This window comes from Oreochromis aureus, linkage group 16, assembly GCF_013358895.1.
Source record: "Oreochromis aureus strain Israel breed Guangdong linkage group 16, ZZ_aureus, whole genome shotgun sequence".
Lineage (NCBI taxonomy): Eukaryota > Metazoa > Chordata > Actinopteri > Cichliformes > Cichlidae > Oreochromis > Oreochromis aureus.
In genome coordinates this window covers 31,632,189-31,704,277 of record NC_052957.1, presented here as the reverse complement: position 1 = coordinate 31,704,277, position 72,089 = coordinate 31,632,189, and the positions used below count along the sequence as shown (strand labels likewise).

General features: G+C 42.0%; 2 protein-coding genes across 2 annotated transcripts; both read left to right on the top strand.

Moving 5' to 3' along the window:
- Nucleotides 1-41,862: 41,862 nt before the first annotated feature.
- Nucleotides 41,863-43,093, top strand: LOC120433526 (trace amine-associated receptor 13c-like). The gene is made up of 2 exons (XM_039599805.1): nucleotides 41,863-42,035; nucleotides 42,271-43,093. The coding sequence occupies exons 1-2, from the start codon at nucleotides 41,863-41,865 to the stop codon at nucleotides 43,091-43,093; spliced, it is 996 nt and encodes a 331-aa protein (XP_039455739.1).
- A 17,730-nt stretch (nucleotides 43,094-60,823) lies between these two features.
- LOC116320185 (trace amine-associated receptor 13c-like) lies at nucleotides 60,824-62,022 on the top strand. Its single transcript, XM_031739721.2, has 2 exons — nucleotides 60,824-60,996; nucleotides 61,215-62,022. Exons 1-2 carry the CDS (start codon nucleotides 60,824-60,826, stop codon nucleotides 62,020-62,022), a joined length of 981 nt encoding a protein of 326 aa, XP_031595581.2.
- The last annotated feature ends 10,067 nt before the right edge of the window (nucleotides 62,023-72,089 follow it).

Below are 72,089 nucleotides of genomic sequence, written 5' to 3'. Positions count from 1 at the left end.
TACACAGTTTGACAAATATATTAGCAGTTATCCAAGTTCTCATTGATCTCATTCAATGGTAAACTGCATCCTACAAGCAAACAAATGAATTGTTAATGGTCATAAGAGAAATTAACATTTTCAAGATCACTCCAGCTTGGTGGTGCTCCTCTGCAAGACATGTAAATCACACGTCTCTCTGCAGAGTGGTTTAAGTTCTGCAGGGCGTCATAAATGTCTCTTCCAGTTGTTTCCATCACTGTTCATAGAACCAGAGTCCAAATGTATGTAGAATAGACATTCAGACATACCAGTTGAGTTTGCCGTTTGTCAACATGGGTCTCAGCTATTGTGAGAGCTGCAGACCTCTTCAGCACTCTAGTTTTATGGCCTCTGCCAACCCCCATCACCTCACTTCAGGCCTCTGTACTGTGGGGATACATATGACTCCTCCATTGTCCATCCTCTGCAGGAAAACCCTCTGTGGAAAGGGTGCTGGATCCAGTTATCTTACTGCTGTTATGATCCCAGCAGTCTTCAGAGTGTCATCGTATGCACAGTACAGTGACACAGCATTAGGTGATGTTCATAGGAAACTGCTGTCATCACCACCATAGCTTCTGGCTCCTGTGCTTCTCACAGAATCATGATGCCATCCTTGAACTCTGCCTGCGTTGTCACTTTTGGAGCTTGGCACGCCCCTCATCCTTCAGGTGCCCGTCTGTTGTCCACAATCTCCTCTGTTGGCCTCTGAAAGGCCCCCTTGGCACAGCTCTCATTCCAACGCAGCTTCATGGTCCTTGCTGTGGCTCCAAAATCTGATCCCATGGTGGGCCCCAAACAGCTCGACCTTTGACCTCAGCCACTGCCTGGGCTGTCAGCTCTGCCTGGAATGGGTTCTCGCTTCTCACTGGGCCTCTGAAGATTTCTCAGGAGATTCCTTTCAGCAATACTCTGACTGCTGCACCTGTATTTCCTTGCTAGGAGGAGAAACTTCTATTTGGAGAGCATGTAAAGCATCATCAAACCACATTCTTTAGTTCAGTGAGCTTCATTTATGGACCATCAAAGCCTCATCTGAACACAGATGCACCACTTGCATAGGTTTAATACCCGTCTGAACTGTTAATCACAAAGATCACACAAAATCATAAAAACATAGTTCAGAAAACATGGAAAAGATGGTTTCATGTAACTGTGTAATTCTGGACCCCTCCTCTTGACGCATGGACACTCCCATGAGTCAACTCATCAAAACCAGATTCCTGTCTGAAAGAAAAGGTTAGCTAGATCATGTCCCAGGCAACATCAGGGCGTCTCCCCTCTGGAGCAGCACCACCCCCGGACCTATAACCCTGCAATAAAAGCTGTTAGTGTGTTTTGCATAATAAGTTTGCTTCACATCTGGCTCCGCCTGGAGCCTGCATACACACCATCATGGCCTGGAAAACAAGATCTGGAAGTGAAATCAACCTTCACACTTATAAACAATTGTATCATAAGTAGCAATAAACTACTCAGCATCAACAGGACAAGTATCATGTGCAGGTTTCTCAAATCAGTAAACTACAATTATTGGCATAATTTGGCTCAGACATGGATCATCCCATGTCTCAGTTAACATTAGTGTAATCGGTGACTTCCCTAAGCAAAGTCACTCCATGTATTTAACACTAGGAGCTCAGTAGTGGCCAGCTAATGAGCCCCATATTAAACTATTCCATAAACACTGCATCTCTTAGTTGCTTTCTCATGTTACTTGTCCGTCTCTGCTGAATCCTCTACATGCACTCTTAGACAAACAAACATTAGCAACACACATGGACAATCCTGGAGGTCAGGCACAAATTGACAGGTTCCAGAGGTGCTATAAAAGACCATAAAGACCATAGCTGTGGACAAAAGTGACACTAGTTTCAACACAGGGAATGTTTTACATGTTATTCACATCGTCAAAGTAACCTTCACATGTCTCCAACAACACAGTGTAACAGCATCACCAACTCATAACCTGTAAACGCAGTTTTCTTCACACGTAAACCCAGAAATCCTGTAGTAGAAGACATCAACCAGCTATCCTGGTATAAATCACATGATCAAATCACATGAAGAACTGTAATGCTGTAGAAATGTTAGCGCTGCGCAGGTGTATACACACTTTCTCACAGTTACCTCTGTGAACAACACAAGGTAGTGAATGACACCCCTGATAGATGCACAGACACAGAGAGTGGCATTTAAAAGGTTAAATCATCACGCAACCTCGAATGTTGCTGTCCTCTTTCTGCTCCTGTAAAAAGAAACACACATAGATTCATCTGCACCTTTGTCAGGTGGGGGTTAACTTCGCACAGTGATGTCAGTTAGTCTGTCAGCTTCTGTCCGCTTTTACCAGTCAGTCAGTTTTATTTTCTCTCAGTTATTCATTCATGCATTCATTCATTCTTTCTTTGCTGACAGTGGAATTACCGTCGCATTTTCATTTCCACTTCTCAGCAAAATGACGCTCATTTCAAAAAGAAAAGAATTTAGACTGGATTTTCTCGTTGAATCCTTTTGGACAGGAACTTATTTCCTAATTGTCCCAGATAAGTGACTTCCTCCTGAGCCCATTTTAATGTGGAGAAACTCACTTGCAACAATTTTCTCGACGTGTCGTATAGCGCTTCTGTTCTAATCGTGCAGATCTGCTCAAACAGAGATCATCAAACAAAACTTTCAGTGCACTATGAAAGTATCAAAATAAAAAAGGCCTCGTTAAGTCATGACACATGCTCCTCATCTCAGGAGGGTAAATCATGGCTAGCATGGTTTATCATACCATCATACTAATTGGCAGGCTCAACTTCACAACAAAAGAAAAATCATCAGCTAGATTAATTCAAAACCAACCATCAGCCGCACAACACACAACATAAGCCTCATGTCTCATTAGCTATGAATTTTAATCCCCAGGACTGTACTTTTCACTCATTTAGGCCACAGATTTTATTTAGTTTTCCTTTTTCCCCGTCATCATAAAACATGTGACATGTCATCAGGTATTTCACAAAAAACGTTTGTTCTTATGTATTCAAAGTTTTGTATTTGGGTGCAGGATTCACTCGCACATCACAACAGGAAACTCAGTGTTTTAGAGTCTCCACTCCAACACATCCCATTCACTCGTACTAGAATTCAGTCACCTTTCATTAATCTAAGAACCATCAACTAATTTGCATATCAGCTATTAACCCACTAAGATGACAGGACAACAGAAATGCATGTTCAAAATATTATCACAAAATAGAATTTCCCTCATACAGTAAATTACTTGTGCTGCATCAATCAGGCAGAAAGCATCTCCCAATTTACTATATTAACAACTAAATTTATTGTCTGATCACTGGTTGGTCAAACCAGAATCTTTTTTTTTTTTTTTTTTTCCCACAAAAGTTAAACTGTTGTCCTGCAACCTAGAGAGTTAACTGTCAGCACTGGATAAATTCAGCATTTGATAACAAGTCTCTGTTAAATTTACACTATTTTAGCACTGATGAGAGATAACAAGCTGATTTTCATTGCATGTGAGTTTGTGTTATTAGGCAGGTTTAATCAATGTCTCTGGAGTTGCATCTCCAGCAGGGCATGTTCTTAAAGCTGCCTTTCCTACACGCTTCTCTGCTATTAATTGATCATTTTTAACCAATGTGCTGTGAGTCCACTGGTCTTTGCATCACACTAAGTGACTTGGACAAAATGATAAACAGACTCACATGCATAAGATGTTGTCTAATCTTCATGGGCTCTCTTGTGTTTGTGTTAGTAGGGTTAATGCATGTTCTGCTTGTGTGTGTGATTTTGTATATGTTTCTTTTGCAGTGTTTCAGATTCCTTCACAATTTTCCACTTAAGCAGTCAGTTTTCTTTTCCCCAGGTTTGCTAACCCAAATTTTGATTTCCCACATTAAACAACAGCTTTCCTCTGTGTTCTCACCTACTCTCACTCTGTTGTCCTCTCCCACTTAAACAGTCCAATAGCCGGCAGTTCTTCTTCAGCTTTGTCCTGTGTTCCACTGTCTCTTCTTGCCATTTTGCTCCGAAAGTGGCAAATGTCAACCTCCAACAGTCTCCTCAGTTCTCCTCAAACGTCCTTTTCACAAGCACAGTGACTTTGCAGCTTGTTGGAAACACAGTGTCATTCATCCAATCAGTCAGGATGATGGTTTGCTCTTCTTCTCCGATGCTGTTTGTCCACACTGCTGCTGCTTGCTGGGTCTCTTTGCTCAGGACTTCGCTGCTGTCTCTTTATCTGCCATGTTATTGCTCTTTGGAACTGCATTCCTTGTCTTCAGGGAGGAGTGAGAGCTCACTTGTGAGGATGAGGGACACATGGAGCTGTAAATAAGTTAGCCAAAAACTTGGCCTGAACATTTCCAATAGTGTTAAACTATAACTTTTTCCGACCGCTGCATATGGGAAATTGATCCAGGTCTGCGTTTCATCTGAAAATGACAAAACTAGGACATTTCCATTATTATTCTCATTACTTAACCGACACACAGAACTCTCTCTCTGTTTTTGTGCTCTCCTTTCTTGAAAGCAGAAAATGAGATTGTAGTTGTTCTTGGCTAATAAACACAAAACCTTTTTCCTATGATTTTTCATCTACAATGTAGATTTTGTCTCTTTTCTACTCTTTTTCTCTTTACACTAGCTGGTGACCTGCAGAATCACCGCTCTCACAATTGGAGGCAATTACATTTACACAACGCACACACACACTGCGACGTCAGACACATTCACACTCACTTTTTTTCATCTGCATAAATAAAACATATGGCTGATGATATGTGCCATGGTGATCCATAAGTATGATCACAAGTTTTATTTAATTATTTTTCAACCCAACAAAGCAAATAAACAAAACATGATGCTGATGCTATGAACACTCTACACACATGAATCAAGATCCAGGAAAACTGCTGCGCATCTGAAAGAAGAAGCTGAACTCACGGATACGCTACATACTCGAGTTATCATAGTTCTCTTCCCCTTTCTTTGATGAGTTCTCAGCCAGCTCCTGATCTGATAATGTGTAGCTTGCTCATCAGCTCAGAAGAGACAGCAACACAACCTCACACAGTGGTTGTGTGCTTTGCCCACAGTGGCAAAGACTTACATTTTCATATTCACTCAGCTTCTCCATCATGTAGTTTTCAGCTGTTTCACACAGGGTTCAGCATAATAGTTGTTTTCATAGGCGTACTCTATATCTCAACAATGGCTCATAATAAGATGACAGTTTTCAAACAGGTCAAGTGCCTCCATGCACGTCATTAGTTAAAATATTTGCCTATTTTTTGGGCTTAGAGTTATCAATAATATTTTATTGTAAATTGCTTATAATTTTATTTTTCCTATATTTTATTTTGATTTATTGTATTTGGAAACACCTTGTTTTGCTTTTATTTATTAATACTGCCAACATACACTCTGTGTGACCTTCGCTGATATTAGAGTCGGGAGGTTATTAAGGCAGCCTTCTACCCTGGTCTAGACCCAGGGCGGCCTTAATTTTATGCGTTGAAGCGCAACCTTTGACCCCTTCTCACCAGTACATCGGTCAACACAGGAAACAGTAAGAGTGGTGCAGAAACCTGTTGTTTCTATTCAAAAGGTCACTCACTCTTCAACAACACATAAACTTCACACGCGGTACTACAATCCTATTTTAATTGACACGTTCTTTATTTTCATTCACTCGTGAGAGTGAGATCCCTTTATTTTCATTCACTCGTGAGAGTGAGATCCCTTTATTTTCATTCACTCGTGAGAGTGAGATCCCTTTATTTCATTCACTCGTGAGAGTGAGATCCCTTTATTTCATTCACTCGTGAGAGTGAGATCCCTTTATTTTCATTCACTCGTGAGAGTGAGATCCTTTATTTTCATTCACTCGTGAGAGTGAGATCCTTTATTTCATTCACTCGTGAGAGTGAGATCCCTTATTTTCATTCACTCGTGAGAGTGAGATCCCTTTATTTCATTCACTCGTAAGAGTGAGATCCCTTTATTTTCATTCACTCGTAAGAGTGAGATCCCTGACTTCAACCTTTAAACTGCGGAGTGACCCCACACAGGACCGTCAAACTCCGTCTTACAGGCGAGTCCTTTCACTCGTAAGAGTGAGATCCCTGACCTCCAGTCCTTAAAGGACGGGTCTTTTAAGAACCGTGTCAATCTAAAAACCGATTTTAGCCGCAATGTGTTCTTGAGTGTTTATATTCACCTGCTTCGATGAAAATGCCGGTCAGAGAGAATCCTCCTCGCTCCCTGGGATCGTGGACCTCTTGCTAAAAACGCTGGCCAACGGCGAATTCACGTGGTTGGTCTTTACTGTTTCACTAGAAACAGGCTGTCCGGACAGACTTTCAGCGCGGGTTCACGATTCCAGGAGACGACGAGGTCACTCTGTTGGAGCACAAAATTAGTTAAAATTCAATGTCCTCATCCGGCTCGAAGGACCAAATAAATGTTAAGAAGTAAATATTTAAACAAGACATTCTTCAGGCGAAATAAAGACACTCAAGACAGTTTAGATGGTAACAACGTGCAAGACGCTGGGTGAGCGCTGCTGTCTCAGGCTCACCACCAGCGTATGTGGCAGTTCTTTATTTATAGCGTTTCAGAGTATGTGTGTGTGTGTGAAGTTTATGATCTCAGAGTGTGTGTGTGTGATTCTGAAGAATGGGCCCCTCTTTGTATTTGGGAGTGTATAGATAAGAACGTCCTGCTCTCCCCTTCCTGGGAGTGAAACGGCTCGTAGAGAACCAGGTGCAGAGGAAATATACTGGGTGAATCATATCTGAGAACACTATGCTTTTGTCTTTCATTTAAGCTTCACTTCAGCGAAACAGTAAAACCATAAAATACGATTAAATGGAAAGAATAAATGGGTAAACAACTATTAACACTAAAATTAAAGATAAACTTTCAATAACGTACAAATGGCAGTGGGAATAATACTTGAAACATTTGAAAATCTCTTAACACAACCTCTAAATTGGTACTAACAAATGAAACAAAATTGGGAAGACAACCAAGCTGAATGAATAGAATGCATGAAACCAGATAATTCACACGAAAATATATCAAATAAAAAAGAGAGATGCATAAGGTATATTACGGCTGTGTCATTGTTCAGCCAAGGAAAGTGTGTCTCCAGCTTGGGAAGGTGTGAAGCTGCAGATTCACACAGACCCGTGATGGATACATAATAAAATATAAAATAATAAACTATTGTATATTAGTAGTAAAGTAGTGTATTGTAATATACTATTGCTGTCATAGAAAAGGAAAAACAATACAATGATAACATTAATAATGACATACTATTAATAAGAAGAGGCACCTCAGTCAGTTATGATGTGAGGTGGATGATTGTTAAAAGTAGTCTGATTCAAGCTTAAGGTTTGCTCAAACTCAGTACAATGATATATGAGATGAAGAAAATAAGGAAATAACTACACCTGCTTGTAAACCTGTCATCTTAGATGAGACTTTGTTAAGATGAAGAGCAAACCTATACTAACAACTAATGAGCCAAACCCTGTATACAACAGCTAAAGCTACCAAGGCTCAAAATACGCTCTAGTGATCATAGACATATTCTCAAAATGGCCAGAAATCTATCCAGTAAAAAAAAGCAGACGCCATCTCAGTAGCAAAATGTTTGTGCAACCATTTCATTCCAACATATGGCATCCCCACTCTGATAAGGACAGACAATGGGACACATTTTGTTAATGAAGTAATCAGTAAGGTCTCTGAAGCACTAGGATTCAGCATCAAACACCACTGTGCTTACCACCCACAAACTGCCGGACTAGTGGAAAGAACTAACGGCACAATAAAACAGAGGCTGAGAAAATGCATGGAAGAAACAGGGAGACCATGGCCTGAGTGTATAGGCCTGATAAAAATGTGGATGAGACTGACACAAAGTTCTCAGAAACTCACATCTTTTGAAATCATTCACGGTAGACCATTTCCACTACCAATCACAAGTGAGCCCATAGATAAGTCAATAAGAGAAACTACACTAGCCGAATGGATGACTAAATTACTTGAAAATAAAGAGATTGTTCTAAACAACCAACTGCCGAGTGATATCTCTCCAGTGTCTTGCAGGGTGAAACCAGGTGATTGATCAAAGTACTCCAAGGGCAAAATTGGAGCTCACCAAGGTGGGAAGGGCCTTGTCAAGTGCTACTCACCACACCAACTGCCTGCAAAATCAGCAAATTCATCAAAGCCACTGCAAAAAAGTGAGTGACAACCTAAACGTTTAGACGCCGACACCCCTAACTCCTGGTGATCTATTGGTGGAGGGAGGGCTGATCGGGTACACCCCGCCCTCTTCTTCTTGCCGGTAGTCTACTCATCAGAGGTCACAGGTGTGTCTGGTCATCATGAAGACACTCGTCCTCCTAGTGGCTAATGTTGCACTCCTGGTGAGTTTATTAACACTCACCCGAAAGAAAGAAGATGAACAACACCACCTGCAGACAAGATGGACACATGACAACTCACATCTTCGTGACATGACACAAGACCACATTCACCCATGGATGAACAATGCATGGTATCGATATATACATGACAGCACACCCAGCAAAGACTGCTATGTTTTTGTCCTATATGCCCCCAACGACACAGTACGCCACCTTGTACGTGAAGGCAATGGACATAATTCAGGCAAAGTGTGCCGCAAGCTACGCCAGCCTTGGGTATCAATTCCAGGGAGTCGTGGTCAACCATGAGGAACCTCTCCAGATAGGACTACGAAATGGCACATGTGACGAATGATTCTGGGTTGACCTGAAAGTGAAGCACAGAAGTAAGGCTAAATCATTCCCAGTCTTTCTTGAAAACAATGGGAACTAGAAAAATTTGCATTTCCTGCGAAAATGCTGTGTGGATGCTTTAAAGCTGAAGCTGTCTGCTAAAACTAGCTGAAAAAGCTGAAAAGTTGCAGAAATTGTAAAAACTTTGCAGAAGCAAAGGAACTTTGCTAAAATGTAGTAACTTAGCAGAACTGCAATATCTTAGAGGAAACATAATACTTGGCAGAAATACAATAGCACAGCAGAACTTAGCAGAAATATTATAACTTATCAGAAACACGATAACTTCTCAAAAATACAAGAATTTAGGAGAAATAGTATAAGATAACAGAAAGAATATATTTAGCCAAACATTCTTAAACATTACAGAAATACTATGATTTAGAGAAACAGTACAACATAGCAGAAATGCTGTAATTTGACAGAAATACTATATTTGGCAGAAATACTATATTTAGCACAAATCTTATAAAATAGCAGAAATAGTATGATTTAGCACAATAGTAATAACTTAAATAGAAAAATTGGAAAAGCAAAATGAACAGCTGAAAAAATGCTGAACATGCTAAGGGTCCCTCAACTATAATTGTTAAATGAAAAAAATCCGCAAAAAAAAATATAACAGTCACACAATCACAAATATGGACACATATGGAAACACACATGCACAGAGAGACACACACACAAGATCCAATTCAGTCAACCAGTCTAAATATATTGAATTTGAATCTTACAATGAGATGATCCCATAAAAAGGCTCTCTCTCCCTCTCTCTCTGTCACACACACACACAAACACACACACACACACACACACCAGCAGCAGCAAGTGAACAGGCGCTGTTAACAGCATGATTTTCCCGCCAAAACAGGTGCGGCCGTTTTTACGCTTTCTAACTCTAAATCTATTTCTAACTCTAAATCTATTTGGAGTATCGATATCATTGGCTCAAACTGTGGCACAATTTGAGCCACAGCCTATGCTACCGCCAAGAGAACGGATCCACGCCAATGGGAAACACCACCAACTGCAAAGCAGTACAGACACACGCTCCTGGAGGGCCCGTGAAGAGCAGCAACATCTCAAATGACACCTATTGGGTGCAAGGAATGGCCTGGCTCTGTGGCCAACGAGCCTATTTTATCCTTCCTTCCCATTTTCATATCTGACCACACTTTCAAGATAACCATGGACGCCACGTCAACTTCAACGTCAACAACAAGGAAGAGACAAAGCACCCCAGACCTCAAGCAGCATGATTCCATGTGGGGTTCCGATGTCCCAGAGGAATTTAAACTTTGGACTGAAAGACAAAAAGTTACTCACGCACTCTTCCCATGGGTGGGGGTAGCAAAACACGCTTTAAGGATAGAGACTCTAAACTACCGTTTTGGACTTTTTCTGAATGCTTCATGTAAAATCAACGACGAACAGGATCAAGAAATTGACGCTCTGCGCATTGCAGTAATGCAACACAGGGTAGCATTGGACATGATTCTCGCCGAGAAAGGAGGACTATGTGTCCTCTTTAACAACACATGTTGCACATACATTCCAGATAATGTGCACTCATCCAACATGACTGATGCTCTGAAAACACTCAGACAACTTCGGGATGCACAACAACGAGACTATGCCACAAACACAGAAGACTGGCTTACGTGGCTTTTAAATGGCTCTTGGAAGTCCCTGCTGATCAAAGGACTTGTTTTTGTTGGTGTTCTTCTACTGTTATTGTGTCTTTTCACTTCATGTGTCAAACCTTGTTTGAAGGACATGGTATCAAACATGGTAACTGCTTCAATTCATGCTTACATCACCCTGTCACAGAATGAAGAAGGTGATAATGAGATAGACACTTGGATATAACATACTCACAAAACCCACTATTTTATGATGTCTTGGCTAAAAATGTTTACAAGTGGCCATAGACTGATACAATGTTAGTGGTTGCTATGTACATATATAGAAGGAAAGATCAAACAACAGGAGGGAACGTTAAGGGATTTTTTAGGATTTTTATTATGTTATGCTTAAAGGTACATTTCATTATCTAGATGTGTTTGCTCTTTCAGTATTCAGCTTAAATAGAGAAGTTACGCTCTGTTCAACAGGAAGCCTGCATGCAGCACAGTTCTATTTTATCTCTTCCTGTACATGCTACACGAATATGCTTGAGGTGTATAAATAAAGCCTGACAACTGTTCCAGGGGTGTGAGAGTCTCCGTGAGTCTCACCCGTGTACACGTTAACCTGTCTGAGCGTCTTTATTCTGACCTGAGTTGCAATACAGGAAAACTCCTGACACCTTTTAGGTGACATGAATGAGTTGAAGGAAAGTTATGAACTGTTTCTGAGAGACAAATAACACCAGGATCCTTTTCTAAGAAGCTGACAGCTGGTAACTGTGCAGGGGTGGGTCTAGCAAAGTTTTGCCAGGGGGCCAGGTAGGGCATTAACAGGGAAAGGGGGGCACAAAGAAATACTTTTCTTTCTTATTCTCATTTAAAATGTCTAGCTTTCATTAAATAATTATCTGAATCCTACAATCAAAGTTTTTATCTGATGTAAAATGTATAGAAATCATACATATATACCAACAAAACAGTGTACATCACTTTCACAACAGCATTTGTTTTCATTCAAAGGGTTTATGGCTTTTCCTATAATACCTGGTGGGCCGGTCTCTAGTCAAAATGCCCGGGCCAATTTTTTGTCCCAGTCCAGCCCTGCTCTTACCCATAACACTCCGTCATCAGCGAAAAGTAATTTACCATAACTATCAGATATCTCTTTAAAAATATCATTCATCATAACTGAAAACAATGTTGGACATATTACACTTCCCTGTGGGGTTCCATTTTCTGTTTTGCATGGCTCTGACACATGTGTCTTAACTTGTATGGTTCTGCCACATAAGAAATCCCATATCCAATTAAACATCCGTCCTCCTATTCCTAAACCATACAATTTAATCATTAAACCCTCTCTCCAGAGCATATCATATGCCTTTTCTACATCAAAGAACACAGCCACTACCACTTCTTTATTAATCTGTGCCTTCCTAATTTCATCCTCCAGACATAAAAACGGATCCATAACCCCTCTTCCCCTACGAAAGCCAATCTGGTACGATGCTAACATATTTTTTGACTCTAAGAAGTGAACCAACCCATCATTCACCATCTTTACCATCACTTTACTCACATTAGAAGTCAGAGCAATGGGCCTATAGTTCCCTGGATAACTATGGTTCTTCCCAGGTTTCTTTACTGGCATAATTATTGCTTCTTTATTATGTAGCCATGAGGGTTAGGGTTAGGAGTAGCGCCTCAAGATTCCTTCTTTTTGTCTTCTTTCTTCCCCGTTTACCCTCATCTGTTAAATTTCTCCCCACCTACACCTAGCTACTTGGGAGACGCCCTACTTGCCACACCTAATAAATAATATTAACTTAATTATTAAAATACTTTGACTTATCTCTTGACTCATTCTTTCAACACTCAAGTGATTTTGAATCTGTAACAGCTTCCTCTTACATAGTCTACTAAAATCCCCCCATCTCGCCTTCCCAAACACCCACTTCCCTCCTACTGTTTCAGGTACCCGAACTTGAACTACCCTTATTCTACTAACTACCAGATAGTGATCACTACCAAAGGACTTATTCTTTACTTGCCACTCACATAATGGAGCCAACGAACTAGATGCAAATGTTAAATCTAACACCGATTCCTTACCAGATGTCATATCAATTCTTGTCTTCTTCCCATCATTCAAACACACAAGATTATTATCATCCAAAAATTCCTCTAATACTGCACCGTTATAGTCCGTAATAATAAATATAATAATAATAATAATAATGGATTGCATTTATATAGCGCTTTCTACAATTCCACTATTCATTCACTCTCACATTCACACACTGGTGGAGACAAGCTACCGTTGTAGCCACAACTGCCCTGGGGCAGACTGACAGAAGCGAGGCTGCCATATCGTGCCATCGGCCCATCACCAGTAGGCGATAGGTGAAGTGTGTCGAACTGTCAACCTTCTGGTTACAAGATGAGCTTGATGAACCCCCTGAACCACGGTCGCCCCATCAGACCATCAGACCCCCACAGTTAGTGATGTGCATTAAAATCTCCACTTCATATAATGTTTCCTTTCATACCCATTTCTTCCAGCTTACTTATTTCCAGCTTTTTACAAGGATTGTAGAAATTAATAATCATAATCACCTTCCTTCCCAACCATACCTCAACCCCAACGTACTCCAACTCCCCCTTCCTTCCAATTTTCCTATATGGTATGCCTTCCTTAATCAATGTCAGACACCCCCCTCCATTTCCCTCTTCCCTATCATATCTAACTGCTATATATCCATACACCCTAAAGTCCAAACAAGGCTTTAACCATGTTTCCTGAACACAGATGATGTCAGGCTTTTCCATTTGGTCATATACAAACTTCTTAAAATCTTGGCCATTCTCCAAAAGACTCCTTGCATTCCACTGCAAGATTAAGATGGTTACAAGAAAAGTTAACCACCACACTATCCCCCCTGGCTCACCTGACTGGTAAGTTCCCCTCTAATATCCTCCCATCTGATATTCTTTATGTCCAAACTATGACATGCTGCTTTAACAATAATCTGAATCTTCTCTGTCTTTGACTTTACATCTGACGTTGCATTTATTATCCCTGCAATGAATGTCACCATCTTCTTCTTCTCTTCCTCCATTTTCCTTTCTACCATCCCCATAACCTTTTCCAGTACTTTCTTGTCCACCAGCCTGGGATTCCCAGTCTGCCTCTCTTTCTCAGCCGTTTTACACGGTTCTGCATATGTCACTTTTTGCACGACCCTCGTCTTTTGAACAACTGTCTGCTGTTTCATCCCTTCACACCCTCAAAAAGCAACACTATGTTCTCCACCATAACTACAACATTTTGGCTTAACTTCCATCCCACACTTTCCATGCTCATTGTCCTCAGAACATCGAGCACACCTTCTCTTCCCTTTGTACACCTTGGCAATATGTCCAAATTCTTGGCAATCAAAACATCTCAGTGGCTTGAGTACAAATTCCCTCACACTGAGCCTTAGAAACCCATACAAGTCTCAGACTCCACCACCACAGTTTCTGTTTCCACTTTCTCTGGACCTCTAGTCATTCTCCTTACCCCTTTAACCTCACCATTTTTTAACTTTAAATTCTCCACCAGGTCCTTCATACTTACAGTTACCAGTACTTCCACAATGACTCCTTTACTTCCATTGACTCCCCTTTCCCCAACCCTTGCTGTATTTTTCACTTTAACTTTACACACACCCATCAGTTTCCTTGCTTTTTCCACTTGCACTTCTGTATTACAGCCAATCAGTAGATTACCACCTCTAAGTACCTTAGCATACTCAATTTCCCCCACTTGTGCTCTAAGCACTCTTGTCAACTTAAGTGTATCTATTCTCTTTACTCCCTCCTCCTCAAACCTCAAGATGACATTCATGGTTAGATTTGCTCCTTCCCCTTTACCTTCACTATCACAGCTTTCTGAACTACCGTCACCTCTCTTTTTCCTTTTCCTTTCACTAGCCCTGCCCTCCACTCCCCTTCATTCTCTTCACACTGTCCGCCAACCTCCTCCTCTTCACAATCATCTATACTACTCCACTCACTCCTTCCTCCCTCTATCATTACCTTGCCTCGGTCTATGAGAGGTGATCTGCAGGAGATTGTTACCGGGCCTGTCCAGGCCGTCGGCCAACTCTGTCAGTGCTGGTCTTAAATGCCAGTGATTTAATTGCAGTCAGGTGTGAAGGCTATTTGGAGTCTCAGCCCAAAGGTGGAGCCCAGTGCTGTGGGAAAAACCCGCACTAACCCGGACCATGACACAGCATGTCTACCATCTTTTGGAGTAATAAAATATTGAGAGCTATGCAGTTATAAGTCATCTTTTATCAAACTACAGTCTCAAGGTCAGTGGATTAATCCCAGAGTCATCCAGTCCACCTGATGAAGTATCCTTAGGCAAGATACTCCAGCAGAGTGTGAGTGTGTGTAAATGTTATAAAGGCTGCTTGAATGAGACTTGCAGAAGAAAGTGGATTAATAACTCAGCTAAGCAGAAAGATGCTAAGTACCAGTCTATTAAATTTCTATTGGGTCTAGGGTATGAGTTGTCATATTTCTTTCCTTTTTTTGCCACACTCCAATATTGACTAAATGATGAATAAACTCTCTGTTTAACCAATGCCCAACCAGTCCAGGAAGTCGTTGACCTGTGGCGTGGGATAAGCATCAAACTGTGACATCTGATTCACCTTGCAGTAGTATGCACAGAACTGTATAGAACCAGCTTTCTTCACCAAAAGAACTACTAGGCTACAACATGCACTGTCAGACTTTACTATTACTCATATCATCAGGATAGCAGCTAATTGCTTTTCAGCTATTTGCCTTTTGTGTTCAGGTAACCTATAAGGTTGACAGCACGTGCTGTGAGCACAAAGATGTGCTGTATGAGGGTGGTGGAACTAGGCAATCTGCAAAATGCATCTGCAAAATGCTGTTGTAGTGCAACAAGTCCTGCTCTCTGGGCCAGCATGAGATGGTTATCACAATGGAGTGAGGTGGCAATGATTGAATTTTGCACCTCATGCCCCAGCTCATCTCTGTCTTTCACCAACCTCACCACAGAAACCGAGCCTGCCTCTCCCCATGCTTCTAGGAAGTTGAGGTGATATATCTTTGAGGCTCCATATATCTCCACTACATTACTTCATAATCAAAATCCCCCACTTGCCATGTGACCACAAGGGAGAAAAGTCTGTGAACAGAGGGTCTAGCCAGCTGTAACAGGGATCCAACACACACAGTTATTACCAACTTGCACAGGCAAAAGCACATAGAGCTGGTCACGGCAAACCTGGTCTCTCACCTCACTATAAAGGAAACAGAGAGACTCCCATCAGTACAATCGCCACCACCTGTGGCCTCACTTGCCTACTCGGCACCATCCCTCACTGCACCATCCCTCCCCTGCAGCTGAGCCAGGGACCAAAGCTCCGCCACACCAGCAATACCAATTGCATTTATCCTCTTGAATGAATTTACAAATTAAGGACTTCAAGGTCTTATTCAGGCCCTGCACAAGCCAGCTGAATCTGGTTTTTATTTTTCTTTATTTTGTAAAATTTTAGCTCTTTTTAAATTTGATGGCAGAATCACATCTCAAAAAAAGAGATAAAAACCATGTTTGCCACTCTGTAGCATCATCTCTTCTTTTAAAAACAGGCTGTAAACCTATAGAGGAGGAGACCTGTTGCTGGACAATTGGGAGAGGAATGTTGTCCCATTCTCGTCTGATATTCTAGATGCTCAGTCCTGGGCCTTCCTTGTTGTATTTTTCATTTCAATATATTCTGAACTTTTTCATTTGTTAAAAGGTCTGGACTGTCAGGTCTGGCAGCATTTTTGGATCATGTTCACATATGACTTGGTATAATCAACATTTAATGTGTGGACACCATGATGGTCTGTGTGTTGTGTTCCTGATCCCATGCAGTGATTTCCTTGAGAGAATTTTGCAAATTGTTGGAGTCAGTTTCTACTTAGAATCAAAACAGTGTCACACCTTTTTGGGAAGTGGGTTTCTATAATTATTTTACACTTGGCTACTCTCAGTTGCTCCCTTGTCAGAAGGGGCCATTACAGCAGTTAGCACTGCGTGTTTGATTTGGCAGAGTTTCATGTTACCTGATGTAACACAAAAGGAATTTGTGTGGAAATGAACCAGCAACTTTTGGCTTGCCATGCAAATGTATTATGACTACACTATTGAGCCATATTGTTATGGCATCTATCTGTTATTATTTTATACTACATGACATTAATTTTGTTGATGATTTTTAATGTATATAAATGATATAAAATAAGAAAAAAGCTTTATCTGCTCTATACTTTTGTGTTATTGTCATTTTTTCTTTTAATCTCTGAAACTGTAAAAGAGCAATTTCTCTCTGTGTGTATTTAAAACAATTGCTGTGTTATGCAGAACTAGTGCTGTGGACCTCTAATATTTCTTTGTGTCATTACGTGATATAGGTCTTTAAAATGACAGGTATGGTAATACAGTTCTTATGAAACAGAATAACAGTGGTAGATTATTATAAACAACAGATAAACATAAAGCACTTAAGTTAACATTCTTTCTCAAGAATTCTTAACTTCTCAAGAAACCAGAAATTAGAAAAAAAATTGAATGAGCTAAAGTCATCCCTTATAACACAGTAATATGGGCAGAAACAAAGTGGAAACACAACTAAAAAAAATCCCAATAGTCCTGGCTGCTTTCAACTCAGATTTGTTTTTTTCAGTCAGTGAACGCTGAGGCGTCACAGCTGTAACATGAGAGCGCATGGCACGAGCCTCATATACAGAAGTATGATGACAGTAACTGGAACAAAAAAAGATAAAAATAAGGTCAGCAGTTCCTGTAATATCATTGATGACAAATACACACTCTCCATAGCAGGAATTATACCTGGCTGTTTTAATCAGGAAGTCTTTTAGGGGAAGAGTGATGTAAAAAATATAATAAAACCTGCACATACAAACACAGACTTTTACTTTCGCCACAGTCATTCTGGTAGGATAATTTGTTTTGAAATTTGACGGTCATAGAGAGACTGTATGTGTTGACAGACTTAACACTAGAATTACTGAGCCTTTTTTCCCTGGTGCAAGTCCCTACTACTAGATTTACTGGCCTGCGCAGATTTGCGTAAATTCCCCCGACCTTAACACCTCTTGGCACCCGCTGAGATTTTCACAGGTCGTCAGCTCCATTGTTCTCCTGCTTTTGTTGTGCAAACACACCTCCCCAACCCCTAACCATGAGAGATTCAAGTTTTTCCTTCCCTGCAAGGCTGCTTTCCTTCCTTACCTGCCTGCATGCCTGTCCATAAACATATATACACAGAGTTGTACATATATTTATATAGCCACACCTTATATAATATGCATAAAGTCTAGTTATACACACAGACACATCTATATCATATATACACACACACACATATATATATATATATATACATACATATATATATGTGTGTGTGTGTATATATAATATAGATGTGTCTGTGTGTATAACTATGTATGTGTGTGTATAACTATGTATGTATATATATATATATATATATATATATATATATATATATATATATATATATATATATATATATAATATATATATGTATATAAAATGTTTGTATAGTGCACTTTCTATACCGTGCTCTGTCCACTTTTTGCAATGACAATGCAGATTTTCCACTTGTGGGACAAATAAATGCAGATTTGCTGTGTGTGTGTGTGTGTGTGTGTGCGCAACATTGGCATTTGTTTACTCAGATCCAAGGCAGGCCAAACCTCTGTGTTACAACCTACATACAAAAGACAGACATTCACAATATATGGGTACACAAGTCTGTTTTATTTCAAAGTCTTTCAAACTTTGAAAGCAACACCTGGTAGGGAACAGCTGTTCCTACCAAGCATTTCTTGCAGCTGGCAACAACGGTCGTGCATTCAATATAGTTGTGACTTCCGCAAAAAAATGTGGTCAAAATCTCATGAGTAAGTTGAAGCATTTCTATCAGGCATTTCTGAAAGTTGTAACACAGAGGTTTGGCCTGCCTTGGATCTGAGCAACTCTGAGTGAGCAAATGCAAATGTGCCAGGCCTCAAGGACAATGGGTGGTTTGCACAACAAAAGCTGTAGGAGAAACAAGCTGACGACCTGTGAAAATCTCAGCAGGGGTGCTTAACACCTCGACTTGCACCAGAAAATAAAAAAGCCAGTAATTCTAGGGGGTATTGGGTTTAGGGAAGTTACGCAAATTTGCGCAGGATAGTAAATCTAGTGTTAAACCAGCTCATGCTCTTGTGGATGATCAAGTAGCGCCGGCCTAGGCCCCAGACCGCGGCTGACCACCTTCCCCATGGTTAATGGACTCAGGTTTTCCCTCTAGAAGCACCTCTCGACCACCAGAGCTCAAGTTTTCTTCAGCCTTTCCTGGCCGCCCACCCCAGCCTCATCCTAAGGCTAGGACTCCCTCTACAAGTTCTCCGCCTCCTAGGGTTAGCCATTCTGGCCATTTGCTTAAGTCCAGTGTCCTGGACTAGTAAGACTGGGTGTTGGGAGGAGGGGGTAATGTTTTGGGGTTGTAGTAGTTTTGAGTTCAGTTGTGTGCAGCTAAGATTAAAGTCTGAGTAAAACATGGTAAGCTTTTGTGTCATCCTTACATACTTCCACAGTTCATTTTGATGACCCCAGTTTGTGTTTTTGAGTTTCAGAAGAACAATTTGCATCATACATAAGTCTCAATACACACATGAACCCTTTTGTGAGATACTTCAATTAAATTAAATGTTATTTATGTCATAGCAATAGTTGCCAAAAGTGAGTTTGACAATGTGAAAGCAAAAGGTGGTCTCAAAAGAAAGAGAAGGAACTGGGGGGCGGGAGGAGGGTGAGCAAAAGCTGATATAAAAGTTCTCTGAGTCAAAGCTCTCATCAGAGAGCTGCAGGATCTGCAGTTATGTGATAATGGAGATACAGAAAGGAGCCGAGCTTTGTTTTCAACAACTACTCAACAATTCCTGCAGGAAGCTGACACTTCACTGGTCCAAGGCTGTGCTTCTGTACATTGTGCTGTTCTCCATCTCTCTGATCACTGTTGCTCTGAACCTCCTGGTCATCATCTCAGTCTCCCACTTCAGGCAGAGATTAACTTTTCAGTTGAAACTGCGATTTAGGTTTTAGATATGTGAAAACGTAAATTTTCATCAATGGATGGATGAAGTGCAAGAGATAAATATCTTCAGCTTAACAATGGCTGTTGACTAAACTTAATCATGTTTTAACTAAGGAAACATTTTCACTAAAGACATTTTGGCATGATTAGTACATGACTCAACTGTCTTAATTTCTTTACAATCTCTCTCTACCAGCACAGATGAACTTTTGAGCTGAAATCACAGTTTACATTTTAGAAGGTTCAGTGCATGAATGAAATTAATTTGGTGCATTCTTCATGTATTTTAACCATTGTACTTTTTTATTATCTTAGATTGAATCAAGTCTTACTAATATAAACATTTTTACTAATAGAATTTTCACTAAAGATATTTTGATATTCTTAATTTGTATTATATTCTTTTCTCTCTTGTTGCAGGCAGCTTCACACACCCACTAACATCCTGCTTCTCTCTCTGGCTGTCTCAGACTTTCTTGTTGGCCTCCTGTTGATACCTTTAGAAATCCTTAGAAGCACAACCTGCTGGGTATTTGGTGATGTTATATGTTCTGTTTATTGGTATCTGACTAGCAACATTACCTGTGCTTCAACAGGAATCATAGTTCTAATATCAGTTGACCGCTATGTAGCTATTTGTGACCCTCTGCATTACCCCACTAGAATGACTGTGGCGAGGGTGAAACTCAGTGTTTGTCTGTGTTGGTTTTATGCTATTTTCTACGTCACTCTTTACCTAAAAGATTTCCTGATTAAACCAGGCAGTTATAATTCCTGCTATGGAGAGTGTGTCCTTGTCATCAATGATACTGCAGGAACTGCTGACCTTGTTTTATCTTTTTTTGTTCCCATCATTGTTATCACAGTTCTGTATATGAGAGTATTTGTGGTGGCTGTGTCTCAGGCTCGTGCAATGCGCTCATATGTTACAGCTGTCACACTTCAGCGTTCACTGAATCAAACAAACAAATCTGAGTTGAAAGCAGCCAGGACTCTGGGTGTTCTAGTAGTTGTGTTTCTTGCAAGCTACTGTCCATTTTACTGTTACACCCTCGTTGAAGAAAATGTGGTCAGTGATTCATCTGCATTTTTTGTGGTCATTGCCTTTTATTTTAACTCTTTTCTAAACCCAATGATCTATGCCTTCTTTTATCCTTGGTTTAGAAAGTCAGTTAAACTTATCATCACTCTGCAGATCTTTAAGCGTCACAGCAGTGATTCTAACATATTATAAACAACAAACAAAAAAAAACCCTTTTGATTATAAGTAAATTCATACATCTAGTAATCTGGAGAAAAGAAATTGCATTTAAATGTCTCAAGAAAGTGGATAGGGAAAATATGTTTTATTTTACTAACAACAGCTTTACTCATACACTTGTATTTTGTATATAAATTGAATGCCTTTTGTGTAAAAACAATTTTCTTGAATAATTAAAAAATGCTGATTTGTTTAAGTGTGAGCACCTTTATCTATCATAGAAAAGAAATCATTAAAATGTACAGATATCATTTTTCTAATTTCTGATTACATTGTTATCTAATGATACAATGAGACGTTAGAGGGTCACAGCAACAGTTCCTGCATTAATTTCAGTTGTATAACAACAGTAACCTCAAGGTGCTTTCTTTTAAACCATAAAGACAGACAGACTCAGGAAGTCATTTGTACCCAGGGCCATACAACTTTACAATGCTTCACTTAAGGGAAAAGGAGAGTTGGTCTTCTCTGCATAGTCTATCTGCACCGCCACCCTCTAATACATTCACAGGACTTATCTGCCCATATTGTGTATTGTACCTTATCCCTGCACTGCTGCTAGAACTCTTATACTACTATGTTTACTTGCACTAATGCTATTACTTTTATACTAGCCTACTGTTATTCTGTTTTATCTTATTTGCCAATATATTTATACTTGAACTGTTATATTACCATGCGTACACTTTATTCTGTTTTATCTTAATTCTTATACTACTGCTGGTTAGTTTTTTATATTATTTGCCCATATATTTATATTAGAACTGTTAAATTACTGTGCTTACATTTTATTGTACATGTTGACATATGCACACATTTACTGTTGGTCACTAGATTTTAACCTTGCACTGTTGCACCATTGCATTATTATCCTGACACACACCTCAAACAGGACTGCATCCCCAGTACATTATACGCTTTGCTACTGTTGATTTAGATTGATTTAGATTTAGATTGATTTAGATTTAGTAATGTTGTTTTGTTGATTGTTGTGTATCATCCTGGTACATTGTAGTGAATGCTGTTGTGGTGTTCTTAAGCTGCTGGAACCTTGAATTTCCCCTTGGGGATTAATAAAGTATCTATCTATCTATCTATCTATCTATAAATTCCATATAATATAAGAGGAAAAACCCCAACAATCAGGAGACCCCTCTATTAGCACCAGTTGTTAACAGTATCAAAAACTCCTTTATAACAGGAAGAAAACTCCAGCAGAACCAGGCTCAGGGAGGGGCAGCTATCTGTTGCAATCAGTTAGAGATGAGGAGAAGAAGACAGGACTGTGGAAGAGTGCCAGATAACTAATGATTAAAGACAGAGTGGTGAGTAAATATGTAAACATGCAATTGATAAAAAAGAGAAGAGGATACAGAAGAGACTAAAAACTTTATGAAAAAGGTAGTTTTAAGCCTAATCTTGAAAGTAGAGAGGGTGTCTCTCATCCAAATCCAAAGTGGTTTCGCAGAAGAGAGGCCTGAACGCTAAAGGCTGTCCCTCCCACTTCACAACATAGCAAAGTGCTCTGCTGAGTTGATTATGACATCTTTAAGATAAGATGAGGTCTGGCAATTCAAGAACTTGTATGAATAGTTTAAATTTGATTTTTGATTTAACAGGAGACATGGGGAAAAATACTCTTTCTTTGTTGTTCCTGTGAGTACTCTGGTTGCAGCCTTTAGGATCAACCAAAATATTTTCAGGGAACTTTTTTTTAGATTCCCTGGCCAGAGTTTTAGGAATACAATAACCTGAATTTTTTTTGATTCAGAATCAAGAAATTCGAGGTCCTCCATACCATTATGTCATGAGACATTCATCAGTTTAATTGGTGTGTAATTGGTAAAATAATTGGTGTGTCTTCTGGCTTCTGGTACAGATAAAGCCGCATATTACCAGCTGCACAGCAATAAAAATGGATGATGTGCCTTCTAATAGTACTACCTAAGGGAAGCATGTGAAATTTAAAAAGAATTAGTCCTAGCACGGAGCTCTATGGAACTCTATAACCAACCTTAGTGTGTGAAGAAGACAAGACAGGAAGACAAGAAATAAGTTAAAGAGTATCCAAACAATAATCTATAGGTCACAAAAAAACCTAAAGAATGTGACGAGGTAAAGTACATAGCATTCCATAAAGGAGATAAGAGAAGCCCACGGAGTTATTGGAGCAGAAATAAAAAAGGCTAAGCTCTAATATTAAAACTGTCCTGAGGAAAAATTGATCACTAATAACCTTTAAAGAGCATGGGATGGCATGCAGAAGATGGCAGAGAGAAACTAATGGCTAAAACAGAAACAGAACCCTCCCTCTGCCGTTCCTGCTCCATTGACTCTCCTCAAGGATGTGTCCCGTTCGCCTACTAAATAGTGATGAAACTCAGAATTTGTCAGTCTCATCAACGATACATATTGGTTTGATTTGTCACTGCAGAGAATACATGTCTACTGCTCTAGAGTCCAGCAGCAACATGCTTGACAGCACTGCATCTGATGCGTTGCATTGCGCTTGATGATGTAAAACTTGGATGCAGCTGCTTGGCCCTGAAAAACCCATTCCAAGAAGCTCTCTAGACACTCTTCTTGAGGAAATCTCAAGGCCACATGAAGTTTGGGGGTCTGTAGCAAATGACTATGCAGGAAGTCGGCCACTTCTGTATACTAGGAACCTCAGTATCCACTGACTTGTTGATTTGTGATTCTATATGGCCTGCTTCTGTCATTCCCAACCACTAAATGTATTTTGCTTCCTCAGCGTAGAGCTGCTGGAGTTTGTGTTTCCCCTTAGAGTGACTGCTGTGGGTTAAAGTTCACACTCACACTTGGCTGGAGTATCTTGCCTAAGGATACTTCATCAGGTGGACTGGACGACTCAGGGATTAATCCACTGACCTTGAGAGTGTAGTTTGATAAAAGATGACTAATAACTGCACAGCTCAGTATTTTATTACCTCAAAAGATGGTATCAAGAAAAGAGACAGGCTCTTTTTCATTTCATTTTCAAAACAGTTCTGTTAATGACCTTCTAGGTGTTTCTAACATGTATTGAATTTAAATATTCTTAATTTATAGCACACTCTTACCATCTGTGATTTAAACTCTCTACAACTAATCCCAAGTCATGAAATTTGGATTTCATGAAATTTTCTTTCCCTTTCATGACAATATCCTGGCTTTATTGCACAGTGCATAATTTACTATTCCGTATTCCCAATCAGCCGTGCATGTGTTGTGCGTGTAGGCATGCATATCCTCTGTATAAGGTCCCTTTGCTAGTTCATGAGGAAGGTGGCACTCAAAACAGGAGGTAAAGGGGGCCATTTCAGGATATAAAGCCACAGCCTTGTAAGGGTGATAATCTTGCCTTCAAAGGGTTTTGTTTGTTTGTTTGTTTGTTTGTTTGTTTGCTGAGTTTATTGCATGTTCCTGTGGAGACAGGGGAGACAAAGGTCCCAGAACTAACCCCCCTACATTTCCCATGGCTTTTCAACCCTTAGAACTAAGACCCTGCCTGATGTTGGTACAATAGCCTCATCAAAATTTATTAACAGAAGGGGTGAAACAGATGACAGGCAGGCTGTTTTCATGTCAGACTGTTGAAAATGAGATTTAAGACAAGAAAAAAGCGCAATATATAGCCAGGCCACATTATCTCAAATCCAATAAGAAAAGTACATAATTAAAGTACAAATCCATAGCAATGACCAATGACATGAGCAACCACAACAGCTTCAATGGAGTCAATGGAGGAAAGCCTGGCAGCTTCAGACATATGTTAGACATATTTGTTCAAAATAGTTGAGGCTAAACAGTTTTTAGGTAAGAAGATTTAAGGCTAAACAATAATTATTTAAACACCCAGAATCTTTTAATAATTAGCAATCAGCCGCAAAGATGTGTATCATACACAAAGGATTAACAATGAGAGTTTCAGGTCCAAAAGATAATTTAGAAATAATCCATATCATGAGTCTCAAACAACTGCTAAATTATGAATCAACTCTGCGTGAGACAGTTGGTGTGAAACTGTTAGTGTGAAACAGATTGTCTAGAGAGAAAGAGGGACATCAGTCTGTAGAACAGGAAAGAGTTAAGGGGGTGGAGTGAAGGCAGAAAGAGATAAGTTGTTTCTGTGTGAGGTCTTGGTCAAAAAGCTGTGGGTAGTGCAGCTCTCCGGTGATGGAGAAAGGAGCTGAGCTCTGCTTTCCACAACGCCCCAACAGTTCCTGCAGGAAGCCGACACTTCACTGGTCCAAGGCTGTGCTTCTGTACAGTGTGCTGTTCTGCATCTCTCTGATCACTGTTGCTCTGAACCTCTTGGTCATCATCTCAGTCTCCCACTTCAGGCAGAGATTAACTTTTTAACTAAAGCTACAATTTAAGTTGTAGATATTTGAAAGCTCAGATTCACATCTATCAATGAACAAATTGCAAGAGATGACTGCTAATTAAGCTCAATCATGTTTTCATTAAAGACATTTTGACATGATTAAAACAAGACATGTAATTTTCAGGTGAAATCACAGTTTGTAATGTTTTGTTTGCTTAGATTCCCACCTTACCAACATAAATCGTTTTACTAATAGAATTTTCACTAAATATATTTTTATATTATTAATTTGTAATATATACTTTTCTCTCTTGTTGCAGGCAGCTTCACACACCCAGTAACATCCTCCTCCTCTCTCTGGCTGTCTCAGACTTACTTGTTGGTCTTCTGTTGATGCCATTAGAAATCCTTAGAAGCACAACCTGCTGGGTATTTGGTGATGTTATATGTTCTGTTTATTGGTTTCTGAGTGGCAACATTATCTGTGCTTCAATAGGGAACATAGTTCTAATATCAGCTGACCGCTATGTAGCTATTTGTGACCCCCTTCATTATCCCACTAGAATGACTGTGGTGAGAGTCAAACTTAATGTCAGTCTGTGTTGGTTTTATTATGTTTTTTACATCAGTCTTTACCTTAAAGACATCCTAATTAAACCAGGCAGGTATAATTCCTGCTATGGAGAGTGTGTGCCTGTCATCAATGATATTGCAGGGATTATTGACCTTGTCTTAACTTTTATTGTCCCAGTTTCTGTCATCATAGTTCTATATATGAGAGTATTTGTGGCAGCTGTGTCTCAGGCTCGTGCCATGCGCTCTCATGTTACAGCAATAACATTTCAGCGTTCATTGAATCAAGCAAACAAATCTGAGTTGAAAGCAGCCAGGACTCTGGGTGTTCTTGTAATTGTGTTTCTAGCATGCTACTGTCCTTTTTTCTGTTATACCCTTGTTGAAGAAAAAGTAGTCAGTGATTCATTTGTGTTTTTTCTGATCATTGCCGTTTATTTTAACTCTTTTCTAAACCCACTAATCTATGCCTTCTTTTATCCTTGGTTTAGAAATGCTGTTAGGCTTATCATCACTCTGCAGATCTTTAAGCGTCACAGCAGTGATGCTAACATACTATAAGCAACAAAAACAACAAAAATCAAAGATTTTAAATCAGTAAATTCGTACATTTAGTCATCTGGAAAAGAGAAAAATAACTTTTGACTGTTTCAAGAAATGACAGTTAATTGAATTTAAACATCTGAGTGCTCATACACTTCCATAACTTTTATGCTATTTATGGCAACAATTTTGTTGAAGTTAAAAATGCTGATTTGTTTTAGTGATAGATAAAATCTAAAAATGTTTCACTAAATTTAGAGAAATAATTTTTCAGATTTCTTTTTTTCTGTGTAAAAACCACAACAAATTTCTTTGTAGTAATTATGTTATGAAGTAAATTCCTTTCCTTCAGTTATTATTGTACACTACTCCTGTTTTTTCACATGTTAGCAAACATGTTATTTTAGCAGCCTATACAAAGAGATAGCAGCAGGTAAATGCCATAACCAGCATAAACTGAGGCAAGAGAGACAGGACCCATTGTGGAAGAGAGCCAGAGATTATTAATTACCAATTATTAAAGGCAGAGTCAGGGATAAACACATAGTGAGTGAAAAACAAAGGTGAGTGAAGAAGAAACAGTGCCTCCTGGGAAGCCCCTGGCAGCCTATGCCAATTACTGTTTAACTAGGTGAGGGTTCAGGATCACCTGATAGAGTCGTAACTATTTGCCTTATCAAAAAGGAAGTTTTCATGGCAAACATGGTGTCTGTTTCTGAACTGAAACTGAACTGGAAGTTGGCTCCACAGAAGATGGGTCTGAAAGCTGAAGGCTCTGGCTCACATCCTACATTTCAATAAAGCAAAGTGCTCTATTAAGATGACTATGATGTCTTTAAGATAAGATGGGGGTGTCAGTATTCAAGACCTTTTATGTGAGGAAAATGCACAATTTCTCACAGAATATTGTTAGAATTACAAATGTTTTAGTATACACATGTTTATTTCTTTCATGTGCAGTGGATCAACACATAAAACTGAGGGAAAAAAGCCAAATCTGACAGCATTTCACACAGAACTCCAAAAGTGGCTGGACAAAATTATTGTCACCTTTTCAAAATTGTTGGTAAATTGTTTTATGTCAAGCATATGATGCTCGTTTGAACTCACTGTTGCAAGAAACAGGTGCTGGCAATATAGCAATCACACCTGAAGCCAGTGAAAATGGAGAAAAGCTCACTCAGCCTTTTTGTAGTGTGTCTGAGTCTGCCACACTTAGCATGGAGAACAGAAAGAAGAGCGGAGAATTGTCTGAGGACTTGAGTACAAGATTTGTTCATTCATGATTTCTTCATGTTCACAACAAGTTCACAACACATGGCACTGTTGCCGATCTCCTTTTATCAAGAAAAATTGATAAATGACTGCCTGCAATGAAGGATAATCCACATAGTGGATAAACAGTCTCATTCAACTTCCAAACAAATATAAGCTGTTCTCCAGACTCAGGGTGCAACAATGTCAGTTCGAATTATCGATTGACATCTGAACCAAATAAAATGCTATGGCAGGAGAGTGAGGAGCACCCCACTGCTGACACAGAAGCAGTGGGGTGCTCTTGCCAAAATATACTTGAGGAAGCCAAAATCCTGGAAGAACATGTTGTGAACAGATGAGACCAAGGTAGAGATTTTTTGTAAAGCTCATCATTTTACGGTTTAATGAAATGAGGCCTATGCAGAAAAGAACACAGTACCTACAGTCAAACATGGAGGGTCTATGATGGTTTTGAGGTGTATTGCTGCCTCTGGCACTAGATGCCTTGTCTGTGTGCAAGGCATCATAAAATCTGAAGACTATGTAGGTGCAATGTAGGGCCCAATGTCAGAAAGCTGGGGCTGCATCAGAGGTCATGGGTGTTCCCACAGGACAATGACCTCAAACATTACCTCTAACAGCACCCAGAAATGAATGAAGCCAAAGTGCTGGAGAGTTCTGAAGAGGCCAGTAATGAGTCCAGATCTTAATTTGGCATCCTTCAAATCTGAAAGACCTTGAGCAGTTTGCAAGAAGAGTGGTCAAAAATTCCACTTGAGAGGTGTAACAAGCTTGTTAATGGTTATTGAAAGCAGAGAATGAATAATTGAATTGAATACAGTTATTCAATACAGCATACAGCATGCAACCAAATATTAAGTTGAGGGTGCCAATAACTTTGTCCAGCCCAGTTTTTGAGTTTTGTGTGAAATGCTGTCAAATTTGGCTTTTTTTTTTATTCTCTGTTTGTTTGTGTTGTGTTGTTCTTTACCAAAGCATAGTACACCTGGTGGATCACTACCACAGATTTATCATCAAGTTTTTCAAAACAGCTTTTAAATTTCAGGAACTGTTTCGGGTCATAGATAGCAAAAGAATTGCCTATCTATGACTCCTGGGATTCCTCTTCACCCACCTCTTCTTCCGACAGCTGCCGGCTGCTGTGAGAGCCGGCCTTGCCAACTCTCCTCTTCTGGCCGCAAAGGATTATCACTCCCTGGCTGAGGAAGCAGACTGCATCCTCCTGGGATAGCTGCGCGGTGACACCACAGAAAAAGTCTTTGTTTCTACTATCAGCGTTTTGGAGCCAGAGCACATCGCTTCCTGCCACATTGCACTTTCACAGCCCAGGGAAGAGGACCGGCCTGCGCGCCGTAGGGCGCATTTTCTGCATAGCAAAAGCTGCGTTTTCAAATATACCCGTGTAGGTGTGCACGTAACGTCAAAGAGTTAGTAGTTTATTTTTTTGCTACTTGTAATTTATTGCAGTTTACTTTTATTTGTGTAATTGCTTACTAAATGTTTGAGGTGTGAAATAAACTGCACAGCAGTTTCTTGATGCATTCTCAGTCATCCAGGTAAGTAAATCTCCAAAAGTTGATTCTGTTCATCTGGACGTAGCGTTTTCAGTGGGAGAAACGTTTCGTCACTCATCCAAGTGACTTCTTCAGTCTAAGCTGACTGCAGGTTTCCCCAGTCTGCCATTATGCAAACAGTACATTTGCATAATGACTGAAACCAGCCCACTGAAGGAACAATGCACTGGGAGGTCAGTTCCTTCATACTAATTATGCAAATTCTCATGACCATTGATCAACAACCACTGATCAAGGCCCACTGATCAAAGACCACTGATCAATGGTCTTTTCACATAAATGGCCTCCTTGACTCCGCGCTCAAACCAGCATTCCTCCCTGTCCAGGATGTGTACATCCTCATCATTGAGAGAGTGTCCACTGGCCTGTAGGTGTAAATAGACTGCAGAGTCCTGGCCTGATGAGGTACCTCTTCTGTGTTGTGCCATCCGCTTCGCCAGAGGTTGTTTGGTTTCCCCGATGTATAAATCCTGGCAATCCTCCTGGCACTTAACAGCGTACACTATGTTACTCTGTTTGTGTCGGGGGGACCCAATCCGTGGTGTGGACCAATTTTTTGGCGCAGCGTGTTTTGGGTTTTGAAAGCCACAGAGACACGGTGTTTAGAAAAAATGCGTTTCAGCTGTTCCAATACTCCTGACACATATGGGATCACTACAGGTTTTCGCTTAGGCAGCGGTTGTCCTTCTCTCCTGGATTGGCTGGAGCTTTCTTTTGGCACCTTCCCAGCCTTGACGAAGATTTTCTTGTAAATTAAAGGGGGGCTTAGCAAAAAAAGTTTGGGAACACATGGTGTACCTAGACGATATATTGGCAGCCAGCTGCTCTGAGAGTCAGCACGCGTCCTATCTGCGTTAGGGTTTTCAGCGCTTGGCGGCACATGGCCTGATTATCAACCCTTCCAAGTGTCAGTTCAGGTTGCCGGTTCTGGATTGCCTAGGGCACCGCATTTCTGCTGACAGTGTGGTTCTGTTCCCGGACAGGGTTCTTTTTTTCCTCAGGGGTAAAACCGATAAAGACCCTGTCAACTGGTTCCCAGAATGCATCCAGACATTTTCCACGGCTGACTCTGCGTTGGCTAATGCCATCCTGCTGGCCCACCCGTTTCCATCAGTGAAGATCGCATTGACCACTGACACATCAGACGTGGCAGTGGGTGCCGTGTTGGAACAGCAGGCCTCCGGTGTCTGGCAACTGCTTGCCTTTTTCAGTTGTACGCTTAGGGACTGCGAGCGCAAATACAGTGTTTTTGACAGGGGGTTGCTCGCCCTAAACCTGGCGATGCAACATTTTAGTTTTTCCCTCGAGGGTTGTAGCTTTGCTGTGTAGGTCGATCACAAGCCCTTGACATTTGCAATGTCTAAGGTCTCAGACCCTTGGAGCATGCGTCAGCAGTGCCACTTGACGGCCATTTCTGAGTTTATGACAGACATTCAGCATGTGGCCCGGACTCGTTTTTTTGGTCAGTGCGGTTAAAGGCGTTAACATGGTTAAAGGCGTTAACACGGGTAGTTTCACTGACAGCGCTAATAACAATCCAATGAAATAAAATAAATTATTATTATTAACAAAAACTAGAGCTAAAAAAAACAAACTAAGTGTTTCCAATGCTCAAAACTCTGGTTCCAAGATCAAATACTGTGATAATAATCTAGCAATAACTAGCATCATGAAACCCAGATTAATAGCAAACTAATAACCAAATGTGTGAGATAGTGAGTGTGAAAAAGACCAAGTGTGATGATGAATTTGGAATCAGAATAAGGATACTTTGTTTTTCTCAGAGGAAACTGTGTTGTAAGAAAAAGAGAGGAGGGTCATTATGTTTTTCACTGAAAGAGAATAGTGGGAGGGGAGACATAAATCAGCTTTATGAGAAAAAGTTCTGATCGCAGAGCTGCAGCTGCCTGATGATGGAGATACAGAAAGGAGCCGAGCTCTGCTTTCCACAACTCCTCAACAGTTCCTGCAGGAAGCCGACACTTCTCTGGTCCAAAGCTGTGCTCCTGAACATTGTGCTCTCATGTATCTCTGTGATCACTGCTGCTCTAAACCTTCTCGTCATCGTCTCAGTCTCTTACTTCAGGCAGCAATAAATTTTTAAATTATAAATACAGTTTAACTTTTAGACATGTGAAAACTTAGATTTACATCTTATGAATTAGTGATGAAAGAGTTAAATGAATTTTGCTCAGTTTATTTTAACCATGACTGTAACGTTATGTTTACTTAGACTTAATCATACTTTCCCAACACAGGATATTCACTGATGGCATTTTAACATTATTAATGTGAATTATATTCTTTTCTGTTCCTCTGCAGGCAACTTCACACACCCAGTAACATCCTCCTCCTCTCTCTGGCTGTCTCAGACTTTCTTGTGGGTCTCCTGTTGATGCCTTTAGAAATCTTTAGAAACACGACCTGCTGGGTACTTGGTGATCTTATGTGTTTTGTTTATTGGTATCTGACTGGCAACATTACCTGTGCTTCAATAGTGAACATAGTTTTAATATCAGTTGACCGTTATGTGGCTATTTGTGACCCTTTGCATTACCCCACTAGGATGACTGTGGCAAGAGTCAAACTGAGTGTTTGTCTTTGTTGGTTTTTTTCAATTTTCTACGTCAGTCTCTATACAAAGGATATCCTAACTAAACCAGGCAGGTATAATTCCTGTTACGGAGAGTGTGTGTTTGTCATCACTGATATTGCAGGGTTTGTTGACATTGTTTTACTTTTTATTGTTCCAGTTTCTGTCATCATAGTTCTGTATATGAGAGTATTTGTGGTGGCTGTGTCTCAGGCTCGCGCCATGCGCTCTCATGTCACAGCTGTCACACTTCAGAGGTCACTGACTCAAACAAACAAATCTGAGTTGAAAGCAGCCAGGACTCTTGGAGTTCTTGTAGTTGTGTTTCTTGCATGCTACTGTCCATTTTACTGTTACTCCCTTGTGGAAGAAAACATTGTAAATAATCCATCTGTATCTACTGTGGTCATTATCTTTTATTTTAACTCTTGTCTAAACCCTTTGATATATGCCTTGTTTTACCCCTGGTTTAGAAACGCTGTCAAGCTTCTTGTGACATTTCAGATCTTCAAGTATGACACAACTGAAGTCAAGATATTATAAAAAGGCTTTAAACTTGCTCTGTTAAAATGTAAAATCAGTTTTTGCTGTGAGGCAAGAAGGCTCTGAGTTTGACTCCAGCCTGCAACCTTTCTTTGTGCAGAGTTTGCATGTTTTCCTATTCTCTCTGTGGTTACTCTGGCTTCCTCTCACAGTCTAAAGTCTAGGATGAGGTTAGGTTAAGTGATTCCAAGTCGACTGTTGGTGTAAATGGTTGTCTGTCTCTATCTGTTGGCCTTTAACAGACTGCCCACCTGTCCAGGGTGTATCCTGCCTCTGCAGTCAAGTCAAGGATACTTTCACTGTATTAATAACACTGACTTTGGATTATGGATGTATATAATGATAGATAAAATATACGAGTTGTCATTGTAGCTTATATATTAGAGGATGAAAATTACTGGTAAAATTTTCAAAGGTACTTTTGATTATTTCTTAAATACAAACTATGACAAATTCCTATGTGGAAATTGTTACCTAGTAAATCTTTTTTTTTTTTTCAGTGTGTTCAGCTTTTGGTTCAAAGTAATGAACTAACATTGACTTCAGTGGTTCATTTTTTCCCCTGGTTGTTACATACTGTTATCTTTGTATTTTTTACGCATCATAATATTATATAAACATGACTAATGTTTTTTACCACCTGGAACTGTGTGACCCTAGGTCATGTGATGATCACACAGTAAAGGAAACATTGTTAGAATCACGTAGCTTAAAGAAAACATTTTTGTGAGCTTAGAAAAAGCAGCCCTGTACCTTGATTAATAATAATAATAAGGGACCTATGGATTCTTCGATACCCAACATCCACAATGACGGCGAAACAACTAGTAGCTCAGTGTTCCAACATTCGAAACAAGGGACTGCTCTCACAGCTAGAGATTGACGAGGTACAACATAAATGCTATGGCAAGGAGGAGTCAGGACGCCAGGTCAGGGGGGAGATATCATCACCCCCACCCGAGATTGGGTACATAGCCCCAAGTGCGATAGGAGAAGGATCGTTGAGTGCGAGAGGAACTGACCAAGCTTGAAACCTGAATCCCCGTAGCCGGTTACCAAGATTACGTGAAGTACCCTCAGAAGGTCTGCTAGATGATGTTAATGCAGCACTACGGATGATACCTACAACCACGTCGTTAGTTACCGAGCTGATCTACACTACGGCAGCAGTGATGCTTGGCTACAAGTTGAACAGCCACAAGGCTAGAGGGCAAGATCCATCATGAGGAACCATCATGGAAGGACAGGCCCCTGCACGGTATGTACCACCGGCAGATAGAGGAGGTGGCTGATATCCAGAAATCCTACCAGTGGCTGGACAAAGCTGGACTGAAAGACAGCACAGAGGCACTAATCATGGCAGCACAAGAACAAGCTGGATCTGAGTACAAGATCCATAGAGGCTGGAACTCCCAAGCTAGGTGAGTGGAACAACATCGGAGATCTCTGTCCAGAAGAGCGCAGTCCTGGGAACAGCTAAGATACTGCGCAGGACCCTCAAGCTCCCAGGCCTCTGATAGAGGGCCCGAGCTTGAAGGATAAACCGCCCGCAGGGGCGAGATGGGTGTTTTTATATATATATATATATATATATATATATATATATATATATATATATATATATATATATATATATATATATATATATATATATGTATATTTTAAAAAATCCCTCTCGCCCCTGCGGGCAGTCTATCCTTCAAGCTCGGGTCAAGCTCTTCTCTGAGCCCTTGGTACTTCTCAAGCTTCTTGTGTTTCTTCTTTCTGATGTTGGTGTCATTCGATATCGCTACATCTATCACTACAGCCGTTTTCACCTGCTTGTCTACCACCACTATGATGACAACTGAAAAACTGTCTGGCCGGAGTCAGAAACAACAAAGCAAAACTGTTAACTGTAAATAAAACTTTTCACAAGCATGCTGTGCCTCATGAGTCGTGAAATTAGGTTTACAGCATCTTTGAGAAAAATTTATCTAAAAAGAACTTTTTTATTTTAGTCTGACCCCAGTCCCATCTGAGAAGGAAGAATGTGTTAAAGCTGCAATCCTAAAAAGAAAAAAAATCAAATGGAAAATTTCAGCTTTGTTCTAATAGATAGCAGACCAAAGTACTGGAACACATTAATGAAATGTCGAAGGTGCTGTAGGAAAAGGATGTAGACATTCCAAAAACCAGATGTCTCCTGCAAAGCACAATCAAGGCCCTGTCTCCAATCTGAAATGACTAGAACAAGTCAAGTATACAATTCTTGCAGACAGATGGGAAGCGCAGTGCAAATTCATTGAAATAATCAAAAGACACATGAAATGCCACTTTGATTAAATTTTTTGAGGATAAAAGGCTGAGCCATGGGGATAGCTATTTCCAGATCAAGCCTACAGTGCCAGCCTAAACATCATCATCATCACTCAGGTCTCACAAAGGTTCATTTTAAAGTGTGAAATTAATCTGATCTATATTATACACTCAGATGTGAATGTCATGATCCTGCGTCCTTTTGACCCAGCGTTTTGTGTTTTCTATTATTGTGATTTTGGTTCTGTTCCTCCTGTTTAGTGTTTATTCTGTTCTGCCCATCTATTCCTGTGTTAAGTCCGCGTTTCCTAGTCTGTGTCCTTGCATATGTGTTTCCTGTTTTACTTTGAAGGTCTCTGTCTTATGTCAGCGTGTTCTGTTTACGTTTCCCCTACCTCGTCAGCTGTTATGTCTCCCAGGTGTGTTTCCCTCCTGTTTCCCATCCCCTGATTACTGGTGTGTGTTCACCCGTCCTCGTTGCTGGTTCGTCTGTGTTATTCCCCTCCATTTTACTAGTGATGGGTAGATGAGGCCTCGTGAAGCGTTTCAGCACATTCCCCAAACTGTATCGATACTGTGTCGACACTGTGTTGCTGTTTTGCTCTGTACTGACACCTGCTGGACCTTGAATATCATTGCAGGCAACTTACTTGAGACTCACAACAGACACTGATTCAATGACCAAGTCATACTTGTATACACTGTAAGCAATGTTCCCTCTAATTTTTCATGTGTCTGAGCGAACACACAAACTCCCTGAGCGATCCCTTGGACCACTGTCAGCGACATCAGACGTGTGCACTGTGGTCACGCCACATCTAATCCATCCAAGTTACATGGTTTATTAAAATCAAATCAAATTACAGCATTTACATTTATGTTAGACTACTTTTAATTAACTGCTTTAGCCCATTTATAATGAAAATGTAAAAAAAAATCTAGTCATTGACCTGTGTAGTATGTTAACACTATTGGAAGTAAAAATAACTTGAACTCCAATTTCGAAAACACAACTTTCATTTTTTTTTTTTTTTTATAAAGCTCTGACTTGTATTATGAGTATGAGTCTGTGGTCTGGGAGAGAGTCCTGTAACTCTGTCTGCAAAATACAGTATATAATGACCAATGTTGGGCAATTAATTATATAGTTACTTCTTCAAAAAAGTAACTCAGTTTGGCAAACAACCAAGTTTTTTGCAACTTTTTTTAATGCAGCCAATGCATTTTTAAATAAACATTTCAAACTATTTACAGAACAATCAGCTGTTCTGCATCAAATCTGATGCCACACAAATTATTTGTGCCACTCGAAAAAATAATTTCTGTCCACTATGAGATAAAGGAGAACAACAGCCTGATACCTGCAGGCCTGACAACAGGAGATGTATCACTCCTGTAACACCTGTAACATTCAGCAGTCGCCTCATTGTTCTGACACACACAGCAAAACTACACTACACACTAACTACACAAGATTTGCGCTAAACGTCTCAAATCTCTCGCATCTCAGAACACCGCCGTCATTCCTAAAAATTCCCCCGTTCCTTAACAACTAGATGCCACGTTACCATATAATTTTTGATTGGTCGACATGGTACTTTTTTGGACGAATAGGAAAGGGGGAGCGGGTTGTTTTTGCTCACAGGCGGAGAGTGCTTTCGAGACTTTTTTCTTATAAAACGCAGTTTTTACCATTTCGTCCCACAGTAAATATAAACAACGATAGTATTCAGGAAGAAAACCAAACATTGCATATATTTTTATCATAACTCTGGTTTTACGTGGCCTATCAACACAATTTAAAAACTGGTATAAAGTCCACACTTTTTCCGACAATTGTTCCGTCTGTCCTGCTCACATCTCCAATGGTTGTACACGTTGTCATTAACGTGGCTTCACTCAACATCAGCCACGCCGCTTTGCTAGCTAAAACACCGGTGTCGGCACATAAGGACGCTGTCATAGCCTGTCAACGACGTTGATTGGCTGCGTATATATGAATGTGAATCGCATTATTGGCTGGACTAAAGGATAAGGTGGCATCGTTCTAATCCCATACGGGAGCAGCCAGTCACTTACTGACTAACACTGCAAAACAGAATTGTTAAAGTTAATTCTAATTTCAATTCAGGTTAGATTTTTTTTTGTGCGCAACGCAGATTTTCTGTGCGCAGAGACCGTGCCAGCAGTGCGCAGTTGCGCACGTGCGCAGCTTAGAGAGAACATTGACTGTAAGGTACTTTCCATGGAATCATTTTATATCTTTTACATTGCAAATATTGTAGACGTCTTTAAAATACATTGTGAATGATATTAAGTGAAAATTAAAAGTATTGTGAATGTATTATTATTACCCATTTAAATATAATTGACTCAGAGTTTATTATAAATTTCTATTCAAAAAAATAAGTTTATCCAATGTTTTTGCATTCAGTCTATTGCGGTTTTTTGACACCATTTCCCCAGCTTTGGAAAACACGCTCACAGGGCACAGATGAAGCTGGGGTACACAAAAACTGTAAAGCCAGGTGGAAAAGGTTCTGATAAGATGTCTTCCTATTCCCCCAGTACGTTAAAGGATCCTCTGATCTTGGAATGTTTCTCTCCGACACTCTACACAATACTAAGGGGTTGGCAGTCCTTTATAATAGAATTCAGGACTGCCTGGTCCAGAACAGTCTTCCTAGATGCTTGATTTCAAAATAATAAAACACAAATTAATTAAAAAAAAATGATGATAAAGCTGTTCAGTGTCAATATAGGCCTACCTGTGTTCATTCTCAGTGTGTTTGTCTCCTCATGTTCATGTTTGGCTCTGTAATGCCTAAACATTGAGGAGGTGCTTTTGTTTGTGTAAGAAAGCTCTGCAGAACAGATGCGACATTTAACCTGCATTAAATGAAATAAATAATTTACACTGCAAGTCACATTGCTGTTTTTCCTATTCTGATAGATTACACTGAAACAAAGACAGACAAACAGTGACCTTATTTGCAGTTAAAAGATCAAAATGATCTTTTAACACAGCAGAAACATTTCTTTTTCTTTCGGGCTCCATTTTGTTATGGAGAGATGTGTAATTTTTTTTTTTTTTGTCTTTGCGAGAGTAATTTTGTGTTTTTTTTGGTGGCGACTCATTCTGTTGGCAGATGCGGACGCGGTACCTTTTAAAGACAGTTTGGTGCGTTGGCAATGAGCGATACAGCAGCTGTATCGATCACGTGACTTTTTCTTAAAGCGACGCACGCACCGATACAAGCTTCGCTCTGTGAGCTTGATACATGCGCCGGTGCGTCAGTGTTGCTGGACCCATCACTACATTTTACTGTGTATTCTGGCCGCATTACTCTCCCTGCATCTCCGTTTCATGTCTCAAGGTTTCAGGTTTGTTTTTGCTTAGCTTTTCCCAGTTTAGTTTACTCTTAGGTTTTGGTTTTTGTCCACCTCATCTCCGTTTGTGTCACCCTTTGGTTAATAAAGCTCGCTCACCACTTAAGCAGTCTGCATCTTGGGTCCTTATCTACACTCCACACGTCTGCCACACCGGACATGACAGTGAATGTCATACATGTGTTTTACACTCTGATGTTCTTTACCAAAAAATGCTACACCTGGTGGACCAATACCACAAAGATTTATCACCAAGTTTTTCAAAAAAGCTTTTACATTTCACGAACTGTTTCAGGTCATAGATAGCAAAAGAATTACCTGTGAAGGATCTTGGCAATATGCTCATTGTCAACATAGGCTGAATGTCTTTTACATTCAGTAGAATGTAGAAGTGCAAGTGCAGAGCATTCATTTTCTACACGTTTATTGACAAAGACTCAGTGGAGTCGCAATAGAGAACAACAGAGCCATAATTGTGAATTGAAAAATTGTTACCACTTATATGTTGAAAATAATATAATGTGTGTGAGATATATGTAGAATCTCATCTTTTGGAATTTTTTGTTGAATAAAATTTCATAAAGGAGTGTGCTTGTTTGGTAGAGTCTATTCACTTTGTGATGGTGTGTGGCTAATGGGCTTATTTCATTTGTTCAGTGTTTATATGTATTGCATTTGTCTTTATGTTACTTTAGCAACACTAAATCTGTTTTGGGCTTGTGGTAGCCTAGATAAAGAACATGTGTGAGTTCATCACTTTGCTGAAGAAATGCTGGAATTATGGTATTAATATCACTGATTAATTCTGAAAGGTGTAATAGTGTGTGAGAGAGAAAATGTGATATTGCATGTTTGCTTGGGAATTTCATAATGTTTAAACAAATACAAAGCAAACATAGGCACTGCGGCCTGTGAAAGAATTGTTAAGCCTGCAACATACAAAAAAACTAACCTTGGATTAAGGTCAAAAGAAGAGGGTGAGAAAATCAAAAAGAAGGCTTCAGACAAGGAAGCAGAAATGCACATGTTAGGAAAACAGATGCTCAGACAAAGAATAAAGACAAGGGCAGGGCTACTCAGAGACGCAATGAGGCCTGATGTGGCAATGAGACACAGCTGGAGTTGAAACTAATCAAAACAAGAAATAGAAGCAAGCAGAAGATACATTTATCAAAATAAAACAGAAATATTACATAAATAAAACAATAAAATATAACAAAACAATGAAATATAACAAAATGAAAACAATCAAACAAAATAAATTATCATAAACAAAAAATAGAGCTAACAACTCCATTAAATTTCTTCCACTTATCCAATTCAGTTTCAGGGGAGAGGGCCTAAGCCTATCCCAGTTGATATGGTGAGTGGCAGTGTACACCCTGGACAGGTCACAAGACTGTCACAGAGCAAAAAGAGAGACAGCACACTCAGTTATAGATTAAAAATATGACAGAAAATACATACAGGTAATAATTTAACCCCCCCCCCCCACACACACACACACACACTCACACACACACGACTGTGTGTGAGATAGTGAGTGTGAAAAAGACCAAGTGTGAAAAAGACCATTATGTTTTGTCAAAGACCACATATTAATTACAACGCACAGTGCAAACCTGACCTCTTGACAGTTCAAACCATTAGTAATGGGACATCAACATGCACATTAAATTAAAACAAGCTACAGATTCCAGTGTAATCAAAGGCAAGCAGATTAAACCCTTCTTCCATAGACAAAAACAAACTACAGCCACAAAGATGTTATTCATTTAAAGGACGCTTCTAACGGTAACAAGAGAAGAGACGAGAATGTTATGGAACAGAACACTGAGTTGCAGCAAACTGTTTATGTTTGTCTTAGTGATGTCTACTTTTAGATTTCACTGGATAAGCAGTGGTTGCCCTGATGGAATGAATCTGTGAAATATACATATACAGGCCTGTATCTGTGTGTGTGTGTGTGTTCAATTTCAGACATTAAGTAAAAAATACAGGAAAAGACTGAAAAGCAGTCAATGCGACATAAATGCAAGTTTTAAGTGATTTTATTTCAAATTCAAAATCAAACAAAAACAAGCTCCAGTGATCCAAATGAATTGTCCAAAACACAAACACACATACTGGAGTCCTCCGTCCTGGAGGCTGACAACTCAGTAGTCCGGAACAGTTCACCTTCGGAGGCCGGCCATGCGGAAGGCAATGGCAGCGACAGAAGTCCGGAGGCCGGCCATGTTGGCGACACAAATCCAAAAGCCGACCGCGCGGAAGGCAGTGGTGACGAATTGGAAACAGTTCAGGGGGCCGACCGTGCGGACGGCAACGGCGGCGACAGAGCGAGTCCGGAGGCCGGCCACGCGGAAGGCAGTGGCGGCATTCAGGAGGTTGTCCACAGTGGCGACGAGAATCAACAAGCGGCCTGGCAGATAACTGATGATGTTGAGGCTGCATGGCCCCCGCAGGACCAGGCGAAGCCAGACCAGGCAACGCCGAAGCTGAAGCTGAAGCTGGACCAGGCGAAGCGGATGATGAGGCTGCTGCAGGCGAAGTGGATGATGAGGCTGCTGCAGGCGAGGATGAAGACTCGGAGGCTGCTGCAGGGGAGGATGAAGACTCGGAGGCTGCTGCAGGCGAGGATGAAGGCTCTGAAGCTGGACCAGGCGAGGCTGAAGGCTCTGTAGCTGGACCAGACAAGGTGGATGAAGACACTGGAGCTGGACCAGACGAAGCAGAAGCTGGACCAGGCGACGGCGAAGCTGAAGCTGGACCAGGCGATGGCGACGGCGAAGCTGCTGCTGCGGCAGGCGACAGCGAGGATGAAGCTGCTGTTGCGGCACGCGGCGTGGATGAAGCCGCTGCGGCAGGCGGCGGTGTGGAGATTGCAGGTGGTGGAGCAGGTGGTGGCTGAACGGTCTCACCAGAACCGTCAGCAGACATTAGGATGTGCTGGCTGGGTCCTCCAGGACCCCCAGCTGATGAGGCAAGAGGCTGGACAGGCTCCTCGGGCCCTCCAGCTGACGAGGCAGGAGGCTGGACGGGCCCCTCGGACCCTCCAGCGGAGACAGGAGGCTGGAGCAGTCCCTCGGACCCTCCAGCGGAGACGAGAATGGGCTGGCTGGGCTCTCCAGAACCCCCAGCGGAAATAGTCACAGAACCAGCGGGCACAGGGGCCCCTGGCACACATAGGGCTGAACCAGCAGGCTCGTGGGCCTCTGGCAGGGACAAAACAGAACCAACAGGCACACGGGCCTCTGGCAGGGACAAAACAGAACCAGCGGGCACACGGGCCTCTGGCAGGGACAAAACAGAACCAGCAGGCACACGGGCCTCTGGCAAACACAGAGCAGACTGCAGCTGCACGGAGCACTGACTCTGCTCAGTCAGCGACAGCCGGGTGCAGTCCTCAGCTGGGTTCTTAGCCTCCAGGGGTCCAGAGTGGGCTGAGGGCTGAAACTCAGCCTCTGGGGAGGCCCTGGAGTGCATCACAGTCTCAGAACTGGCCAGGAAACTAGAACAGAGGAAAATAATCATGAAACACAAAACGCTGCGTCAACGACCCGGCACCATGACAGTGTGTGAGATAGTGAGTGTGAAAAAGATAAGGTATGATGATGAATTTGGAATCAGAACCAGAATACTTTGTTTTTCCCAGAGGAAACTGTGTTGTAAGAAAAAGAGAGGAGGGTCATTATGTTTTTCACTGAAAGAGAATAGTGGGAGGGGAGAGATAAATCAGCTTTATGAGAAAAGGTTCTGATCGCAGAGCTGCAGCTGCCTGATGATGGAGATACAGAAAGGAGCCGAGCTCTGCTTTCCACAACTCCTCAACAGTTCCTGCAGGAAGCCGACACTTCTCTGGTCCAAAGCTGTGCTCCTGAACATTGTGCTCTCATGTATCTCTGTGATCACTGCTGCTCTAAACCTACTCGTCATCGTCTCAGTCTCTTACTTCAGGCAGCAATAAATTTTTTAATTATAATACAGTTTAACTTTTAGACATGTGAAAACTTAGATTTACATCTTATGAATTAGTGATGAAAGAGTTAAATGAATTTTGCTCAGTTTATTTTAACCATGACTGTAATGTTTTATTTACTTAGACTTAATCATACTTTCCCAACACAGCATATTCACTTAAGACATTTTAAAATTATTAATGTGAATTATATTCTTTTCTGTTCCTCTGCAGGCAACTTCACACACCCAGTAACATCCTCCTCCTCTCTCTGGCTGTCTCAGACTTTCTTGTGGGTCTCCTGTTGATGCCTTTAGAAATCTTTAGAAACACAGCCTGCTGGGTACTTGGTGATCTAATGTGTTCGGTTTATTGGTATCTGACTGGCAACATTACCTGCGCTTCAATAGGGAACATAATTCTAATATCAGTTGACCGTTATGTGGCTATTTGTGACCCTCTGCATTACCCCACTAGGATGACTGTGGCAAGAGTCAAACTGAGTGTTTGTCTGTGTTGGTTTTTTTCAATTTTTTACATCACTCTTTATACAAAGGATATCCTAATTGAACCAGGCAGGTATAATTCCTGTTACGGAGAGTGTATGTTTGTGAGCAGTGATATTGTAGGGTTTGTTGACCTTGTTTTATGCTTCATTGTTCCAGTTTCTGTCATCATAGTTCTGTATATGAGAGTATTTGTGGTGGCTGTGTCTCAGGCTCGCGCCATGCGCTCTCATGTCACAGCTGTCACACTTCAGAGGTCACTGACTCAAGCAAACAAATCTGAGTTGAAAGCAGCCAGGACTCTTGGAGTTCTTGTAGTTGTGTTTCTTGCATGTTACTGTCCATTTTACTGTTACACTCTTGTGGAAGAAAACATTGTAAATAATCCATCTGTATCTACTGTGGTCATTATCTTTTATTTTAACTCTTGTCTAAACCCTTTGATATATGCCTTGTTTTACCCCTGGTTTAGAAACGTTGTCAAGCTTCTTGTCACATTTCAGATCTTCAAGTATGACATAAATGAAGTCAACATATCGTTAGCTTCATAGCATAAGTGCCTAAGTCACTTTGACCAGAAAATGACTTAGGCACTTATGCTATGAAGCTAACGATATTATAAAAAGACTTTAAACTTGCTCTGTTAAGATATAAAATCAGTGGTCCATTGGATCTTGCTGTTGCCTCACAACAAGAAGGCTCTGAGTTTGACTCCAGCCTGCAACCTTTCTTTGTGCAGAGTTTGCATGTTTTCCTGTTCTCTCTGTGGCTACTCTGGCTTCCTCTCACAGTCTAAAGACTCGGATGAGGTTAGGTTAAGTGATTCCAAGTTGACTGTTGGTGTAATGGTTGTCTGTCTCTATTTGTTGGCCTTTAAAAGGCTGGACACGTGTCCAGGGTGTATTCTGCTTCTGCTCTTTTCAACCCATAACTGAATAAGTGGAAGAAAATGGATAGGAAGACTTTCACTGTATTAATAACACTGACTTTAATTTATGGATATGAACTGTCACTGTAGTATATATTTGAGGATGAAAATTACTGGTAAAATTTACAGAAGTACTTTTGATAATTTTTAAATACAAACCTCTCAGCTAAATTAAAAGACTTGAGCAATTTCTGTCAGCATTTTAAAATGAAGTTATATAAGTTAAATAAGAACTTTATTAATTGTGAGGGAAATTATTTTGTCTTTTGGAGTTGATACAGGTTATTCTTAATCTTACTGATGTTCAGCTGTAGATGGTTTAGACCACACCACTCCATAAAACTATCCACCACCATTCTGTGTTCATCCTCCTCCTCATCAATAATATAGCTAATAATAGCAGTTATCTGAAAGCCTCTGTAGGTGGTACAATTCTGATCTATTCCCCAAGTTTGAAGTATAGAGGGTGAAGAGGAAGGGTGATAAGACAGTCCCATGTGTTGCTCCCAGCTTTGTATGCTGTCTGAGCAGCAGCTCTTCAGCCTGACATTCAGTGGTTGATCTGTCAGGTGGTTTGTAATCCAGGTTATAAATGGAACATCAACTTGCATGTTTCTTGTTTTATTAAACCAGGGAAGCGAAGGAGTCTCCATCATCAAGGTTTTGCTGGCTAAAGAAACATAGCCAGTGGTAGTCATTAAAGGTCTTCTATCATCACACATGTTAGGGTGGTTAATAGGAAGAAACTTATCTGTTAAGATAATAAATTACAGAAAGCTTGCTTAGCTTTAAGTGTAAGCTCACATTCCACAAAAGCACAGATCATAATGGATTTCATAGCAATAAAAACAGAGCCAATGGCAGTTTAGCACATTAGCCTCCCATCAGTTTATTGTCAAAGACCACACATTATATACAACGCACGGTGCAATAAAGCCTTCTTTCATAGACATTAACAAACTATAGCCACAAAGATGTTTGTAATTTAAAAGACGCTTCTAATGGGAACAAGAGAAGAATGTTATGGAACAGAACACTAAGATGCAACAAACTGTTTACGTTGGTTTTAGTGATGTCTACTTTTAGATTTCAGGAATGAATCTGTATAAAAGGCCCCAAAGTTCATAGAATAGTTTACTGGTGTTTATAAGTTTATATAAGTTCATTTAATATTTAATCTTCCGTCAGTTTGGGCCAGCCCACCTTCTAGTGACATCATCATCCGGTTAGTAAGGTGGGCAGTTTAATGTCGGATGAGCAGTGTTGGTCTGGAGGGGTTGCACTAATTCCTGGGGAATGTTTTGTGTGCGTAAATGACAAGTGAGTATTGACCTGTGTTGTATCTGCCTTTGTTTGTGTCAGTACTGTAGTAAGTTTACCATTTAGGAGTTAATGTAGTCCGTAGTTGGAGCGGTAGGCCACGCATGCAACGCGTGAGTCCACCCTCATTTCATATGCTAACTTATGTCGTTAGCTTATCCTGGTTTAGCTTGTTGACACATGTACGGCCGCTCGTATGTCCATACCGTCATTCCTGTGTTATCCAACCTTCTCTGTATGTTGTATGTGATTGTTTACTTTGAAGTAGCGGAGTTTGTAGTGTACAATTAGGTACGAGGATTAATAAATAGCGATCGTAGTTTGGCCGGAAGTATCGCGTTCCCGCTTGCCCTTCACAATAAGAGCATTACCGCTGATTATAATGGGGAAGCTTTTATTTTGTACAACTACCGGAAGTAGTTCCTGTGTACTGACGGTAACTTAACCTCGCACTAATGCGGTTTAGTTGCATAGTGTGAGCAGTTTGAAGTGTACTGTATTGTCTTATTTCTATATATGTGATTATGTCAACTATGTTGGATCATGTTTATATTTGAGTGTTTACTTGTCTATTCTCTTTATTTATCTTGTATTTCCATTGTTTATTTCTTTTGTAGGAGACCACACACACACACACACCCCCACCTACACAGCTATGTACACCCGCCGTGTTCACACCCCCAGAAATTGAGTTGTGATAATAAAGTGCCTCAAACGGAACCTCAAGCTCCCTTCTTATTTCCTACTCTGGGATTATTTGGCCTTAAGTGGTGTTCTGGCCGACACACCGGGGTGACCGTAGTGCTCCAAGTCTGAATCAGTGCCACAGCCGTGCCTCTCTTTAATATCTCCACTACATTTAATGGTCCTTCGAGCCGGATGCACTAGGTTTGCCTCAGAGATGGAATCAGTCCCAGAGTACTGAAGCTCGCGGCGCGCCCCCAAACGACATGCTCGCCCACCTGTGCGCTACGCAGATTATGAGTTGGAGTACCCAGGCTACATTAGCCAGGCACATAGAGGGGATGTGGAGCTCACACACCAAGAGGACAAGGCCAGGATGACTTCCCTCGCTTCCCCCTTTAGCTGCAACCTAGCCAGCCCTCAGTGGAGGCGGGATGCTATTCTCCATGAGACGGCCTCGCGTTATGGAGCTCAGAGCCAACAGCACATCCAGGAGCATCAGCTAGCCCCCCAGCTGTATCCAGAGAGAAGGCGTGGGGAACAAGCCTATGATCACTCTACTCCTCTACCCTTCGTGCTCCCCTCTACACATCCAAATAAGGAAATAGGTGCAGAGTTGGAGGACATCCGTCAGGAGCGCCACCTCATCCAGCAGACCCAGCAGCGTATGTCATCAGATCTGGTCGAACTCAAGGCACTGCGAGCAGAAATGAGACAGTTAGTGGAAGCTGTCCAGGGCATGCAGGGCCCATCTTCTCTCCAAACTAGTAAGTTAATGCAGTCACCGCTACCGGGTGATTCACCAGAGATTGAGGAGGATGATGACTGGCCTGCTCCACCACCGTGGCCAGATCCAGTTGAGGAAGCACCACTGCCTAGTAACCCACCAGTGTTGAACCCCCATCATAAAGATGCATGTGTTTTTCCAGCCATTAAGACAGAGGCAATGGCAGTCCCACCTGCTAATAGGTTTGTGGACCACCCAGGACAGAGTCTGTCACCAGATCCTCCCCCTGCTCTCAGGTTTCCAGATAACGCCTCGCATAATCCACCTCCTTGGTTTAAGCCGGTTCATCTTCCACCTCGCTCAGGCAATTTCCCATTGGGCGGGTCCAAGCATCTGCGTGCCGCCTATGGGGACAGTAAGACTGAGCATGACTGTAATCCAGCATCCCCTGAGCAGCAGCAGTTCAATCTGTCCTCTGCACAGCCACTGCCGGACAGACCGAATCTGGGCAGGACTTTTATCACCTCAGAGACAGTTTACCATGGTCCCCGCCCAACAATTCCCAACTTCTCAAGTCGAGACCCTAGTGAGTTTGCTAGGCTTAAGATGGCATTGGTGAATCTTCTACCTGAGGACGCGACTGAGCTGTTCAAGTATCAAGTGTTGGTTGATCACCTGCACCTAGAGGAGGCCAGATTAATAGCCGATGCTTACCTCAACTCTACCACACCCTTCACTGATACTATGGAGGCCCTCAATGACAAATTGACCCAGCCACATCAGATAGTGCTGAGGCGTATTGCTGCGATGATGGACTCACCTGACATCAGGCGTGGAGACGCCTCGGCATTTGAGAGATTTGCCCTCCAGATACAGTCACTAGTGGGGATGTTAAGGACACTAGGCCCAGAAGGAGATGTGGAACTACACTGTGGTTCACATGTTGCTCGCCTGCTTAGTAAACTACCCCCGAGCAGAGAGCAGAGTTCCGCCGCTGCATGTTCCAACAAGGTGTGAGGATGCATACCTTGGCAGATCTCGCAGGGTGGCTTAAGTATGAGTCCTGGTGCCAAGACTCAGAAGGGCAGCTGGCAGCGAAAGTGACAAAGGAGAAACAGTGGCCCAGGCCTGAGGTGCGCCAGAGTAAGAGATCCATCGCAGTCCTTCATGGTGCAAAGGAGGTAACGACAAAGCCACAGGCGATGAGGCCAGGGGGTGTGGCCAGTAAGAACAAACCATACTGTCCATTCTGTAACACGGAAGAGCACTATCTCAGTCAGTGCACAGTGGTATCCAAGTTGACAAAGGACCAGCTAACAGAGTGGATAAAGAGTAACAAGAGGTGCTGGCGCTGCGCACGGTCACACCAGGCGGCCCAGTGTAATCTGAGGAAGACGTGCAGCCTCTGCCAGGGGAAGCACCTGCAGGTACTGCATGATGTCAATGTTAGAACACTGAAAGGGTCACCAACAACAGCGGTGGTGAGCGGTGACTCGAAGGCGGCGACCGACGTCCTGTATCTAGACAGACCCACTGAAGGCTGCAGAGTCCTTCTAAAGATCGTCAAAGTCTGCATTCATTATGGCAAGCGAACAATCAGCACTTATGCCGTCTTGGATGACGGGTCGGAGAGGACGATGCTTCTGCCAGAGGCTGCCGAGAAGTTAGGCATGAAAGGGGTCACAGAGGACGTCCCACTGCGCACGATTAGGCAGGATGTGCAGACGCTCAGAGGTGAGTCAGTGTCGTTCTCTGTTTCCTCTTCATCAAGGCCCAGGACCAGGTTCAAGATTGCTGGAGCCTTCACTGCTGCACGCATCGGACTTGCAGGCCACACTTATCCCATGGAGCAACTCAGAGAAAGGTATAAACACCTGATTGGCCTTCCGATCCACACCTTGATAAATGTGAAACCCTTGCTACTCATTGGCAGTGACCATCCCCATCTGGTTACCCCGTTGAACCAGTCAGGCTGGGACCTCCAGGAGGGCCTGCTGCTATTCGCACCAGGCTGGGTTGGGCGCTACAAGGGCCAGCAAGTATAGTCGGCCAGTTTGCCCAACCACAGCAGTGCCTGCTGACAACTGTGGCACCTCAGGTCAGTGAGTTAATGAAACATGTAGAGAAACTATGGCAGGTTGACATCGTTCCGTTCCCAAACGAGAAGGTTGTTACTCGTTCAAGGCAAGACCAAGAGGCCATACGCATTCTGGAGACCAGAACTGTCCGAGTAGAGGTTGAGGGCATACTTAGCTATGCCACCCCACTGCTTCGCCGGAAGGGGATGCCTCTACTGCAGGCCACTAAAGACGCCGTCATGCCAAGTCTACGGGGTGTGGAGAGAAGGCTGGCTAAAGACCCAGAACGAGCTGAAGCCTACAAGGTGGAGATGGTGAAGCTTATCAAGGCTGGCTCCATCGTCAAGTGTGGCTCTGAGACACCTGCTACAGAAGGTCAGGAGGCGTGGTACATCCCCCATCACATGGTGAGCCATAATGGCAAGAACCGCTTGGTTTTCAACTGCTCATTTCAGTACAGAGGACAGAACTTGAACGACTACCTGCTGCCTGGGCCCACCTTAGGTGCGTCGCTTCTGGGAGTTCTATTACGCTTCAGAGAGCATGCAGTTGCAGTGTGTGGGGACATTAAAGGCATGTTCCACCAGGTTCGTCTCTTACCAGAAGATTGTGCCCTGCTCAGATTTGTCTGGCGTGACATCAGTGACGAGAGCCCTCCAGCAGTCTACGAGTGGCGGGTGCTCCCGTTCGAACCACGGGTAGCCCCTGCTGTGCCACATTCGCCCTGCAGCGTCACGTCATGGACAACAGCCAGCCAGGTGATGACGTGAGACTCTCAGTCGAAAGGTGTTTTTATGTGGACAACTGCCTTCAGAGTTTCCCCACCGTGGAAGAGGCAAGGAACCTTGTCGACAAGTTACGAGCCATCCTAGCCTCAGCAGGGTTTGACCTACGACAGTGGGCTAGCAATGAACGTGACGTCATCAGTCATTTACCAGAAGAGAGCTGCTCTGCTAGTGTGGAGCTATGGCTGGCCCAGAACAAGGTAGATACCCCAGAATCTACCCTGGGATTGAGCTGGCTATTCCACACAGATGTCCTAGGCTACAAGCATCGTCAAGTTCCATATGCAGTTCCCACGATGCGCAATATCTACAAGGTCCTGGCCAGCCAGTACGACCCCCTAGGGTTCATCCTACCCTACACAACCAGAGCGAAGGTAATCATCCGCCATCTTTGGGACAAGCAAAGGGGTTGGGATGACCCACATCTACCTCAGGAGCTCATGCAGCAGTGGACAGCCTGGGAGGAAGAGTTGCAGTTTCTGCCTGAAGTTACTCTTCCTCGACCATATGTGCCTAAGCAAGTGGACACCTTCAGCTATCAGAGAGAGGTACACATATTTTGTGATGCCTCTGCAGAAGCTTATGGCTCAGTAGCTTACCTCCGGACCACTGGCAGAACTGGAGAAGTGCATCTGTCGTTCTTGGTGGCCCGGTCCAGGGTTGCCCCCCAAGCGGTTTCACTCCATGCCCGATTGGAGCTCTGTGCTGCACTCACTGGGGCACAGCTCTCACAAGTGCTGGAAAGGAGCTCACCCTTAGAATCGACCAGGCGGTCCTATGGTCTGATTCTACAACAGTTCTGACCTGGCTGAGGTCTGAATCCTGCCGATTTAAGGTCTTTGTTGGCACTCGTGTAGCTGAGATACAAGAGCTGACAGACAGGCACTCCTGGAGATATGTCGACTCTGGAAGGAATCCAGCCGATGATGTGACACGGGGGAAGAAGCTGAAGGAGCTCGCTGTACCAAATAGATGGAGCCAAGGACCATCTTTTCTCTTGCGCAGTCCAGACTCCTGGCCAGAGGATCTCACGGTTGACCAAGCGGATGATGCCGCGGAGCTGCGCAAAGCTGTGTTCTGTGGGACCACTGCAGCTGCTCCGTCAGGTCAGCCAACTTCAGATTTGAGCCGCTACAGAACCTGGAGTGAGATGTTAGAGGTTACAGCGCAGGAGCTACATGGGGCGGCCCAACCAGATGGTCATCCCACTGCTGAGGACTATCGCAGGGCAGAGAGGCTGATCCTACAGAGGGCCCAGATGGATAGTTTTCCGGAGGAGTACAGTCTGTTGAAAGTCGCTAAGCCAGTTCCCAGGAGCAGCCGTCTTCTCTCTCTGTCACCTGAGGTGGATGAGACCAGACAGCTCATTTGTGTTGGAGGACGACTTCGTCGATCTGAAGATTTGGCACTGGAGACACTCCATCCGATTATCCTAGACCCAAGCCACCCAGTGACCAAACTCCTGATCCAAGACTTTGACAGCCGCCCATCATCCTGGCCCGGAGCGGGTGTTCGCAGAGCTTCGGCGCTCCTACTGGATTCTGCGAGGCGTGAAGCTGTCCGGCGCTACCAACACCTCTGTGCTGATTGTCAAGGTGGAGAGCTAGACCTACAGTGCCGAAGATGGCAGACCTGCCAGCAGCCCGCCTGCGTCTATATAAACCGGCTTTCTACTCTACGGGAATGGACTGCTTCGGGCCGTTTGAGGTCAAGGTTGGACGGCGTATTGAGAAGAGATGGGAATCATATTCAAGTGCCTTACCACCAGGGCAGTCCACTTGGATGTTCTTAACACCATTGATGCAGACGCATTCCTGATGGCTCTTCGGCGATTTGTCGCTCGTGAGGTACACCTGCCGAGCTGTTTTCAGACCAGGGACCAACTTCAGGGAGGTGAGAGGGAACTGCGTGAGACCTTTCTGAAGATGTGCCGGAACTACAACAGCTCCTAGCACCCCAGAAGATCAGCTTCCGCTTTAATCCTCCAGGTGCCCCACACTTTGGGGAGCATGGGAAAGGGAGATCCGGTCGGTTAAGTATGCCCTCTATGCTACAGTTGGTGCTCAGTCAGTTCCAGAAGAAGTGCTTCGCACAGTACTCATCGAAGTGGAGGGATACTTAATAGTAAACCCCTGGGGTATGTGTCTTCCGATGCCAGAGATGCAGATCCAGTGACTCCCAATGTTCTTCTGATGGGGCGGCGGATGGATCCCTACCTCAGATAGTATACCCAGAGAATGAGCTCCTCAGTCGCCGTCGCTGGAAGCATTCCCAGGTGTTGGCTGACCATTTCTGGTCACGTTTTATCCGTCAGTACATTCCCAGTCTGCAGACTCGCCAGAAGTGGCAATCGACAGCAGCTGATTTGGCTGAGGACTCTGTGGTGATGATCGCTGATCCACAACTTCCCAGGGCTCTCTGGCCTGTGGGGAGGGTGATTAAAACTCATCCTAGCCCTGATGGACGCATCAGGTCGGCTGACGTGAAGGTGAAGGAGAGAGTCTACACCCGGCCAGTTGCCAGACTGGTTGTCCTCCCTGCGCTGCTCTCTGGAGAAGATGAGGACAGCTCTACGTCGCACTCACCACAACCCTAGAACTTTGTTGCCTTATTGATGAGCAAATGTCTTACATACATTTGGGGGCGGCTGTATAAAAGGCCCCAAAGTTCATAGAATAGTTTACTGGTGTTTATAAGTTTATATAAGTTCATTTAATATTTAATCTTCCGTCAGTTTGGGCCAGCCCACCTTCTAGTGACATCATCATCCGGTTAGTAAGGTGGGCAGTTTAATGTCGGATGAGCAGTGTTGGTCTGGAGGGGTTGCACTAATTCCTGGGGAATGTTTTGTGTGCGTAAATGACAAGTGAGTATTGACCTGTGTTGTATCTGCCTTTGTTTGTGTCAGTACTGTAGTAAGTTTACCATTTAGGAGTTAATGTAGTCCGTAGTTGGAGCGGTAGGCCACGCATGCAAACGCGTGAGTCCACCCTCATTTCATATGCTAACTTATGTCGTTAGCTTATCCTGGTTTAGCTTGTTGACACATGTACGGCGCCGTATGTCCATACCGTCATTCCTGTGTTATCCAACCTTCTCTGTATGTTGTATGTGATTGTTTACTTTGAAGTAGCGGAGTTTGTAGTGTACAATTAGGTACGAGGATTAATAAATAGCGATCGTAGTTTGGCCGGAAGTATCGCGTTCCCGCTTGCCCTTCACAATAAGAGCATTACCGCTGATTATAATGGGGAAGCTTTTATTTTGTACAACTACCGAAGTAGTTCCTGTGTACTGACGGTAACTTAACCTCGCACTAATGCGGTTTAGTTGCATAGTGTGAGCAGTTTGAAGTGTACTGTATTGTCTTATTTCTATATATGTGATTATGTCAACTATGTTGGATCATGTTTATATTTGAGTGTTTACTTGTCTATTCTCTTTATTTATCTTGTATTTCCATTGTTTATTTCTTTTGTAGGAGACCACACACACACACACACCCCCCACCTACACAGCTATGTACACCCGCCGTGTTCACACCCCAGAAATTGAGTTGTGATAATAAAGTGCCTCAAACGGAACCTCAAGCTCCCTTCTTATTTCCTACTCTGGGATTATTTGGCCTTAAGTGGTGTTCTGGCCGACACACCGGGGTGACCGTAGTGCTCCAAGTCTGAATCAGTGCCACAGCCGTGCCTCTCTTTAATATCTCCACTACAGAATCCGTGAAATATACCTATACAGGCCTGCGCGTGTGTGTGTGTGTGTGTGTGCAGTTTCTAACTATCTTGGTGGGGATCAAAATCTGAAATTTACTATACTTGTGGGATCCAGCAACCCCACGAGGTTGAAGGTATTATTTGCACTCAAAATGTGGTTTTAGTGTCAGGCAGTGGCAGTTGTTGATATGGGCGACATGGGCCATTGCCCACGGCGGCATCGTGGTGGGGGCATGGTTTTCTATTGCCCATTTGCAAGGAGTGCAGGCGCCCTTCATTTACGAAGTGCGCCTGCTGCTTGATGCACAGGGAAGAGAGGGGCAGGACGCTGGTGGATTCGCTGGCTGGCTAGAGCGAGAGCTAATAACCATGCAGTTCGCAAAATAAAACTAAATAAAAACAAACCAACAAACTAGGGCTGTCAACATTAATGCCGTCATCATGATTAACGCAATTAAAATTTTTAACGCAATTAATCCATCTGGAGCGGAGAATGACTCAAAATCCCTGAAACGTCACTACCAACCCATTTCGGGCAGTTTGTCCAAAGTTTGTCCATTCTGCACTCCAGATGGGTTGATTGCGTTAAAACTTTTAATCACGTTAATGGTAAATGGCCTGTATTTGTATAGCGCTTTACTTAGTCCCTATGGACCCCAAAGCGCTTTACACTACATTCAGTCATCCACCCATTCACACACTGGTGTGGCAAGCTACATTGTAGCCACAGCTGCCCTGGGGCGCACTGACAGAGACGAGGCTGCCGGACACTGACGTCACCGGGCCCTCTGACCACCACCAGTAGGCAACGGGTGAAGTGTCTTGCCCAAGGACACAACGACCGAGACTGTCGGAGCCAGGGCTCGAACCGGCAACCTTCCGATTACAAGATGAACTGTCAACTCTTGAGCCACGATCACCCCTAATCGTGATGATGGCATTAATGCGTTAACGTTGACAGCCCTACAACAAACACAAAAACAGAAGACATTATGATAGACTTATAATTTGCACCAAAGTGTTTTCTAAATTCTATCACACATAGATACATATACATATATATATCTATATATATACATATATGCAAAAAGTGAGCACGAGGGCCCTTGGTGCGCCTGCTTGCTGCTGCTGCTCACACACAACCTGTCGAAAGGGGAGGGGGGCATGCTGCTTCCAAATAGTGTACATTTTATTCATAATGTTGTCAATCCAAGCCCATTATGTATTAATTATTTTTCCTGGGTTGTGTGAAATCCCCCCCCCCAAAAAAAAAAACCTATACAAACCAAATCTGTGCACTAAGGTGTTGGTCTATTAGTTTATGTTGTGGGGTTGGGTATTGATACTGGAGTCCAAAGTTACTGATGGAAGATGTACAAGAAAAGGTCAAAGCCATCAGGTCCTCGGTTAAGAAAAAACAGAGAAAAGAAGAGGAGAAATAAGCACAAGATACAGGTAAGCAGATGTGTCTTTGGATAATGGCAGGTGTTATATATGACATGTATCCTAAAACAAGATATCATTCATTAGTAGGGACTTGGAAAACTTCTGTTTACCTTTGTTAGCCACTTGGCTATGATAGCAAACAGTAGACAGACAGTAGACACTTATGAGGCTTATGAATCTTTTGGACCGTGTTCAGCACAGTATTAATTAGCCATTAACTGGAAGAGCTGTATTGTTGATTTGTCTGCTATTCTCAATGTATGATGAATTATAATGACTTTTTGTTAGCCAATTGCATACTCTCTCTCTCACTATATAAAATATTTATCTGGTTATACTGAGTATGGTTCATGAGTTTACACAATAAGATATGTTAATGTACAATGAAGACAACGCTTTCATCATCACAGAGCATGCTGTGAGGAAAGCTCTGTTGTGCTGAACATCAGGAAGGCAGCAGGACCAATCTCTGGTCGGATCCTGAGAGCGGCGCTGCCCAGCTAGCACCGGTGTTCACGGAGATCTCTAGCTCACGTAAAGTAAATAAAGTGATTATTGGCAGCACTCAGGCAGTAGTCTTTGAACAAAAAAATGTGACATCAGTAGGATGATCAAACTTGTGGTATGTTCAAAACATAGGCACAGAGCAACATTCAGGTTTCCTTTTTCCTTTACTTACCTCGATAGACAATGTTGCACAATATCCATCCATCCATTTTTTTCTGCTTATCCAGGGCCGAGTCACGGGGGCAGCAGCCCAAGCAGAGAAGCCCAGACCTCCCTCTCCCCAGCCACCTCCTCCACCTTGTCCAGGGGAACACCCAGGCGTTCCCAGGCCAGCTGAGAGATAATCTCTCCAGCGTGTCCTGGGTCTGCCCCGGGGCCTCCTCCCGATGGGACATGCCCGGAACACCTCACCCAGGAGGCGCCCAGGAGGCATCCTTGTCAGATGCCTGAACCACCTCAACTGGCTCCTTTCGATGTGGATGAGCAGCGACTCTACTCTGAGCACCTCCCGAATGGCCGAACTTCTCACCCTTCGGAGGAAGCCCATTTCCACCGCTTGTATCCGCGATCTTGTTCTTTCGGTCACTACCCAGAGCTTGTGGGTAGTGACCGCTCGTGTGAGGGTAGGGACGTAGATCAACCGGTAAATTGAGAGCATCACTTTTACCCTCAGCTCTCTCTTCACCACAACAGACCAGTGTTCTGACAAACCATCCTACTTTGGCAAAACGTCCTACCGTAAGTAGTTTATCACTAGAATTACTGAGCCTTTTTTCCCTGGTGCAAGTCCCTACTACTAGATTTACTAGCCTGCGCAGATTTGCGTAAATTCCCCCGACCTTAACACCTCTTGGCACCCCGCTGAGATTTTCACAGGTCTTCAGCTCCATTGTTCTCCTGCTTTTGTTGTGCAAACACACCCTCCCCAACCCCTAACCATGAGAGATTCAGGTCTTTCCTTCCCTGCAAGGCTACTTTCCTTCCTTACCTGCAGAGTACTATACACCATGGTAGTTTCTATGTGCAATATTTCTCATATGCAATATTAGTTCTTGTCAATCCTTGTCACTACAATGGATGCCTGGCCATAAACATATATACACAGAGTTGTACATATATTTATATAGCCACACCTTATATAATATGCATAAAGTCTAGTTATACACACAGACACATCTATATCATATATATATATATATAGATAGATAGATAGGTGTGTGTGTGTGTGTATACATACACCAATATTTTTGAATACTCGTGTCCATATATATGTTTCCAGATTGTTTGTATAGTGCACTTTCTGTACCGTGCATACCGGGCACTTAATTTTACCCGTTAGAGTATGTTTCTAGAAGAAGAGAAGAGAAGAGAAGAGCTTTTTATTGTCACTGTTATAAGAACAATGAAAGGCAGTTTGGCATTTCTCCATGTGTATGAAGTACACAATAGTGTTAGTATTTACACAATAACACAGACAAATTCACATTTAAACAAGAAAGATACATACTCATATTCACAAAGGTAGGACGGTTTGCCACTTAACTTTGTGTTGTGCGCATGCGCAGAAACAACAGGTAGGATGGTTTGTCAGGTAGTATGGATTCCAGAACACCGGTACAGCGTCCACATCACTGCGGCTGCCGCACCAATCAGTCTGTCAATCTCCTGCTTCCTTCTCCCGTCACTCGTGAACAAGACCCCGAGATACTTAAACTCCTCCACTTGGGGCAGGAACTCGTCCCTGACCCGGAGTGGGCACTCCGCCCTTTTCCGGCTGAGGACCATGGCCTCAGATTGGTGCTGATTCTCATTCCCACTGCTTCACACTCGGCTGCGAAGCGTTCCAAGGTGAGCTGAAGGCCATCACCCGATGAAGCCAACAGAACCACATCATAGGCAAAAAGCAGAGAGAGACCAGCCAAGTGAAAGCCTTCTGCCAGTTGGCTACGCCTCGAAATTCTGTCCATAAAAATTATGAACAGAATCGGTGACAAAGGGCACCCCTGGCGGAGCCCATCGCCCACCAGGAACAAGTCTGACTTATTGTCGGCTATCCGGACCAAGCTCTTGCAACAGTTGTATAAGGACTGAATGGCCCGTAGCAAAACTTTGATCCCTGAGAAGCTGAAGTTTTTGACCTGGAAAAAGTATTAGATATAAGTTGCAACCAACTGTGCTGCACATAAGTTTGCTGGTTATCAGCTACCTTCCATGTTAAAAGTAGCCAAAGTGAGTAAACAGGCGAATGCTGCAGTTTTCTGGCGACCTTAGAAAGTACCTCGTGGAGCTAAACTGTTAGCCTTCATTAGCTCTAGTTGTTATCAACTGCCTGAAAGTTCATCTCAATCTGCTTCCAGAAGTAAGGTAACACTTGAAGTGTAACTTATGTTTATTTTCCTTCACATCGTATTACTGTCATTAAAGAAAAAAACCATACCGTTATGTTATTTAGAGCCCCGCATGTTCCGACCGAGAGACACCATACCATTGTCTTCGGCCGTGATGCACTGAGATTGGTGAGCACATATTGTATGCCTCAGTTTAAGTCTGTTTTGCACTTTATTGTTCAGTAACTGAATTTATCTGAATTGTTTGATTAAAAATTGTTGCATATGCAATACCCTTTACTTAGTTTGGTTATAAGTTGCAATGTTTTCATATTATATTTGAAGAAGTGTTTTGCAATGTACAAATAAGAATATTGACAATATATTGCAGTAATGCATAGTTTGTGTAAGAGAGATGTTTTATTTTTGCAAATTTGAGTATTTTAATTGCAAATTGATGTCGAATATGATGTCAACCAAATTCTAAGTTGTGAATTATAGCTAGAACAGCATAATTAATATTTGAATTGCTCTTCTGACCCTGTCTGTTGACAGGTCAGGGTTTTTTTTGTATGCTGAATTGTTCCTGAGGTGGATTCCTCCGGTGAAATAGATGGCGAGCCTTCCCACCTGGACTTGGAGAGACTGAGATTCGCTTCTTTTCCACTAGATGATCTGCTGCACCTTGCGGTGTGGTAGGACTGTATCACTCACACTTTCACACACAGCTGGTTATACATAAGACCACTGACTGACATTCTCTCACCCCTATTTTCTTTCACACCCTGGGAATTTTTGGACTATACCCTTGGACATTTTTATTTGGGACTTTGAATAATAAGCTGTTGTGTAGAACATTCTCCACATGTGAAAAGAGTGTGAGATCTTCATTTGAATGTACATTAGATTTGTGTAATTTGTTTCTATAAGAGTTAAGGAGTCAGATTACTAGGGTGCGCCTGAGCATTGAAACCCGAGCATTGAAACCCAACATTGAAAACCAAAAGTAACACTTGGCCAAGTCATTGTCTTAGCAGTTTATGTGTTTTGCTTTTCTTTCATTTTTGTAAGTTTCCTTTCTGCAATTGTAAAGTGCCTTTAACCTGTGCTTGTCAACCTTATGGTTTATTTCTTTTTCTTTTTTTTTTTTTGCCTGTCCCATTTGGTTCTTTAGCCGTCAGAATTGTTGTCTGAAGACCAACAAGGATACCAAATGGATTTATTTTGCCAAATGGATCATCATGGCATTGCCGTATTGGTCCATTTGATCAAACTTTGTTGTTATTATTTACTTTATTTTCAGTTGTTACAGATGGGACAGACATGACTGAGGGATAGGAAAGGGAGAAAGAAAGAGAGAAGGAAAAGAAAACAGAAGGGAAAAGGGACAGTGAGAAAGGGCACTTACAAAGACAAAGAAAAAAAAAATCTCCTTGATCACCTGTTGAGAGAAAAAGAAGAGAAACAAGCAAAAAAACAAAAAAACAAAGCAACATACTAAACACAACACCATCACGTTAATCTAGCTAAGTGTGAACAGCAGTAAATACTAAATATTGAATGTTGTTGTGCAGCACGCAGGACAGACAACGCACAATGTGCTTTGAAGTAGCAGCTAAGAAAGGTGTAGTTTATGTCTACGAACAGTGAACACCCGTGTGCACACCTGTGTTGATCAGCGGCTTGTATACAAAAAGGTTTCCCCATGTAACGGTCTGCTAGAGGGTGTGGAGGCCATAGCCCCGTCCCCCAGGGCATGAAGCAGGCATGGAGGAGATCCAGGCTCCAGACATCCAGAGGCCCCAGAGTGCGAGAGCCCAAGGAGTACCACCGGAGGGGCATCCGTGCCACCCTCCTGGGAAGGGCTGAGGAGATCCCCAGACGAGGGGTCACCCAGTAGCCATGGAGCAGAAGCCAGAGGGGGCTGCACCGGCGTGCCCGCTGGCCCTGCCGGCAGCCAGCTGTGCCAGAGTGAACCGAGTTCCAGGCCCCGAGGCCGGAGGCCCGAGAGGCCTCCTTTGCCCTGGAAGAGGCCTGACCGAGCGACAGGCACCAGGCCCCGCCAAGTAGCCACCGGGAGTGGGCTGGTGCATACCTGGCGCCCAGCCCGGACACCAAGAACCACCAATGCACCAACCCCTGAGGGCATCAGTTACCGGCAGGGAGTGTGGTGAGGGGAGATAGGCCTCCACACTTTGGAGGGCCTGGGAGTTCCCAGGGAGGTGGAGTCTAAGACCCGACCTGACATATAGACACAGACAAACAGGCACACACAGACACAAACATGCTTTCCCACCCTCATGCACACATATACAAACACTCAGCACTCACCCAACGTAGGGATAGACATACATGGACATGTACACACACTCATACTCCCCAAACATACTCTATGCCCCGGGTCCAGGTTCCCTTGCCCCCAGAGGGGGAAACGGCACCCAGACCCAAGAGATGTGACCCTTTCCCCCGGGGTGGAGGAAAGCAGACCGCCCCAGGCTCCGCAGCAGAAGGGAGGCCAATCGGACAGCCAACACCTCCTCCCAGTCCGCCGCCCTGATGGCTAGTAGAGAACGGGGGTGTGTGAAGACCCCATACCTCCCTCCTCCCGCTCATGTGTAGTGTTGCTGCGTGTTGTTCTAAAGTGCATTATGGTTTATTTCACTAAAGTCGGCTGGTTCTTTTGAGTTACATTCATGTCTCTGTGTCTCATTTAAACACACCCCTGTGCTCCTATAGTCGAACCTATTGGCCCATTTATATATTCGTTTCAACAATTCCCTTTACTGTGTTACACATGCACCCTCGAATATCCTTGAGAGGATAAAGAGCTGATGGAGGAGTGTGATTCCCCTGTAGTTGGAACACACCCTCTGGTCCCTTTTCTTAAAGATGGCAACCACCACCCCGGTCTGCCAGTCCAGGGGTACTGCCCCTGATCTCCACGCTACATTGTAGAGGCGTGTCAACCAAGACAGCCCTACAACATCAAGAGCCTTAATTCCCAAATGTAAACATAAACGGTAATAATTGCTGTGTGCGATTATAAAGTACCATTTATCATCTTTATGTTTTTTAAACTCCAAATGTAACTTAATTTATTGTGCAAAAACGTCCAAAAAACGTGGGATATGCAAGTTCTACTCAGACTAAAACATTTTAATAAAAACTGAGAAAGTGCCTATATTTGAATACCCCCCCCTCTGTTGTGCTATAGCTTGGGGAGTTTGGCAAACTTCACCTACATCAGACAGCGCTCCCATGCCCACCTACACACTAGTGGGATAGCAGTTGTTGGATCTGACACACCAGGTCAGGTGTCAGCAAAATTAACACCATGAGCTCATTTGCAGCCCACTCTATCTCCTGGATGTGCACTTTGGGGCTATTGCGGCCCCTTAAAATATAACCTGGGGCAACTAAGGTGCATATCCAGAAATATTTAACTGCTATGTTGAAAATAACTGAGACACAAGTCAATTTACTATGATTCAGAAGAGTAGGTGGTTTGAAGTTTGTTAATAATTATGACCTGCATGTTTTTAAGGAAATGTTTAACTTTCGGAATGCATGATCGACCAATAACTGGTGTCACAAATAAAAGATTTAAGTGACTACATGTGAGATAGTGAGTGAAAGTGAAAACTCAAGACTATGTCGAAAGAAACATGAGAGCCAGAGGTGGGGGGCAAAACATATATAACAGCTCTGTGAGGAAAAGCTCTGATCAGAAGGCTGCAGGATCTGCAGCCAACTGAAAATGGAAATGCAGAAAGGAACCGAGCTTTGTTTTCCAGATTTCCTCAACACTTCCTGCAGGAAGCCAACACTTCACTGGTCCAAAGCTGTGCTGTTGAACATTGTGCTGTCCTGCATCTCTTTGATCACTTCTGCTCTAAACCTTCTTGTCATCATCTCAGTCTCCCACTTCAGGCACAGATCAACTTCTCAGCTGAAATTATAGTTTAAGTTTTCAAGTCTTCAACACTATAATTACGTGATGAATGAAGTGAATCTGGCAGATTCTTGATGTATTTTAACCATGATGTAATGTTTTACTTGCCTAGATTGAATCATCCCTTACTAATGCAATTAGTGAACAACTGTGGCATTATTAATGTGTCTTATATTCTTTTTCTTTCTCTCTGCAGGCAGCTTCACACACCCACTAACATCCTGCTCCTCTCTCTGGCTGTCTCAGACTTTCTTGTGGGTCTTCTGTTGATGCCATTAGAAATCTTTAGGAGCACAGCCTGCTGGGTACTTGGTGATCTTATGTGTTCTGTTTATTGGTGTCTGACCGGCAACATTATCTGTGCTTCAATAGGGAACATAGTTCTTATATCAATTGACCGCTATGTGGCTATTTGTGACCCTTTGCATTACCCCACCAGAATGACTGTGGCAAGAGTCAGAGTCTGTGTTTGTCTGTGTTGGTTTTTTGCTATTTTCTACAGCAGTCTCTATACAACAGACTTCCTAATTGACCCAGGCAGGTATAATTCTTGCTATGGAGAGTGTGTGTTTGTCATCAGTGCCATTGCAGGCATTTTTGACCTTGTTGTATCTTTTTTTGTTTCAGTTACTGTTATCATAGTTCTGTATATGAGAGTATTTGTGGTGGCTGTGTCTCAGGCTCGTGCCATGCGCTCTCATGTAACAACTGTCACACTTCAGCGTTCACTAAACCAAACAAACAAATCTGAGCTGAAAGCAGCCAGGACTCTTGGAATTCTTGTAGTTGTGTTTCTACTTTGTTTCTGCCCGTATTACTGTGTCTCTCTTGTAAGAGATGAAAATAGCTCAATTGCCTCCACAGTTATAAGTGTGTTTTTTTTAAACTCCTGTTTAAACCCTTTGATCTATGCTATGTTCTACCCTTGGTTTAGAAAAGCTGTGAAACTAACTGTCACTCTACAGATCCTCCGGACTGGCTCCTGTGAGGTCAACATACTGTAGAAATACTGTTCTAAAAGGGTTTGAAACTTAAAAGATATACAAGTAAATGGAACCATTCTTTTGGTCTCGGTAAGTAGAGCTTATTGAGCTTTTCATAGAACTGCTACAGTTTTGTTACAGAAGATATGTTCAATAATCCATCTACATATTTTGTGGTCCTGCTCTTTTATTTTTACTCTTTTCTAAACCTGTTGATCTATGCCCTGTTTTACCCCTGATTTAGAAATGGTGTTAAACATATCATCAATCTGCAGATCGTCAAAAACGACACCAATAAAGCCAGCTTACTATGAAGAAACCTGAAACCTGCTCCGTCAAGGTTTTAAATCAGCAAATTGGCACATCCAGTAATCTGGAAATGTAAAATTGCATTTGAAAAGTTTATTTTTCCTTGATACATTCTTGACCTAGTCAGATGTTTTACCTTCTTTAAAATATGACAGTTAATAGAATTTGAACATTGAAAGGGGTTATAGAATTTTTGGGATTAAGTAAAAATTTAATGCCACTGATATTAACATCATTTGATTGAATAATATCAAAACTGATGGTTTGCTTTCCTCCAGTTTCCTCAGAAATGAAAGACTCTTCAATTAAGTGCTTTATGTTATTATATTCCGCTGTTATATTTGTTTCATAAGAACTGTATTATGATGCTTGTTATGCTTGTACGGCGTGTTAGAGTGAATTGTTGAATGTTTGTCATTTTTAAGCTTACCATCTGTACATTGTTTAACTCTGTGATGAAAGGAATTGTTTCTGTCCTCCCCCCAGATTCTCGAGGTTCTGGGTGGGGGGCTGTAGTGTTTTTATCACAGACACATCCTTGTAAAGGTCTGTTTGATGTTTGGTAAAACTTCCTGCCCTTTGTATGGTTTCACTGTGTTATCTATGGTAAACCATACATTGGGTGTGGGGGAGATTACCCTCTTTATGACCAAGGATGTTCCTCCTGCTTTTATGTTTTATGACCCTTTGATCAGCAGGAGAACACACACACACACACATATACATAGTGCCTTGTCTTTGTAACCAAGGGGGGTTACGAGGGGAGGTGTTTGTAAACTATTGTTTGAATGTTTTCAATAAAAGGCAGCGAGAGGAGGCCATCGTCGGGGTCATTCGTAATGAGCTGAGGTACCGACGAGGCCTCCCTTGCAAGTAAACGATCGATCGCTGTTGCCTTGTTTTTCTTTCACGGGAATAAGTCCTGGATACAGCGGGGTCTGAGTTTAGACCCAACACGGCGCTAACGCGTTAACAAGTTAACCGCGCTAACGCAGCCCCACGCACAGGGCGAACCACGGTAACTTGCTAACGGAGATTTGCTGTGTAAATGCGGTTGTGGCGTTAACATCATTTTAACGAGATTAACACTGACAGCACTAATAATAATACAAAGAAATCTTACAGGGCCACAACAATAGTCCTTACATAACACAGCAGCTGCTATGTTATGGTCCTCTAAGTGTCTTCCAAAAGTATATAAACATTAGCAGGAAAGTGACATTTTTTAACAATTTTGAAGATTAAAAGAAAAAAAATGATAATGAGACAAAACTACAGATCAGATTAATTCATTTTCATTTTATATAATTTATATACAAAAATAATTAATAATGTTAGAGTGAATGTACGTAATGCTTGTGAGCTTCCAAACTTCTTTAGAAAGTGGGAAATTTTTCTTGTCCAGCACAAACAAGAGAAAAGAATTTATTAAAAGCACAGTGAAGTACATGCCACTTCCTATGAGACAAGGTCAGGTGATACTTAAGAGACAGCTGGAGGAACAGTTTGCAGTAGTGATGGTAAATTCGATTCTTTTTACTGAATCGAGTTTTAATGAGTCACTCACCAAAGTGAATCAGGTTTCTTGAGTCATTTGAGTCACTGAGTCTGTTGACCAGAGAGTGCAAAAATGTATATTTTCACTCAAACTTAATTTGTTTCTCTTTTAATGTAAATCCTACTGCTAAGATGAATGATTGTAAAAGAAAACAACTATTTTTAGAGCAAAAAAGAGCAAAAAAATTCTAAAGGAACATTTATTTATTTTATTTTATTTTATTGGTATTTTCCTTAAATGTGTCAAATATATCTCATCTAAATGTCCACTGAGCTGTGAGCCAGGGGGCGGTAAAAGCATATAACATTGGTTGCCAACCAAGAAGAAGAAGAAGAAGCTGTGAGCCAGGAGGGAGGGGTGAGTGAGTGAGTGAGTGATTCGTAACAGGAAGGGAGCGGGTGAGTGAGTCAGTGATTCGTTCAACTCGTTTGAGCTGTGAGCCAGGAGGAGGGGTTAGTGAGTCCTGATTGATTAAGCTTTACGCTATGATTCAGCACAGCAAGGGAGGGGTGAGTGAGTCAGTGATTCGTTCAACTCGCTTGAGCTGTGAGCCAGGAGGGAGGGGTTAGTGAGTCCTGATTGATTCGCTTATGCTATGATTCAGCACAGCAAGGGAGGGTGAGTAACTCAAATGTGCTGTTAGCATGCTAGCTGAGCGATGCTACTGTGAACCGAGGAGCTATTGTCTTGATGTGAGCTTCTACTCAGGGTTTTTTCTTCCAGTTCAGAGCAGAAATGTTTTTGTTAAGAAACTGGCTGTTGTTTTTTCCCCACAATTTTAATTATAAGCTAGATATATTTCTACTAATGGAATTAGCTTGCTAACAGCAACAGGGATGAGTCAGTGAGTCAGTTGCACTTGTGAATCATGATTCACGAGTCAGTAAAGTGATTCTCGAGTATTGAACCGTTCACGAATCGAACATCACTAGTTTGCAACTAAAAGATTCATTGATAGCAGCTCAGTAACATGAGTGAATTTAAATGAGCAGATAAAAGATTCACCAGTCCACAAAAACCATATCTAAAAATTGTTTACAGTTGTCTACAATTTAAAAATAATGGTCATCAATGTAAAACTGTGAAGATTTTGAATTGGAGACACAACAAAGCACCACTTTATAGAAATCTATAGAAAATCATATTACCAAAGGACTCAGAGTCAAGGGAAGAGGTTAAAAATCAATACTGGATGCCCATGATCTCTGGGCTCTCAAGTGGTACAGCATTAAAAACAGTCAAGATTCTGTCATGAAAATCACTGCAACAAAACACAGATCATTGTGCTTGCCACACATTAAAGCTTGATTATGCCCAGAAGAAGTCATATGTGAACATAATCCAGAAATGCTGCCATTTTCTGTTACGCAGACCAAACGGCAACTTATTTTTACGAATCACGTATTGCTCCTCACATCTGGTGTGGCCCTCACTAAAGGTTGTTACTGGACAGAAGGGCTCATCTGATATAACTGCAGTTAAATCAGATTTGGTATTTGTAAGAGGGCCATTTGTTGGTCAGAAAGTTACACTGCAGGTAAGAGTCAATATCCAGGACATTTGCATGTAAACCCACAGACAACATGCTAATGAAAAGAACTGAAGTTGTGTTAGCCGTATAATGTGGTTGTCTCTGTCCTTTCCATTTCCACTTTACCATCATGGTCTTGGCCTTTTGTGCAATAAAACGATGAGATGGTCTTTCCCTTTTCACGTAAATGGCCTCCTTGACTCTGTGCTCAAACCAGCATTCCTCCCTGTCCAGGATGTGTACATCCTCATCATTGAAAGAGTGTCCACTGGCCTGTAGGTGTAAATAGACTGCGGAGTCCTGGCCTGAAGAGGTAGCTCTTCTGTGTTGTGCCATCCGCTTCGCCAGAGGTCGTTTGGTTTCCCCGATGTATAAATCCTGGCAATCCTCCTGGCACTTAACAGCATACACTATGTTACTCTGTGTCGGGGGACCCGATCTTTGGGGTGGACCAATTTTTGGTGCAGCGTGTTTTGGGGTTTAAAAGCCACAGAGACACGGTGTTCAGAAAAAATGTGTCTCAACTGTTCCGATACTGCTGACACATACGGGATCACTACAGGTTTTCGCTTAGACAGCGGTGTCCTTCTCTCCTGGATCAGCTGGAGCTTTCTTTTGGCGCCTTCCCAGCTTTGACAAACGTCCAGCTGGGATAACCACATTTACTCAGGGCCTTCTTGATGTGATGTTCTTCTGCTTCCCTGGCCGCTGTGTCTGTGGGGATGGTGTTTGCTCTGTGTTGTAGCGTCCTGATGACACCCAGTTTATGTTCCAGTGGATGGTGAGAGTCAAACCTTAAATACTGATCCGTATGTGTAGGTTTACGGTACAGATCAGCTTTTAGATATCCCCCATTACTGATGGAAATCTCACAGTCTAAGAAGGCTAACCTGCCACTTTTCATATCTTCCCTGGTGATTTTGATGCGTTGGTCCCCGATCACATTAACTCAGAAAGCAGAAGAACATCACATCAAGAAGGCCCTGAGTAAATGTGAACGCTGGTTTGAGCGTGGAGTCAAGGAGGCCATTTACGTGAAAAGGGAAAGACCATTTCTGAATCGAGGAGGGGGCCTAAGGATACATCTTTCACCATCTTACAATGCTGTGATTGCAGCCATTCCCCAACTCTCTGTGAATGGTACTCATGGCCATTGATCAGTGACCTTTGATCAATGGGCTTTGAAATGGTCATGAGAATTAGCATAATTATGATTTAAGGAACTGACCTCCCAGTGCATTGTTCCTTCAGTGGGCTGGTTTCAGTCATTATGCAAATGTATTGTTTATAAGACTGGGGAAACCTGCAGTCAGCTTAGACTGAAGAAGTCACTTGGATGAGTGACGAAACGTTTCTCCCACAAAACGCTACGTCCAGATGAACAGAATCGACCTTTGGAGATTTACTTACCTGGATGATTCAGCATGCATGGAAACACTACACTGAATGAAATGAGCTTGCATAATGATGATAAAAGGGTTAATATTCTTACTGGTTTGCCAACATATACAATTCTCATGACAGTTTTTCATTTTGTGGTTCCTTTTCTCAAACTTAAATCTTGTTTAACATGTTTTCAGCAGTACATGTTAATGTTAATGAAGCTTAGAATGAACTTGTCCTTTGACTTTTTAATTCAAAATTAACTCAACCACTGTTCCAAAGCTTTTCAAACACTGTATCAGTGTGATGCATTGTAGACTGGTGCCAGGTCTAGTGTTGTGTCCTGACAGAGAATCCTTAAGACAATCTCTGCCATATGCATTTCGGAACAACAGCTTTGAGAAGACTGCATCACAGAATGTTTTGAAATATTTCTAGAGAAACCGAGTAGATTGCTAGTCAGTGCTCAGTGTTACTCCTTGTAAAAGTCACAACACAGACTAAAATATTTAATTGCAATTTGACCTCAAGGTTCTACTTGTTTCATCTCCTCTGGATGTGGAGGTCGCACAAGTTTTAAGTTTATTACAGAACAAAGTAATTTTTTATCTCATTTGCTCCCAGGTGATGTAGTTTTAGCAGACGGGTTTCCTGGTTAAAGAGTCCATTCAGACATGCCAAGCAGAGTTAAAGATTCCAGCATTTACTCATGGAAAGAAACAGTTTGAACCTGTTGATTTGGAGAAAACCAGATGTCTTGGTTCTCTCAGGATACATATAAAAGAGTAATAGGTGTTCTCCGTCAAAATCACTGTCCCCATAACTTTCACAGAGATAGACAGAGAAAATTATGTGACCTATCTTGACAAAATTGTGGGTGTATGTTGTGCGCTTACAAATGTATCTGAATCTGTGGTGCCCTTTCAGTGTAGATGAAAATTATGTGACTGATGTGCTCAACCAACAAATACACATTATTAACTCTCACTTTTTGTTCGCTTATTGTGACTTGACTTTTGAAGGGAAAGCTTTCTTACTTGTCCTACAAATATCAGAATAAGAGTATGGCAGATGTCACCTGGGCTCACTATTTTTTGATCTTCATATCTATCTCAAATGATTTCCACTAACCATGTTTCATATTCCTGATTGAGAGATACAGATCAGAATTAAATTAAGAAAATTTTTTTTTTGCCTTTTTCAGTGAACAAAAATCTACAAACTAGCCACTTGCTTCAGTGGTAAGGTGCAATATAAAACACTGAATTATATTAATAACAAAATAGCATTAATTTAGAATTTTAATTTAGGGTTTGATGATCTTCCCCTCTTGTGTGCGGCATTGGGAGAGGTTGTGATACAGTTGGTCCAATGTTAACAATCTTGGTTAAGTACATCAGAAACACAAAATAGGTACTGACAACCAGACGCGTTTTAGCCAAGCTAATTTAAACAAACGACAACGCGGACCACGCTAACAATGCTAACGTTACACCGCCTGGGATAACATGACACTTACCTTTCCAGTGATGATGCAGAATTTTTTTTGCTTGAAGATTCCACAGCTGAATGTTTGTTACAAAGCCAGATTGAGTCCATTTGTAATCCTCCAGGCTTTTATAAGCTTTTAAAGAGTCCCCCAGGTAGGACGATAGGAAGGTTATACGGTAGTTATATATGTCTGGATAGCATAGACCTGGGACGTCTTTTTCCGCTGAAATACTTTTGAAAAGCACGCCGGGAGCATTATACGGGTCAGTAATATTTAACCCTATTTAGTTTTTTGATATACAGCTCGATGTCATGCGAATTAAAGTGAGATGATACTCCGCTTACTAGTGATGTGTCGGTCGCGAACGAAATGGCTCTTAGAGCCGGATCTTTGACGTGAATGACGCGAGCCGGCTCCTTATCGCGAGCCGTGGGGTTTTTTTTTTTTTCCTTCTCTCACCCTCTCTCTCGCACTTTTTTTCCGCTTCAGTCCGCACGCGAGCCTTGTGCTTTGCGCTGGGCAGAGGGGGAAGGGGGGGTAGTTACACTCGCAGTAGCACAGGAACAGAGACGGAGGGAAAGAGAGAGAAAGAGAGCCAGGGACAAAAACGTCACATTAGAAAGGTATAGTAATGGTCCACAACTATTTTCAGTTGCGGATGATAAAGGATTCAGAAAGTTGATTCATGCAGGCCCATATGACAGAGAATGTTGTTAGGTTCATTTAAACAGATGGATTCAGTGGCAGAAACACACACAGGCGCAGAACAGCGGTGAAGCAGATTTATTAACCGTAATCAGGAAATATTTACAAGGGGACAGGGCTATATACAATAACCAAATAAATGTGCAAATAAACAGAGCCGAGGGGGAACGGAACGGGAGCCAAGGTACGCAGACAGATAGATGCGCAAACCAGAGCTACCTGAGAATGAGGGACAAAAACAGAATTAACGAATACCCGGCGAGAATCGAGAATGAAACTAAGACACACGGAGAGAGTTGGAGAGCTTACTTGAAACACCAGGATACAGGAGTAACAACGATCGCAGGCCAGCGCCAGGTAAGTCTCTGTCACAGATCCAAAAATGGGCCAGCGCACAAAGAAACAGGCAGGCGAGCAGGCGGCGAGACAGGCTGGTGTAGGGAAAAAGCAGACAGGAGATGAATCTTAAAACATGTAGCTCAGGTGCTCGGAACCAACAGGCTAAACTTGCAACAGCACTGTTACCACTTATGGGAACGACAATAATCCGACATCAGACGTCCATCACTCAGCTCCCTAAATGCTCCCACTGATGACGTCCGATGCGCCGCAGGTGTGCCGGCATGCCGTCAAACACCGCCCCCCGCCTACCTGTGCCGAAAAAGGAAAACAAACCCCAGAAACACCAACACACATACCACCAACTCCTAATAAATGTGCATCTTCTTTTTGTTTTCATATTTTAATTTATATTTAATTGTGTTGTGGTTTGCAGTGTTTTGTGTTGTTTCACTTTAAATTTGTTTAAAAGGAAAAAGCTGAAAATTTAAATAGTTAAAAGTTGAAATGTGAATAGTTGGTTTTTGTATTATATGATTTATTTATTACATTTTATGCGGAGTGAATAAATAAAAGTATATTTACAGTGGCCCCTAGAGAGAAAGTATGTACAAACTTCAAAACACGTACAAACCCTGAAGCACGTACAAACTCCAAAACACGTAAAAACTCAGAAGCGCGTAAAAACTACAAAACACGTACAAAACACAACAGAAGTGCTCCAGGATGCTAGGTGCAGTGTTGAGCTTTTGTTACCTAGTGGCTACACAAGCCAGCAAGTACCAACAACCGGATTTGGTGTGTGTATTTTAATTATTTGAATATATATGAGTGCTTGTGTATAAATATACAAACTATACACATATGCTTTCAATTGTGTAATTTAAGTGATCTAGGTAGCTCTGTTTTGGAAGGTCAGTTAACCCTAGAAATGTGTTTTGGAGTTTGTACGTGCTTTGGAGTTTGTACATGCTTTGTCTCTAGGGGCCACCGCATATATTTATATATAAACATATATAAATAAAACCCCCTTTTTTTTTACATTAGTAATTCCTTTTGTGCATAATTTTATATTATTGTTAATAATAAATTAATTAAAGCAACAAAACAAACTGAAGAGCCGGTTCGGGTTGAAGTGCCGCCTCTTTTTAGTGAGCCGAGCCAAAAGAGCCGGTTCTCTAAAAAGAGACGGAAATCCCATCACTACCGCTTACAGTGGCGCTGTTCATTAGTGGTGTGCGATACTGCATATTTTGGTATCGATCCGATACCAAGTAAATACAGGCCAGTATCGCCGATACCAATACCGATACGGATACTTTTCAATAAATCAGGTGGATGCCTCATTGAATTGCTAAATCGCAATTAATTTTCATGACCTTAAGTGTTTTTTGTGATTTTTCCTTTTGTATTATTAATTACTTAAAACCCAGGACATAATTAGGAGAAATAATTTATTTATAATTAAATAAAAAATGCTTTATTATTGTGGCGGGCCGTGGTCTGCGATGCCGCTGCAGGTTTGGTGGTGGTGATGTGTACGGCTGCAGCCGTTGAATGTACTGTTACAGCAACCATGTGATTATTGTAAGAATAAATGATGCGGCGAAGCATGAAAATGCCATCGGGTCTGCCGTGGTGGCGATCTTTTTTTTTTTTTTTTATCTTAAGTGCACGCAAACCAGTAAACAAATTAAAACAAATAGTGTTGATAAACTATAATACGAAAATTACAATTAAAATTTTCAACAACAAAAACAATTGGTAAAAATATAATTAATGGGTCATTCCTACTATTCGGTGCCATTTCAGTGTGATCACTCTTCATCAAAAAATACAAAATTTTGAATTATTTTAACATTTCATCTAAAAGAGGGATTTTCAACCTATAAGAAAATGTATTGGTCCAGCTAAGGATATTATATTATAATATTTTTAAAATCAAAGTCTTTACCCATGACGTGCAAATGTCCACCCTGTTACAGGACATTCAATTTTCTATTAATAACTGTTTTGAATACACAGTTATAGTAATATTTACATTTTCTAAAAGCTACAATGTCCCTTTTAAAATCTGCAAGGAAATTTCAAGGAAGTATTTTAAACAAGCATTATATTGAAAGAAGACAGGTTCAGTTTTAAGACACAGTGTAATTTCAAAAGATTGTTTTTAGATTCAAAGGGAATATAAAAAAAAAATTGGCTCCATTTTTAAGTAACTTAATTTTGCTGATTCATTCCCTCCCAATAACCAAAGAGACATGCATTATGTTTGTTGATTTGATTTAATTAACAAAAGAAACACACAGGTAACAGGGTGGACAGGAGGTAACAGGGTGGACATAACATCAGTGACAAAAAATACCACCTTAAAGAAACTTTGAACACCTTCACCATGCCCGTCCAACCAACACAGGTAGATACATGTCCACATTAAACAAGCAAATTTTCACTGTACACCCAACATAATGAACATTTTTCTCACACCTTTTACCTATGCAACAGACCAGCAACTCCAGTTTTTTTCAAGGAAATCCCACACTTTCCTCTCCAGCTGAACTGACCTCTTATTCAGAGGTGTTGGTTCTTTCATCAGACACACAACCTGGTCATCCCTATACCAGGTTATGTCCTCACGTGGACTTGGCCAGTGGAACTTGTTGGTCCCGTTCTTGTGCATGCATTTCACTTTAACATCCTCTTCAACCTCCAGAATGATTCCTGGGTAGGGTTCACCATCGTAGTTGATAATGCACCACTGACCAATATGA

Bases quoted from the DNA above. Each gene is read 5' to 3' on its own strand.
- LOC120433526 (XM_039599805.1), top strand. From the start codon at position 41,863: ATGGAGATACAGAAAGGAGCCGAGCTCTGCTTTCCACAACTCCTCAAC. The intron at 42,036-42,270 runs GCAGCAATAAAT...GTTCCTCTGCAG, and splicing joins GTCTCAGTCTCTTACTTCAG to GCAACTTCACACACCCAGTA.
- LOC116320185 (XM_031739721.2), top strand. From the start codon at position 60,824: ATGGAAATGCAGAAAGGAACCGAGCTTTGTTTTCCAGATTTCCTCAAC. The intron at 60,997-61,214 runs GCACAGATCAAC...TTCTCTCTGCAG, and splicing joins ATCTCAGTCTCCCACTTCAG to GCAGCTTCACACACCCACTA.